The sequence below is a fragment of the Lolium rigidum genome, chromosome 6 (assembly GCF_022539505.1).
Source record: "Lolium rigidum isolate FL_2022 chromosome 6, APGP_CSIRO_Lrig_0.1, whole genome shotgun sequence".
Lineage (NCBI taxonomy): Eukaryota > Viridiplantae > Streptophyta > Magnoliopsida > Poales > Poaceae > Lolium > Lolium rigidum.
In genome coordinates this window covers 105562048-105631087 of record NC_061513.1, presented here as the reverse complement: position 1 = coordinate 105631087, position 69040 = coordinate 105562048, and the positions used below count along the sequence as shown (strand labels likewise).

General features: G+C 44.5%; 2 protein-coding genes, 1 long non-coding RNA gene and 2 pseudogenes across 3 annotated transcripts; 3 read left to right on the top strand and 2 right to left on the bottom strand.

The window, feature by feature from the left end:
* Nucleotides 1–13701: 13701 nt before the first annotated feature.
* LOC124666115 lies at nt 13702–16017 on the top strand (annotated as a pseudogene).
* A 4952-nt stretch (nt 16018–20969) lies between these two features.
* Nucleotides 20970–23413, top strand: LOC124661149 (phenylalanine ammonia-lyase). The gene has a single exon (XM_047199007.1). The coding sequence runs from the start codon at nt 21113–21115 to the stop codon at nt 23246–23248; it is 2136 nt and encodes a 711-aa protein (XP_047054963.1). The 5' UTR covers nt 20970–21112; the 3' UTR covers nt 23249–23413.
* Nucleotides 23414–27388: 3975 nt separating this feature from the next.
* Nucleotides 27389–29956, top strand: LOC124660634 (phenylalanine ammonia-lyase-like). Its single transcript, XM_047198467.1, has one exon. The coding sequence runs from the start codon at nt 27540–27542 to the stop codon at nt 29673–29675; it is 2136 nt and encodes a 711-aa protein (XP_047054423.1). The 5' UTR covers nt 27389–27539; the 3' UTR covers nt 29676–29956.
* Nucleotides 29957–30355: 399 nt separating this feature from the next.
* Nucleotides 30356–33203, bottom strand: LOC124663077 (annotated as a pseudogene).
* A 14771-nt stretch (nt 33204–47974) lies between these two features.
* On the bottom strand, nt 47975–49602 carry LOC124659284. The gene is made up of 6 exons (XR_006989528.1): nt 49485–49602; nt 49211–49399; nt 49010–49108; nt 48679–48932; nt 48497–48572; nt 47975–48380 (listed from the first exon to the last, which is right to left on the bottom strand). It is a non-coding gene; the product is annotated as an uncharacterized LOC124659284 (long non-coding RNA).
* Between the last annotated feature and the right edge of the window lie 19438 nt (nt 49603–69040).

The following is a 69040-nucleotide window of genomic DNA, read 5'->3' as shown; positions in this document are numbered from 1 at the left end:
GTTTGAAATACGGCTTGAGATCGAAAGAAAAAGAAAGTAGCTAGTAATTAGGGGGTAAAAAAATTCCAAGAAAAGAAAGCTGATGGACATAGAGGATGACATGCGGGTCCCTTGAGCCAGCAGCTTACTCAACGTTTCAAAGGGGGCAGGGGATCAAAAGAAAAAGGCAAGCCAAACATCAAAGGGTGAAAAAAAATCCAACAAAGGAAAGTTTTATAGCACATAGAGGATGACATGCGGGTCCCATGAGCCGACAGAGTTCCTCAACGTTTCAAACGCGGCATGAGATCGAAAGAAAAAGGCAAGTGACCAAATATCAGGAGCCAAAAATAATCCAATATTTATTGTACATAGAGGATGACATGTGGGTCCCATTTTGCAGCAGCGGTCTCAATGTTTGAAATGCGGCTTGAGATCAAAAGAAAAAGAAAGTACCTAGTAATTAGGGGGTCAAAAAAAATCCAAGAAAAGAAAGTTGATGGACATAGAGGATGACATGCGGGTCCCTTGAGCCAGCAGACTTACTCAACGTTTCAAAGGGGCGAGGGATCAAAAGAAAAAGGCAAGCCAAAAATCAGAGGGTGAAAAAAAATCCAACAAAGGAAACTTTTATAGCACATAGAGGATGACATGCGGGTCCCATGAGCCGACAGGTTCCTCAACGTTTCAAACGTGGCATGAGATCGAAAGAAAAAGGCAAGTGACTAAATATCGGAGCCAAAAATAATCCAAGATTTATTGTACATAGAGGATGACACGTGGGTCCCATTTTGCGACAGCCGGTCTCAATGTTTGAAATGCGGCTTGAGATCAAAAGAAAAAGAAAGTAGCTAGTAATTAGGGGGTCAAAAAAATCCAAGAAAAGAAAGTTGATGGACATAGAGGATGACATGCGGGTCCCTTGAGCCAGCAGCTTACTCAACGTTTCAAAGGGGGCAGGGGATCAAAAGAAAAAGGCAAGCCAAAAATCAGAGGGTGAAAGAAAATCCAACAAAGGAAACTTTTATAGCACATAGAGGATGACATGCGGGTCTCATGAGCCAGCAGGTTCCTCAACGTTTCAAACGTGGCATGCGATCGAAAGAAAAAGGCAAGTGACCAAATATCAGGAGCCAAAAATAATTCAAGAAAAGAAACATGATTTACATAGAGGATGACATGCGGGTCCCATTTAGCAGCAGAGGTATCACTGTTTGAGAGGCAGCAAGGGATCGAAAGAAAAAGTCAAGTGACCAAATATGAGGTGCCAAAAAAAATCCAAGAAAAGAAAGTTTTATAGTACATAGAGGATGACATGCGGGTCCCATTTAGCGACAGCGGTATCACCGTTTGAGAGGCGAGCAGGGACCGAAAGAAAAAGTCAAGTGACCAAATATGAGGTGCCAAAAAAAATCCAAGAAAAGAAAGTTTTATAGTACATAGAGGATGACATGCGGGTCCCATTTAGCAACGAGCGGTATCACCGTTTGAGAGGCGGCGAGGGATCGAAAGAAAAAGGCAAGTGACCAAATATGAGGTGCCAAAAATAATCCAGGAAAAGAAAGTTTTATAGTACATAGAGGATGACATGCGGGTCCCATTTAGCATCAGCGGTATCACCGTTTGAGAGGCGGCAGGGGATCGAAAGAAAAAGGCAAGTGACCAAATATGAGGTGCCAAAAAAACTCCATGAAAAGAAAGTTGATAGCTCATAGAGGATGACATGCGGGTCCCATTTAGCTGCAGCGGTCTCAACGTTTCCAAGGCGGCAAGGGATCACAAGAAAAAGGAAGTAGCCAGAAATCAGGGGGTCAAAAAAATCCAAGAAAAGAAAGAAATTTGGTTCATAGAGGATGACAGGCGGGACCCATGATCCTGCATCGTAAACGGCTCGATTGGAGAGCGTTGAACGAGATGGCGTGATCGAGAAAAAAAACAATGCTAGAGAGGCTGCCATGTGGGCCCTACATCCCTGGGCGGTGCGGATTTGCGTTGACTCGGCTGGCGAACCCGAGAATTCGCGATGCACCACGTCCCGGGCTACCATACGCGACGTTTTGGCCGCTTTCGTCGGGCTAGGTGGCCTCAAAAACGAGAAAAAAAAGTTTTGACATGAACCACGGAGGGACCAAAAATCGTCGGCCTTGGTGCACCACCAACCACGGCGCGACTTCAACTTCGTCGGCCATGGCAACTTTTCTTGTAGTGTGGGACGTGAGAGAGTTGGCGATGCGTGAGCGGGTGAGAGTGACAGAGAGAGTGCGAGGAGGCGTCTATAAAGGCGAGGGGTGGTTAATGCGACCCGCGTCCTACGCGTGCACAGTTGCACGTCTGCACGTCTTGGACTTCTGCAACACGACACGCGTCCACCATTGCACGTCTCGACTTCTCCACCACGACCCGCGTCTACGCGTCAATAATTGCACGTGTCCTCGAGTCTAACCCTGGAAATTTAGATATACTCAGGTATACCCTCGAGTCTTATACTAGCATTTTTTGTGTGCTCAATTTTCCCCTTGAGTGCTAATACTGGCTAGTGCAATATACTCAGTTTTACCCTCAAGTGGCTGGTCAACAGAGAATCACCAAATGGGATTAACTAGTTAAATGAGTCATTTAATCTGCAAAAAAATCCGAAAAAGAGTGGCACTTACTCATGGAGTCTTTACCACAAATTGCCACTTCTCAAATCATAGATAAATCATAGATAAATCAAGTTTTACCACAAATTACCACTTCTCAAATCACCTAGTAGCTATGAAGGTGCATGGTTTTCCACAATAAGCCCTTCCCAAAACAGACTTCCCCCAAATCATACTTTGTCTAAATGAGGCCACAATTCTCACACTCGATGTATATTGGTATTGCAAATAGTTTGAGGTAGGCCAAGATGGGTTTCATTGTACAAAACACGCATTTTCCATTTTTTAAATCTCAAATTTGAATCCCTTAGTCTGTTTACTACTCGGGTGCCCTTGGTTTCTTGATAGTACTCAGTTTTAGCCTCGCTCTTCACAAATTCTCGCAGACGTGCAACATCGCCCTGATTGGTCTGGCCCATGTCACGCGGATCGTGCCCGCCGACCGTTGATCGTATGATCTAGGGAACGGGCAGGATAACCCCTCTCTCTCTCTATTGGCGGTTAGCTTCCACCCTCTAAGTATGCTGAAGGGCGGTTTTCTGTATTATTTTTCACGCGCTAAAAATTATAAACTATTTTAGGCGTTATTTTTCACGCAAAAAATGATAAACCATCACCGATTTGTTGTTGCCATTACTTTTGACGCAAAAAAAATGATAAACCATCACCGATTTGTTGTAGTCATTACTTTTCACGCAAAAAAAAATGATAAACCATGACCGATTTGTTGTTGCCATTACTTTTCACGCAAAAAAAATGATAAACCATCACCGATTTGTTGTAGCCATTACTTTTCACGCAAAAAAAATGATAAACCATGACCGATTTGTTGTAGCCATTACTTTTCACGCAAAAAAATGATAAACCATGACCGATTTGTTGTTGACATTACTTTTCACGCAAAAAAAATGATAAACCATCAACAATTTGTTGTAGCCATTACTTTTCACGCAAAAAAATGATAAACCATCACCGATTCCCTTTGTTGTAGGCATTACTTTTCACGCAAAAAATGATAAACCATCACCGATTTGCTGTAACCATTAATTTTCACGCAAAAAATGATAAACCATCACCGATTTCTTGTAGCCATTATTTTTCACGCAAAAAATGATAAACCATCACTGATTTCTTGTAGCCATTACCTATCTTTGTATAGAATGATAAACCTATCACGTATGATTTTTGAGGTCATTTAGAGAAGGCAGAAAAAACCTAATTTGTTACAAAAGCTGGTTTCAGTGAGACCTAACCAAGTTTGGCATACATGATGACATACCTATAACAACAAGGAATATCTAAAAGGGAAAGTTTCAGAAAATTTGAAATTTATGGTGAAAATGATGCCATACATGATGCTATTTTTCGAGGTTTTGACCTGAAAATCAATTGGGTATTATAAAGGGAAATAAAAAGTTCGAAAAATGTAGAAACGAAACAATCTATCTATCTATGTATAGAAGATCAGCTGTATGAAATTTAAGGTTATTTAGAGAAGGTGGAAAAAATCACCTTGTTTGAAAAGCTGGTTTCAGCGAGAGGAAACAGCATGCGCTTAAGCAAAGTGATTTTTTCGAACATCTCCAAATACCCCCAAATTTTCCATACATGATGCCATACGTGTAACAACAAGGAACCCTATCTAAAAAGTGTCAAAAAAGTTTGCCCAACCGTATAGCTCTATCAAAAAGAACCTCACCATGGCGCTAGTATAATTTTGGGATAGTTACAAACTTTTGTTACCTAACCTTCAACATGAAACTTGTTTCAAATTCATTTTGGCCTACAAGAAACAAATCCCAACTTGATTCGAGCACCACAGCCTCCAAACGATGCCGATGCCGATATCGGCATGGTCAGAACGGCTATGCTCGCCGCCACTCCTAGGTCAACGTCGGGATGCACCCTCAATCCCGTCCCCTCATTCGATCACTGACACACCAGAGATACCGCCGAGGCCAATGCCGAACGTACATGTTGATGCCAATGCCGAACATGCATGCACGCCGCTGTGGGCACGGCCACGCCGACCCGCTATGCTGGACGCCACAGACCGCCGCGAGGTATTTCCCTTCGCCACCACACTCTCCTAGCACCCACCTATACACGCCAGAAAGGAGAGACACTAGTTTTCTCTACATTGCTCGCGTTCGTGTCCGACACGGTCAGTCAAAGTTTTGAGGTGGTCATCGATGCCATCGACCATTTCTTCTCTTCTTTGCATGGTTAAACGCGTCTAGTTCATATCTATCTAATGCGTCTGGTCTCGCCTCATGCAGTTCTTTGTGGACGTCGATCTCATCTCGGCACCCCGCATGCCACCTCCTCCGTGCCATCGCTGTAGAGCTCCGTTGAAAAATCTAATCCTACCCGTGTATTGCCCCTTGTATCAGCGTCATGGCCCCACTTGCCATTCGATATACCGAAGCCCCACTCGTTCGTGTTTTGGTCAGGGATACAGCGATGCTTACGGTCAAACAAAGATGGATGGTCTGACGTGTCTTTGCGGGCTCTACGTGGCCCCACTAGTCAGAAGATAACGATCAACCGTCGGGCAACCGGCCGTTACATCACGTGTGATGGTTTCAGACAAAGGCTTGGGTAAACTGAGGAAAAACTAAGGAGCTGGGGAAAACTGAGCACAACTAAGGACCCGAGGGCACGAAAATAGAAATCCCTAAATTTAAACCCCATAAAATTACTAAAACTTTGCAAATATTTATAAAATACATTTTAACTCAGAAAAATATAAATGAGATATCAAAATTCTTATAAAAATAAAATCTATCCAATAATAATATGAAGTATTTAATACTTATTAATTAAGCCTTTTATTTTAATTCTAAATTCAATTAAAATTCAGAAATTAAGAAAAGTTTCTAAAATAAATAAAAATCAGTGAATAAATAAAGAAAACATTAATACTAATTTTCTTTATTTATTATCTTATTAAATCATTATTAGAGGGATTTAAACCCTGATTAATAATTTTCTTAATTATTAATTCTTTAAAAATAATAAAATGCCATAGTCCAACATTATTTTCTATTTCAAAGTTATTAATAACTTCAACTTTATAATGAGGTTATTACCTTAAGAACTATAGGGTAGATTAGAAAACCCTAGTTCCATTATACATAAAATAGTAGTTCATAATTTTATGTGGAATTCTAAAACCCTAATTCCATTAGGAACCCTAACTCCATTAATTCATATGAACCATAATTTGCCACTAACCTAAACCCTAGGTTATAGTATGTGATCATAACACTTTCTTCTCATTCATAGGTTTATAATGAACAACTCAATGTTTGTTCCTATTCACATAGAATATAGGAACCCTATCACTAATAATTTAGCATCCTATGAATACATAACATCAAACCTAGATGATCAAATGGGGTTAACCAAATCTAAACCCTAGTTCCTATTCCCAGGGTCATAATCCTTAATTGACCACCTTTGGTATCAAACCAAATTTATCAACCCTAATAGTAACCATGATGGAGGTTTGCCCTTACATACCATACTCCACTAAACCCTACTAGTGTGAGATACTTATGAACCATCCCATTTAGGAAACACCTATTCCTTACTTAGTGGATCCAATAGCTAATCCTAGACAACTACAATATTAATTGAAAGACTTCTTAATACTTAAGAAGTATGTTCTTCAAAAGTTATTCTTTTGAAGAAAATAAGGAGTAGCCATCAAACCTGCTTAACATGATCTATAAACCCTAGCCAGCCATCACCAGGAAGGTATACCAACCATGATAGCACCCATGTTTAATTAATTGCCTAAGATGTGATTTCAACCTTGTTAGGATCCATCTAATACCTACTCAAGAAGCTAATTTGGAAACCATAGTAAACCATAGAACTCCACAACCATAATTGTCATACTTGTTCTTTATTTAAGAACATGTTCTTCAAAAATTATTCTTTTGAAGTATATAACAAGTAATCATCAACCATGCACTATAGGACCTAAAATTGACAACTGTCTTCTACTTATTATACAACTACTATACTTTAGTGAGTATGATTGTTACTATGCATTCTACCATTTGCTTATGATTCTAAGGCAACAAAACCCTAATAAGAACCCTGTTTGTGAATCACTCTAAAAGTGCAACACACCCTAAACAAATCATTTCAACTCACTAATCCTACATCAACGGGGTTAGGTCACGCTTAGAGCGATTGCATCTCATACTTATGCATTATTGCATCCTTGCCAATCTTTTAAACATCGTCCTTACCGGACCATGATGTTATTTCAGAATTTGGAGTTATTGCGTATCGAAGACCTTGCCTGCATAATCTTGCAGTCAAGAAAGGCAAGTTCATCGCTTGCACATGTCATTTGAGTATTTTTACCAAATTACTTGCAAAGTACTATACTTATCACTCTTGCATGAAAATCAAAAATACTATTTTCATAACTATGAATATGACTAAGTGGTGGGCAATGGAACCATGGTATGAGTTTGGTGGAGGTTCCATTGCAAGGGTTTATATCCATATAGGATTAACAACAAATGTCGTCCAGTGATTCTTGTGCCGTAATACCCGTGTTAACCATAAGATCTGGAATGGGATGGGGTAGTCAAGTGTGTTCTCTCCTCTCGTACATCAACGGATGCGCTTACCGTAGTCACTTGATCCAGAGAAGGACAAGCGGAGTGGTTGGGGAGCCCCAAGTCCCCACGGTAATGCGGTCTATGATGGGTTGCGTCTACCGGCGAAGGAATTTATGGTAGAGCCCTGAATTGACGTCGTGGTCGGGGGTCCTCCTTAATTGGTATAAGAACACCGGCGAGGACCCAGGGTCGGGGATTGCAACAAAGGGTGGGTGTGCGAGGTCGCGGGAGAATGCAATTTTGGCTAGGACCTTATACCGGGCCTCACACCAAAGGAAGTGTGGACGGGGAAATTGCCCGGTTGGCACCAAGGTTAAGATCTCTTATGGGTAAAGCAACACACCTCTGCAGAGTGTAACGAATCGTGACCTGTCACTCCATGTTCCGGGATATCGAACTGCGAACGCTGCCGGAAAGGAACTCCATGAAGTTCTAGTCAACCGGTGAAGGCTGACGGAGCAACCTTTTGTAGAAATGTTTACAAAAACTTGCATTGCCTATGACTTTCTGGTCTATGGCTGTAGCTAGTGCATTAAACACCTCTTTCCTATAATAAAATTGTTGAGTACACTCGTACTCATCCCACTCTTAAATCTCCTGCTTAGATATGGAGGCATCGAAGGAGGATATACACTGCAACTCGAAGGCCGAGAAGTCAACAACTACTTCAATAGACAGGACCCTGTCAGAGGAGTCAGATACCACATCCAACAAGGAGAAAATCTAGATTAGCAATAGAGAGGAACTAGCTTCCTAAACCTAGCTCCTATTTAGCTAGAATCTATTCATAACTTCTATAGCTAGTAAAAACCTCTATAAGTAGAGTTAGTGTTAAGATTAGACTACGAGTCGTTCTCCTGGAGTTTATTTGCAGATTTACCTCATTGTAAAGTAGGAGGCTGTGTGGATCTTTTGTAATGAGTCAGTGTTGTAATTCTATAGACATGCCTTGGACCCGCATATGTTTCTGTTGTACCACTCTGAGCGATGTAATACTAGTGGAACAGTGTTTCATTGGTGTTATGTCAGACTTGCATACTACACCATGCAGTGGTATGCCGGGTCACCACAGTATCATCTGCATATTGCAGACTAATCACCCCACCACGGACTAAGTGTGGACATAGTCCTGTAATCATACCGCAAGACGCCCCTTTATTCACCATTTTGGAGAAAACATCCACTACAAAATTAAAGAGCAGGGGAGCAAAAGGATCCCCTTGTCTTAAACCTTTACCAGTAAGGAAGAAATCTCCCTCTATATCATTCACCTTAACCCCAACAGAACCCCCCTGGGTTATTTGTTTAATCATAGAGATAATTTTCTCCCCAAACCTCTAAGGTGCAGAATCTCATAAAGAAAATCTAGATTTACCCTATCATAGGCTTTTTCATAGTCTATTTTGAAAACTAAACCTTTATATTTTTCCTATGTACTTCATTATGATCTCATGAGCTGAGACAACACTTTCCAAAATAAATCTTCCTTTAATGAAAGCAGATTGTTGTGGGGAAATAAATATGTCAATCAACAAAGAGAATCTGTTGGTAATAACCTTGGTAAAAATCTTAAACACACAATTCAGCAAGTTTATAGGTCTAAACTTCCTCATCTCCTTTGCATCATCCTCCTTGGGGATCAGGGTAATCACAGCAAAATTTAGCCTATATATATCTAATCTGTTGTGATGCCAATCATCAAAAAGCTCAAGCAGGTCCCCCTTAATAATATCCCAAAAGGTTTGGAAGAAAAGGAAGGATAGTCCATCAGGACCAGGAGCTCCTTAAGCGTAGGACCCAAACACTGCATTTTTAATCTCTTCTTCAGAGAACTCCTTTTCTAGATCAAAGTTTTCCTGTGTAGTGACTTTCTCTTCCAGGGAGAAGAAGTCATCTAGTAATCTAATCTCAGGTCTTTTTTTTTTAAACAATTCCTTATAGAAGTCGCAATTTTAAGCATACCTTTTTGGTCAGTTACAGGACCATCTAAACCCTCTAAGACATTAATTCTTTTCTTCCTTCTTCTTTGATTAGCTACTGCATGGAAATAGGTTGTATTCCTATCTCCCTCAAGGATATTCCTATCCCTGGATCTCTGCCTAGCCTTAGTTTCCTCAATGACCCAATAAGTATTGAGCTCAATGGGAATGTCATCTAATCTTTTCCTACTAGATTCATCTAGAGGGTGAGTTTCAGCCAAGGAATCATATTCCTCCATGAGTTCTTTTTTATGTTTCCTAATGTCAGCCTCTAGATTAGCACTCCACCCTCTAGCTAACCTCCTAAAGTATTTACATTTGTCATACCAACTATCAATAGCAGATTTATTTCCCCTACCTAGGCTCCAGGCTTTGATCACTAGATCTTTAAAATCAGGCCTGGATAGCCACCATTTTTCAAATTTAAAACCACTTTTCTTTGGTACTTGATCACAACCAGATTCCCAGACAATGTGGGTGTGATCACTCCCTACCCTAGGTAAAGCTCTAGCATGAGCTAAAGGAAAACACTCTTCAAACTCAGTTGTACAAAAAATTCTATCAATTCTACTCATGATCAAGTTTTTTTGATTGTTGGCCCAAGTAAAGGCTCTACCAGTAAGCCCAATCTCTACCAGGGCCCAAATATCTACCCAAGCATTAAACTTATCAGCCCATCTATGATCAATGTTACCATTACTTTTATCTAAATGAGATCTAACAAGATTAAAAAATCACCACCAATAATGGCAGGTCCTTCACAATGGAGGAATAGCTCATGTAGTTCAGAAATAAAATCATCCTTCTTATCATCATAAGGAGAACCATAAACAGTTGTAATTCTAACAGTAACATCAGAAATCTTATTCCTAGCAACAACACTAATAGAAAAGTTTCTAATATCCCAAGCAACAACATCAAAGAGGTCAAGATTTATACCAACTAAAATCCCTCCTGCAAATCCAACTGCAGGGAGATGATTCCAAGCAAAGTTCCTATTTCCTAACACACACTTCAAAAAGGAATTATTGAAAAGCTGTTTTTTTTGTTTCTTGGAAACCAATATAGTCTAGTTGCAGAGGAATAAGGTTTTCATCAATATATCTCTGCCTACCCAGGGCTTGAATCCCTCTACCATTCCAAAAGCCACACTTCATCTAAAGATTTTCCTGGGGTGCTTGCCCCGTTTTTTCCTAGTCACATACACCCACACATTCTCACCCCTATCATCAAACTCATGATCTGTATTATACTGATCAGGAGTTTTTGGACAGTCAGTTGTATCTGACAGCACACCTACCATCTCACATTGCCCTACATCTAAAAGATTATCCAGAGGCTTAATGGGAGGAAGCATCTGAATATTAGCATTATCAAAACTATCAGAGTCTACTGTACCATCTACATCATTAGTATCTACATGAACACCTATTTTCCTAGCCATATCACTCAACTCCTCTACTTGCAGAACATGAAAAGGGTTAGATTTGATCATACCTGTCATCTTTGCAGCAGCTCCTAGAGTGTTCTTCTTTTCCTTCAATTCCATAGCTTTATCCATCACATTCTTGGACCTGTCAATTATGTCACTCTGTCTGATAGGTTGCACAGGGCCCCAAGCCATTTTCTGTTTCTTCCCAGCTCCTTGAGCTTCTCTGTTCTTTAGCACGTCATCAAAAGCTAGCATGATGTCCTCTGGCAAGTGGAGTTGTTCTGCAGCATCTTCTTCCATCCTCTCAGCAAAAGACAAACCATCTTCATTCCAGAAGCTTGTAACTTCAGACTTCACACCTTCATCAGCATTACTATAGTCATCCCATATGAACTGTCCATCAGTACCTATGGCACCCTTCTCCATCAGTAGCTTGTACACTTCACTTCCAGGGAGCACTCCTTCTTCAGATGTGTCAGCAGTCAGTAAAGTTACTTGTCTCCCATGAGAAGCATTTCTAATTTCTACCTGTTGATTTGAACCACCAATAGACTGAGAGTTAGTGGTATTTCTATTTGCTTCAGATCTCCCCAGTATCCATGCCATTTGTTCCATTTCCAAGCCCTCCTCCTGCATTGCCACTATCCTGCACAGTGAGCACTTCTCTCTGAACCCTAGTTGCAATTGGTGTCTCAGCAGTGAACTGCAGCTGGAAGAGCTTCCCATGGAAATTTAAACAATCTGCCAGCAGGAATTCTATTGGGATCTCTGCAGAGTATTTCCACCCTAACCACCTCAGCACTGTTCTTGAAGATACTTTGCCAGTCTACTTTTTTCAGCAGGCCACACACTGAAACAGCTTGGTCAATGATGTTCCATTCACACCATGGAGGTAGCAGTCCCCTTATCTGAATCCAAGTTTCTGCCAAGGTTCCACAGGCTCTGGATCATCAAACCATTTAGTAACTGAGACACCCCCTCTTTTGCTAAGCCAAATCTTGGATATCCAATCATTTGCTCCACAGGGATATGTGGGGAAAATTTCACTAAGTAGGACCAGTCCCCAAGCTCCCTAATCTGCCAGGGCCAGTTTGTCTTGTAGATATTGGAGAATTCCCTAGCCATATCCTCTCTACTAATCTCTTCATCCTCAATAGTCACCACACCACAGTTTCTTGTAGAGCTAATGAGATTAACACTCACTTCAGGGGCTTCAATATGATAGAAACCCAGACCATTTGCAGAGCTCCCTATGTATCTAGCAATCTTGTGAGGCCTTTTGAGCACTGGACAGTCATCCACTGCATGATTGCTTGTCTTGCAGATGAAGCAGCAAGCCCCCTTGGAGCAGGCAGCCTTCAGATGTCCTGGCTCCCCACATCCTTCACAGATGGTATCTGCATAATTCAGAGAGCTTGAACCAGACGATTCCATCTGAGCTGGCCCCTTCTTCTTCTGCTGGAACCTCCCCTGCTAATTCTTGTTTCTGCCCCCATAATCTCCAGTTGTTTGTTGTCCTTGACCACCATTCTGCTGCGGGTTCACCCATTGGTTTGGTTGCATACCGAAAGGTTGTTTAGGGTAAGGAGGAAAGGGACCTCCAAACCAAGGTGGAGGCATAGCACCAGGCATGAAATTGTAAGGAGCTTGAGGTGGATAAGGAAAACCTTGCATCTAGTTGAAATCTGGCTGAAATTGTTGTTGTCGATCACCTCTGTCGCTGTTGCCACGACCACGGCCTCTCCCTCGATCAGCCATGGTCAGGACCTCCTCCTGCTCCAAGTCTTCAACACCGAGCACACACAAGCCAGGACGGTCAGGAGGAAGTGGTGGCGGCGGCTTGAAGGGGGAGACGCGAACCCTAGGTTCACCCCTTTTTGTACAAGGACGTCTCTGACCTGATGGTTTGGTAGGATCCGGAGGAATATGCCATAGCTGTCTGTAGAAGCTTTCCACCTCGTCCGCCTCTGAGCAAAAGTTGTTCTAAAAGTAATCTATGACCTCAACTCTTGGACTCTTGTCAATGGCTAAACGCCCAGACTCAAAATTGCTAGCAAAACATCCAAAAGCTTGACGTTGAGGCCGAAGCCTCAGCTCTCCTTCTTCTCTGCAGAGTCTTCTCCATTAGCAAGGCTTGATGACTGAGAACCAGTAGAAGTCCCCTGCTCCTTCCGCTTTCGTTCCCCGTGTGGCGAAACTGTTGAAGTCGAAGGCTGAAGATACAACCAAAAGCCTCTTGCCGTGGAGCTTGTGCGAGATGCAACTGACGAGAAGGCCAGATGCTGCAGTTTCGCCCTCCGTTGCCTGCAGCCACATGTGAAACTCTTTTGCAGTTACCATGCAATCTCTCGAGCACCATGTAAAACTTGTAAGAAATTGTCCCAGATATGCTCAACACCGTCAAGTCAAGTGTGCACTGGCAACCAAACTTCATACCGGAGAAGTGGCTGGACCAGCCGGAGGTTTGCATCAGAATGGCTGTATCATTCAGACCAGAACATGCCTCTTCATTTACTCATTTGCAGATGGAATAGCAGACGACCAAGACGCGAACAAAGGCGGGCTCAAAACTTTCCACGTCTTGAAATGAAGCTTCCACTAAAAACGGTGCGTGATTAATACTGTCATTCCAGAAACTTGACCATGTGAGCACATACGGGAAAATGAAGCTCACAAGTCCACAGAGCAAATTAAAAATTTAGATTACTGTGGATGAGAAACTCACAGCAATGCAAATGCCTGCTTAAGACGACGAGCGCCTCGCATCTTCCTCCCCGCGCACCAACCCCCTCCCACGAAGACGCAAACGCGCTCCTCTACGTAGACACCACCCGGTCCGTACGCAGTCATGGCTCATGGCCACCGGAGCTCCACCCACTTTTACATCCAGCGGTCAACCTCGCCTTCCAGGTCCACACCAACCCGCACCCGCACCTACCCTGCTCAGCCGCGTTGCCTATTTAATCCCTGTCCTGCCTCCATTCTGCTCCAAGAAGAGCCGCACCTACCTCTGCAATTCGAGCTCCTCTTCAGTAGTCTTACTTGCTCTAGTAGTTCTTTGCAACGATCAACACTTTCAGAATCCAGATACACACACACCAAGCAGTGTCTAGCTAGCTTACTTGCTCTAGTAGTTCTTTGCAAATCTCCATGGAGTGCGAGAACGTTGCCGCCAATGGCGATGGCCTGTGCGTGGCGCAGCCGGCTCGTGCCGACCCTCTGAACTGGGGAAAAGCTGCCGAGGAACTGTCGGGAAGCCATTTGGATGCTGTGAAGCGGATGGTGGAGGAGTACCGCCGCCCTGTGGTCACCATGGAAGGCGCCAGCCTGACTATCGCCATGGTCGCTGCGGTGGCTGCCGGCGCCGACACCAGGGTGGAGCTCGACGAGTCCGCCCGCGGACGCGTCAAGGAGAGCAGCGACTGGGTCATGAACAGCATGGCCAATGGCACCGACAGCTACGGTGTCACCACCGGCTTCGGCGCCACCTCCCACCGGAGGACCAAAGAGGGCGGTGCTCTCCAAAGAGAGCTCATCAGATTTCTTAATGCCGGAGCCTTTGGCACTGGCAGCGATGGCCACGTCCTGCCCGCCACGACCACGAGGGCGGCCATGCTCGTCCGCGTCAACACCCTGCTCCAAGGCTACTCTGGCATCCGCTTCGAGATCCTAGAGACGATTGCCACGCTTCTCAACGCCAACGTGACACCCTGCTTGCCGCTCCGCGGCACGATCACGGCTTCCGGTGACCTCGTCCCGCTATCATACATCGCAGGCCTTGTGACCGGTCGCCCAAACTCCGTTGCGACCGCTTCGGATGGCACCAAGGTTAACGCAGCAGAGGCATTCAGAATTGCCGGCATCCAGCACGGTTTCTTTGAGCTGCAGCCCAAGGAAGGCCTCGCCATGGTCAACGGCACCGCGGTGGGCTCCGGACTTGCATCCATGGTGCTCTTCGAGGCTAACATTCTTGGCGTCCTTGCTGAGGTTCTCTCGGCTGTGTTCTGCGAGGTCATGAATGGCAAGCCCGAGTACACCGACCACCTCACCCACAAGCTAAAGCACCACCCTGGTCAGATCGAGGCTGCCGCTATCATGGAGCATATTCTTGAAGGCAGCTCCTACATGATGCTCGCGAAGAAGCTTGGCGAGCTCGACCCGTTGATGAAGCCGAAGCAAGATAGGTATGCCCTCCGGACATCGCCACAATGGCTTGGCCCTCAGATCGAGGTTATCCGTGCTGCCACCAAGTCCATTGAGCGCGAGATCAACTCCGTCAATGACAACCCACTCATCGACGTCTCCCGGGGCAAGGCCATCCATGGTGGCAACTTCCAGGGCACGCCCATCGGTTGTCCATGGACAACACCAGACTTGCCATTGCTGCGATTGGCAAACTCATGTTTGCCCAGTTCTCCGAGCTAGTGAACGACTTCTACAACAATGGTTTGCCTTCCAATCTCTCTGGTGGGCGCAACCCGAGCTTGGACTATGGCTTCAAGGGTGCTGAGATTGCCATGGCCTCGTACTGCTCGGAGCTCCAGTTCTTGGGCAACCCTGTGACTAACCATGTGCAGAGCGCGGAGCAGCACAACCAAGACGTCAACTCTCTGGGTCTCATCTCTGCCAGGAAGACCGCTGAGGCCATCGATATTTTGAAGCTCATGTCATCGACATTCTTGGTCGCATTGTGCCAAGCTATTGACCTCCGCCACCTCGAGGAGAATGTCAAGTATGCCGTCAAGAACTGTGTGAAGATGGCCGCTAGGAAGACCCTCAGCACCAATGACAATGGGCATCTCCACAGCGCACGTTTCTGCGAGAAGGACCTGCTCCTGACTATCGACCGTGAGGCGGTGTTTGCCTACGCAGACGACCCTTGCAGCGCTAACTACCCATTAATGCAGAAGATGCGTGCAGTTCTCGTGGAGCACGCCTTGGCCAACGGTGAGGCTGAGCGGGATGTGCAAACATCAGTGTTTGCCAAGCTCGCTGCATTCGAGCAGGAGCTCCGTGCGGTGCTTCCAAGGGAGGTAGAGTCAGCCCGGTGCGCCGTGGAGAATGGCACAGCCGTGCAGCAAAACCGCATCACTGAATGCCGGTCATACCCGCTCTATCGCTTTGTGCGCAAGGAGCTCGGAACCGAGTACTTGACCGGAGAGAAGACGAGGTCTCCTGGTGAAGAGGTGGACAAGGTGTTTGTGGCCATGAACCAAGGGAAGCACATCGACGCTCTGCTTGAGTGCCTCAAAGAGTGGAACGGTGAGCCCCTGCCACTTTGCTGAAGAATGAATCAAGGAACTAAAGAATAGAGTGCTCTAGAATTCAGAAGGCTCCACATGTGCTTAGTTAATAATTATAGTATTTTTTTCGTTGTATTATCTTCTGATGTTGATGTCTGCGAACAATTCAATTGCATGACTTGGTAGTGCTATTGTAAATGTTGTGCTGGCTGCTGTCAGTTGTATCTGCAGAGTTGTAATTCCATCGACTCTGAATCTTCCAATTCACTTCTAATGTTGCTTACCAATTCGTCTCCACTAAGGTGGAGAAGTTTAGAATTCATATAGGAATAATGCAAATTACCAAAACATATTCTTACACCAAACTACTGGGAAATATAATGAAACTCCCAAAAAACCAGTATAATTGTTCAATATTTTTAGCATTGCCTCATTGAACAAAATAACAAAATAAATATATGTGGTAACATCTATTGTATAGTTCATAGACAACTTTGCAACATAACATCATTCTGTGATGGTTTAAAAAAAAAGGAAAACCACAATATTACAAGTGAAAGCTCCTTAGGGAGAAACATCAGTTTAATTTGACAAGCCGTTGCAATGTTGGAAACGAGATTTAAAATGGAGACATCTAATGTGTGGAAATCATTAGGGTTGCATACCTTTTGGACAATCCTCATCCATATATCATGCGCTAAGTATTCTCACAGGATGCAACACAGTTCGGCCTACTTATCTTCTGCCAACCTACTTGTTGCAATTAAACAGTGAAGATTTGGGACATCAAAGTAACATGGCCAAAGAAAATGTCTTGTAAGTTTTGTAAGAACAAGTATGTGATGGCATATAAGCAAAGAAAAATTAAAAGGATGCAAATCGTCTTGTTAATTTTGCAAAACTAGGCATTATTTCCTTAGAGATGTAGAACTGAAACAAAAAAAAAGCACTAGTGCGACTTGTAAAGGCTGCCTCACAGGACTTGTCAAGTACTAAATTTGGTGGCAATTGGATGGTACTAGTGTGAGCTGTTCTTGAATGCACACAGGCAGCACAAGGGAATTTGTTCTTAAAAATTCAGTCACAAGGCAAAACGTAGCAGCATGATGGCTTGCCATGATCCTCGACAGCACTAATCCAATTGCGCGGAGAAACAATCAGTCCTAGTACCTCTTAATACTGATGGACAAATGCAGTACACCCAGCAACCGTGGAAATGGACCGATGACAGAGGTGAGTTTGATGACAGCAACAGTAACAGAACTGCAGTACGTCCTCCTCAGGTCGGCAATGACTAGGAAGAGGACCATGCGACTGAGGTAGAGGCCAAGCATTACAGATCTCACCGTAGGAAGGATGAGCCACTCTCCCACAAATTCAACAGCAACGGGTGACAGCGGTGACGGGCGACGGCTGCGACACAACACCGCAGTTCTGGTACAAATTTGCTCAAGAATGCATGTGAGATGCCCCAGAATCGGGCTGCTCTGATACCATGAAGAAATTCAGGGAAACTATGCTCGATTCACTCAATATTTTTTCACATACAGTTTCACTGTTTCAGGTACAGGATGAAGGGGGTAAGGAGTTCTGGGGCTTCTCTCTATTTGTTGATTCTTCTGAACACTTTTACACATATGACTATGAGAGTACATAAGTAACATAACTACAACCTACTTCAACACTATATTTTCTTTACAAAAATCTCAAATGAAATCACGATATTTTTTTCATGTTCAAGTTAATTTATGCCAACAACTGAATGTTTTTGAGTTACTAGCTTTCATATTTTTGTCCTTGATTGGCATGCGCAGCGGTTAGTTAAAAAAAAAAACTAGATATTCAGTTAGTTGAATAGCAAGTAAAACATATAACTGTATTAATTTTGAAAAACTAGCACAGATTCAAATCGCATCCGAATTAATCTAAATCAGCCACTCATTTGAAAGAAGCTACATGTAAAAGGCTGCGCATGTGGAGATTGAAGACAACAGGCATTAACACGTTATCACTCTGTAAATGCCTTTGCATGAACTTGACTCGACAGAAATCACATGCATTAAGAAAACTACATACATTTGCACCGTAATCGACACAAAAGTCGCCAACAATCCTTTTCCATAGGCTGAACCCCAAACGGAGAATATTCCAATATATGCACGCATCCGTTGTGAACTTCACCTTCAGTCAGCCTCTGTCGTATGCGTGGTCAGTGTGTACCCGGGTGACCGACCAGACACAAGAGCAGAGGATTTCCTTGCTCCTTCCGCTTTTGTTCCTCTTCGTGGTGGAACTGTCGAAGTCGAAGGCTGAAGATACAGCCAAAGACCGACGGCGTGCGCGCGCAATTTGGCCTGAATGAATACTGGTCACTGACGAGAAAGCTAGATGCTGCAGTTTCACCCTCGGTTGCTACTTCGGTGCACATCCGCATCTGAAAACATCCACATCTGAAACTCTTTTGCAGTTACCGTGCAATCTCTCAATCACGATGTAAAGCTTCTAAGAAGTTATCCCAAAATATCTGCTCATCACAGTCAGGTCCATCAAGTCAAGTGTCTTTAAGAACGAAAGTTCACATGCCAGAGTGGCTGGACAGGCCGGAAGTTTGCATCAGAATTTCTTCAACATTCAGACCGGAATATGCCTCGTCATTTACACATTTGCAGATGGAATAGCACAGACGACCAAGACGCGAATAAAAGCGGGCTCTCAACTTTCCATGTCTTGAAATGAAGTTTCCACTATGGTACTATAAGACTAAGACTATAAGTGGTGCCAGGACTCGTGACTGACTGACTGACTAACTGAGAGACTGACTCATTTTAAACAGGACTGGTCATGAAACACGAGAGATTCTTCCCGGTAGAGAAATTAGATCATATACAGGAAAAGAGCCAGCAGGGAAGCGTCGTTGTGCAATAGGAAATACTCAAGGTCACTATCGAGCTCAACTTCCACATGGCCATGTGTGCTAGCTTAATAAAAAATAGAATACGTGGGGTTCTTCCCACCCCCAAAAGAATGTCGAGAAGTAGCTAGCAGATAACGACCCTCGATAACAGGACCCCGCTTGCTGCTAGACAAACCAAGCTCCTTTTCGTTTTACCATTTGTTTTCTTGTAGTTTTGTACAGATGCATGGTTTGCACGTTCATAACTTGAAATTCAGCGTTTCTGGTATCAGTTAGGTAACGCCGCCTCCGGCAGGGTCTTTTGTTTTCCTTTCATACCTGTGTGCATTTTTAATATCTAGACTTGCTCGAAATATTATTGAGGCTAAATGTAATAGGTATCATCTTACTATTAATTCCCTTGATCGATAAAAAGGTGGGGGCGCCTTCAACAATAGGTGGTGTGCCACGCAGCAGACACTAGTGCGTCTGACTGCTATTAGTGGTGTGGTGACCATCATCTGATGAATGATTAGTATTGCTACTAGCAGACTAGCAGTCCAATGATTGTTAACGTATAAGCTGTTAAGAATTATGGTTTTGCTAAGTCTGAGATTTAGACTAGTGCTTGGTCAACTCCAATATTATTCAATTATTGTTTCAATACTCATGCTTATGGGCCCACCCAACTTTATCCATAGGGCATGGCCGATGGTATGCCTCAACATACCGCCCCGCAGGTCCACGTAGGTTCGGATGCCCTGAAGCTAGAAAAATAGTAGCCTCAGAATTGAAGTTGTAGCCTGCAGGAAGCGGGATCTTTAGCCAAATGTGAGGAAAAAAGAGAGAGAAACATGACATGGAGGCAGCATGTGGGTTGCATGTTGATAGTACAAGAGATTGCCTCAGCTATCCAAACCTACTTGGCAGGCTTGGGGAAGGAGCATATGCCACCATTGCCTATGCCCTTATGCTATCTCTTCCCTTTCCTTCTCTTGGGCACGACCCGACAAAAACAGATGGAGACATGAGAGAACCCACCACCCACCTCACGGAAGTCGGAGGCGATGAAGCCAAGCATGGCGAGGAAGAAAGCTAGGTCGGGGGAGGTGTGCAGGGTCAGAGCCAGAGAAGGTGAGGCTTACAGGATGAGTTGGGGTAGGACAATGCATCAAGTTGCCAAGTTTTCAGGACAGTGGGCACGTGGAAAGAGAATTGTGGCTGCCAAAAAAATAGGGAACGACGAGGGTATACATCTCTAGAACGGACCATTCGCTAGGTGGGACAACGAACCCAGAACGATGCGATGGATCAAGACAGATGAACGATATGATTGGAGGGAAACCATGTTTTCTTCCATAGATCCATTGCGGCGGACCACGACCAAGGTAAGCCTCCAACCCTCCAGTGAATTAAAGTTGATATCGCACATTAGATTGCTCTTCGAAGAGCGAAGCTAGCATACGGGTCCTGAATCCGGTTACAGTATTGACAGTTCGGGGACGCGTTTCGGTCATCGAACCTACCATACCGCACCTCGTTCCCGAATCTGATTCCGGGTCAACGAATCCGGATCAAGGGACGGCCTACCATTTCCCGTTTCTGCCTACTATGCGCCAACCGTTGGCCGGGGGGGGGGGGGCAGAAGGCGATGGGACGGACAGTGGTGCCGCTAGTGGACCGCCCTAACGGACCCTTAGAATCAATATGATGCATGATTAATACTGTCATACTGGAAATTCGACCATGTCAGCACGTACGGGGATATGAACCTCAAAAAATTATTTTTGTGTTCATCACTTCATACCAACTTGGCAAGAGCAAGTGATTACTGTGGATGAGAAACGCACAACAGTGCATCTGGCATTCGACATGGAAATAGAAACGACCAGTCCCCCTCACGAAAAGGCCATCCTCAGCGCTCCTCCGCCTCTTCCTCCCCGTGCACCAACCCCCCCCCCCCCCCTGCCACGAAGATGCCAACGCGCTCCTCCGTCATGGCCACTGGAGCTCCACCCACCAATGACCAATCCAGACATCCAGTGGTCAACCTCGCCTTCCAGGTCCATACCAACCCGCACCCGCACCTACCCAGCTCTGCCTATTTAATCCCTGCCCTGCCTCCATTCCCCTCCAAGAAGAGCCTCACCCTGCTTCCTCTGCAACTCGAGCTCGTCTTCAGTCTTACTTGCTCTAGTAGTTCTTTGCAACGATCAACACTTTCAGAATCCAGATACACACACACACCAAGCAGTGTCTAGCTAGCTTACTTGCTCTAGTAGTTCTTTGCAAATCTCCATGGAGTGCGAGAACGTTGCCGCCAACGGCGATGGCCTGTGCGTGGCACAGCCGGCTCGCGCCGACCCTCTGAACTGGGGAAAAGCTGCGGAGGAACTGTCAGGAAGCCATTTGGATGCTGTGAAGCGGATGGTGGAGGAGTACCGCCGCCCTGTGGTGACCATGGAAGGCGCCAGCCTGACTATCGCCATGGTTGCTGCGGTGGCTGCTGGCGCCGACACCAGGGTGGAGCTCGACGAGTCCGCCCGCGGACGCGTCAAGGAGAGCAGCGATTGGGTCATGAACAGCATGGCCAACGGCACCGACAGCTACGGTGTCACCACCGGCTTCGGCGCCACCTCCCACCGGAGGACCAAGGAGGGCGGCGCTCTCCAAAGAGAGCTCATCAGGTTTCTCAATGCAGGAGCCTTCGGCACCGGCAGCGATGGCCACGTCCTGCCCGCTGCAACGACGAGGGCGGCCATGCTTGTCCGCGTCAACACCCTGCTCCAGGGCTACTCTGGCATCCGCTTTGAGATCCTCGAGACAATTGCCACGCTTCTCAACGCCAACGTGACACCGTGCCTACCGCTTCGGGGCACCATCACGGCATCCGGTGACCTGGTCCCGCTATCTTACATCGCGGGCCTTGTGACCGGCCGCCCAAATTCTGTGGCGACTGCTCCGGATGGCACGAAGGTTAACGCTGCAGAGGCATTCAAAATCGCCGGCATCCAGCACGGTTTCTTTGAGTTGCAGCCTAAGGAAGGCCTTGCCATGGTCAACGGCACCGCGGTGGGCTCCGGACTGGCGTCCATGGTGCTCTTCGAGGCTAACATCCTTGGCGTCCTCGCTGAGGTTCTGTCGGCTGTGTTCTGTGAGGTCATGAACGGCAAGCCAGAGTACACCGACCACCTCACGCACAAGTTGAAGCACCACCCTGGCCAGATTGAGGCCGCGGCTATCATGGAGCACATCCTTGAAGGAAGCTCCTACATGATGCTCGCGAAGAAGCTCGGCGAGCTCGACCCACTGATGAAGCCGAAGCAAGATAGGTATGCCCTTCGAACATCGCCGCAATGGCTGGGCCCTCAGATTGAGGTTATCCGTGCTGCCACCAAGTCCATCGAGCGCGAGATCAACTCCGTCAACGACAACCCGCTCATCGACGTCTCCCGGGGCAAGGCCATCCATGGTGGCAATTTCCAGGGCACGCCCATCGGTGTGTCCATGGACAACACCAGGCTTGCCATTGCTGCGATCGGCAAGCTCATGTTTGCCCAGTTCTCCGAGCTGGTGAACGACTTCTACAACAATGGTTTGCCTTCCAATCTCTCCGGTGGACGCAACCCGAGCTTGGACTATGGCTTCAAGGGTGCCGAGATTGCCATGGCCTCGTACTGCTCCGAGCTCCAATTCTTGGGCAACCCTGTGACTAACCATGTGCAGAGCGCGGAGCAGCACAACCAAGACGTCAACTCTCTCGGTCTCATCTCCGCCAGGAAGACCGCTGAGGCCATCGATATTTTGAAGCTCATGTCATCGACATTCTTGGTCGCACTGTGCCAAGCTATCGACCTCCGCCACCTCGAGGAGAATGTCAAGAATGCTGTCAAGAACTGTGTGAAGATGGTGGCTAGGAAGACACTGAGCACCAATGACAATGGCCACCTCCACAACGCACGCTTCTGCGAGAAGGACCTGCTCTTGACGATCGACCGCGAGGCGGTGTTCGCCTACGCAGACGACCCTTGCAGTGCTAACTACCCACTGATGCAGAAGATGCGTGCAGTTCTTGTGGAGCACGCCTTGGCGAACGGTGAGGCCGAGCGGGATGTGCAGACGTCGGTGTTCGCCAAGCTTGCTGCATTCGAGCAGGAGCTCCGTGCGGTGCTTCCAAGGGAGGTCGAGTCAGCCCGGTGTGCCGTGGAGAACGGCACCGCTGCGCAGCAGAATCGCATCGCCGAATGCCGGTCATACCCGCTCTATCGCTTCGTGCGCAAGGAGCTTGGAACCGAGTACTTGACCGGAGAGAAGACGAGGTCTCCTGGTGAAGAGGTGGACAAGGTGTTTGTGGCCATGAACCAGGGGAAACACATCGACGCCCTGCTTGAGTGCCTCAAGGAGTGGAACGGTGAGCCCCTGCCTATCTGCTGAAGAATGAATCAAGGAACTGAAGAAACGGAGTGCTTCCGAATTCAGAAGGCTTCACATGTGCTTAGTTAATTAGTACAGTACTGTTTTTTCATTGTATCTTCTGATGTTTGTGTCTGCGACGTCCTTCTGGAGCTGCCGTACCAGTTGTAAACAATTGCAATTGCATGACTTGGTAGTGCTAGTGTGTGATAAGTATTTATCACAAATGTGCTAGTTATATTCAGTAGATCACTGTTCTGGTTCTTGAAGCAACTTATGAAATTTTATATACTGGTACGCGCAGCACCCGTCTCCACCATACGTGGGATAACTTTAGAAGTCATACGGGGATGATGAAAATTTACAAAACATATTCTTACACCAATCTACTGGGAAATATAATGAAACTCCAAAAAAACGTATATTGCTCAAAATATTATTTAGCATTGCCTTAGTTAACAAAATAACCAAATGAAGAATGTGGCAACGTCTATTGCATAGTTCATAGACAGCTTTGCAACATAACATCATTTTTGGGATGGTTTATGAAAAGGAAAATCACTAGGGAGAAACATCAGTTTAATTTGACAAGCCATTGCAATGCTGGAAACGATATTTACGATGGAGACATCTAATGTGGACATCATTCTCGACTAGTTCTTGGCATTATGTTAGTGCAGAGACTCGGTGTATTATGTTGTTGCAGATCCTCCGTGTATTTTCAGATTTTTTAAAACTTACAAAAATGATTTCTTAAATTTTTTAAATAAAGGAATCATCGTGCTGAGGCGCCAAAGACAGTTTTCAGTAAAACCCCAGAAAATATGACATTTAACCCGCAGAACTTTGCAAGGTGTTTGTGGCCGTCTTCGTCTACATTCAGAAGACGCGAGAGAAACCAAATGACAGTAACTATTGGAGGTTAAATGAGACCGACCTCCTGGAAAGAAAAGGAATAAGAGACTAACCTTACTCGGTATGACTTGGCTCATGCTGATGTGATTGACAAAGTAGTTGGCACGCTCTTAGTTGTTCATACATGCAAAACACTGTCTTAGTAAAAGGAAACTATAATTTCAATACTGCTTTCAACTTTTGACCAATGGAGACAGTCATCAAATTGATCACTGATTTGGCAACGGTTGTTCTTGGTACTCATTGATCAAGTCAAACATCAGCTACATTCTAGGAAAGCAAGTCAAATAATTTTTTTATTGAGAAGCAAGTCAAATATCAACACAGGTCAAGATGAAATTATGCATACCGGTGTGTGTAAAACTGGTTTGGCTCCCAGGTTGCCAGATCGCCGACCCCCAGAGCTATAGTTTCTTTAAAAAGATCTCTAAAAAAATTCAAGACAATTTTTTAGACTTATAGCGGATTTTTCACCCTAGAGAAAAATCACATGCATTTTCACCTCAAGAAGCCTACATGCATTTGCATGAACTTTACTAGAGCGAAATCACATGCATTTTTACATCAAGGAAACTACATGCATTCGCACCGCGCGCAATCAACATAAAGATCACCAACAATCTTTTTCCATAGGCTGAACCTCAAACAGAGAATATTCCCATATAGCACGCATCTGACATAAACTTTACCTTCAGACAGTCATACGTGGTCACAGTTTGCGACTCCCATGCTCCTTCCGCTTTTGATCCTCGTGTAGTGGAAATGTCGAAGTCGAAGGCTGAAGATACAACCAAAGGCCACTTGTCGTGGAACTCGTGGGAGATACATCCAAGAGGCCAGTTGACGTCGTGGCCACAAACGCGCGCAATTTGGCCCGACCGAATACTGATCACTCACGAGAAAGCCAGATGCTGCGGCCGCCCATGGTTGCTAGCTACTTCGGTGCTCAGCCACATTAGTCAGTCTCTCGAGCACAATGTGAGACTTGCAGGGAATTATAGTTTCTTTAAAAATATCTCTAAAAAATTCAAGACAATTTTTTAGACTTATAGCAGATTTTTCATGTTCACCCTAGAGAGAATCGCATGCATTTTCACCTCAAGAAACCTTACATGCATTTGCATGAACTTGACTAGAGAAAAATCACATGCATTTTCACCTCAAGAAAATTGCATGCATTTGCACCACAATCAACATAAAGGTCACCAACAATTTTTTCCATAAGGCTGAACCGCAAACGGAGAATATCCCCATATAGCACGCGTCCGATGTAAACTTCACCTTCAGTCATTCTCTCCCATCATGTGTGGTCACAATGTGAGATTCCCCTGCTCCTTCCGCTTTCATTCCTTGTGTAGTGGAAATGTCGAAGTCGAAGGCTGAAGATACAACCAAAGGCCACTTGCCGTGTAAATCGTGGGAGAAACATCCAAGAGGCTGATCGACGCGTGTGTTGGCGTCGTGGCCACAAACGCGCAATTTGGCCCGACCAAATACTGATCAGTGATCACTGACGAGAAAGCCATATGTTGCGATCGCCCTCGGTTGCTACTTCGTGCACAGCCACATCTGAAACTCTTTTGCAGTTACCATGTAATCTCTCAAGCACAATGTGAAACTTGCAAGGAATTATCCCAGAATATCTGCTCAACACAGTCCAGTCCGTCAAGTGTCTTCAAGAACGAAAATTCACACCGGAGTGGCTAGACCGGCCAGACCGGCCGGAAGTTCTCATCAGAATGTCTTTCACATTCAGACCGGAATATGCCTCGTCGTTTACACATTTGCAGATGGAATAGCACACAGCTGCACAGACGACCAAGACGCGAACAAAAGCGGGTCCTCAACTTGCCTTCAAATGAATCTTCAGATGTAAGTGGTGCCTTCCAGGACTCCTTAGTCCTTATTGATTGACTGACTCATTTTAAACATAACTGATCGTGAAACACGAGAGACTCTTGGCAGCAAAGGGATTCATATACAGGAAAAGAGCCAGCAAGAAAGGGTCGTACTGCAATAGGAAATAGGAAATACTCATGGTCACGATCGAGCTGAACTCCCACATGGCCATGTGTGCTAGCTAGCTTAATCGGATATAGAATACGTGTGGTGAACAACTAACCATCATCTGATATTATAAAGCTGGGCCAAGGCCTTATGTATAAAACCATCATATGATGTATGATTAGTATTAGAAGTACAATGGTTGTTAACATATAAGCTGTTAAGAATTATGGTTTTGCTAATTCTCAGCTAACCGGGATTTAGATTAGTGCTCGGTCAACTCCAATACTATTTGATTATTGTTTCAAGACTCGTGCCCATTGTTTCAAGATTCGTGCTTATGGGCTCACCCAGCTTTATCTCTTCTCTTCCCTTCTCTTGGGCACGGCCCAACAGAAAGATGAGAGAACCCACCGCCCACCTCGTCGGAATCGAAGCCGACGACGTCGAGCCTGGACCAAGCTAGAGGAAAGGCTGACTCTGGCGAGGAAGAAACTTAGGTTGGGGGAGAGGGTACGGGATCACTGGAGCGAACCGGAGAAGGTGGGGGTTTAGAGGGATGGCCAAGGGTGGCGCTGCATGCATGGACCGACGAATGAAGAGCTTGGGGCAGGACGAGGCACGGGTGGGATGGCAGCGATCAAGTCCATCGTCGATGCTCGCCGAAGGAGGAGGACAACAAGGCGATAGGAGGGACGATGGCGACGTCAGTCCAATGGGAATTTGGGTAATTCTCCGTCGACTGCGCCCTAAACGGACCAATATGATGCATGATTAAATATTTATACCGTCATGCTGGAAATTTGACTATGTGAGCACGTACGGGAAAATGAACCTCAAAAAATCATTTTTATGTTCATCACTTCATACAAACGTTGAGCAAGTTAGATTACTGTGGATGAGAAACGCACAGCAGTGCATCTGCCTGCTTAAGACGACTAGCGCCTGGCATTCGACATGGAAAGAGAAACGACCAAGTCCCCCTCACGAAAAGGCCATCCGCAACGCTCCTCCGCCTCTTCCTCGCCGTGCACCAACCCCCTGCCACGAAGGTGCCAACGCGCTCATGGTCCGTCATGGCTCATGGCCACTGGAGCTCCACCCACCAATTACCAATCCAGACATCCAGTGGTCAACCTCGCCTTCCAGGTCCATACCAACCCACACCCCGACACCCGCACCTACCCTGCTCTGCCTATTTAATCCCTGCCCTGTCTCCATTCCCCTCCAAGAAGAGCCTCACCTGCTTCCTCTGCAACTCGAGCTCCTCTTCAGTCTTACTTGCTCTAGTAGTTCTTTGCAACGATCAACACTTTCAGAATCCAGATACACACACACACACCAAGCAGTGTCTAGCTAGCTTACTTGCTCTAGTAGTTCTTTGCAAATATCCATGGAGTGCGAGAACGTTGCCGCCAACGGCGATGGCCTGTGCGTGGCACAGCCGGCTCGCGCCGACCCTCTGAACTGGGGAAAAGCAGCCGAGGAGCTGTCTGGGAGCCATCTTGATGCCGTGAAGCGAATGGTGGAGGAGTACCGCCGCCCTGTGGTGACCATGGAAGGCGCCAGCCTGACTATCGCCATGGTCGCTGCGGTGGCTGCCGGCGCCGACACCAGGGTGGAGCTCGACGAGTCCGCCCGCGGACGCGTCAAGGAGAGCAGCGACTGGGTCATGAACAGCATGGCCAACGGCACCGACAGCTACGGTGTCACCACCGGCTTCGGCGCCACCTCCCACCGGAGGACCAAGGAGGGCGGCGCTCTCCAAAGAGAGCTCATCAGATTTCTTAACGCGGGAGCCTTCGGCACCGGCAGCGATGGCCACGTCCTGCCCGCTGCAACGACGAGGGCGGCCATGCTTGTCCGCGTCAACACCCTGCTCCAGGGCTACTCTGGCATCCGCTTTGAGATCCTCGAGACGATTGCCACGCTTCTCAACGCCAACGTGACACCGTGCCTACCGCTTCGGGGCACCATCACGGCATCCGGTGACCTGGTCCCGCTATCTTACATCGCGGGCCTTGTGACCGGCCGCCCAAATTCTGTGGCGACTGCTCCGGATGGCACGAAGGTTAACGCTGCAGAGGCATTCAAAATCGCCGGCATCCAGCACGGTTTCTTTGAGTTGCAGCCTAAGGAAGGCCTTGCCATGGTCAACGGCACCGCGGTGGGCTCCGGACTGGCGTCCATGGTGCTCTTCGAGGCTAACATCCTTGGCGTCCTCGCTGAGGTTCTGTCGGCTGTGTTCTGTGAGGTCATGAACGGCAAGCCAGAGTACACCGACCACCTCACACACAAGTTGAAGCACCACCCTGGCCAGATTGAGGCCGCGGCTATCATGGAGCACATCCTTGAAGGAAGCTCCTACATGATGCTCGCGAAGAAGCTCGGCGAGCTCGACCCACTGATGAAGCCGAAGCAAGATAGGTATGCCCTTCGAACATCGCCGCAATGGCTGGGCCCTCAGATTGAGGTTATCCGTGCTGCCACCAAGTCCATCGAGCGCGAGATCAACTCCGTCAACGACAACCCGCTCATCGACGTCTCTCGAGGCAAGGCCATCCATGGTGGCAACTTCCAGGGCACACCCATCGGTGTGTCCATGGATAACACCAGGCTTGCCATTGCTGCGATCGGCAAGCTCATGTTTGCCCAGTTCTCTGAGCTAGTGAACGACTTCTACAACAACGGTTTGCCTTCCAATCTCTCAGGTGGGCGCAACCCGAGCTTGGACTATGGCTTCAAGGGTGCTGAGATTGCCATGGCCTCCTACTGCTCCGAGCTCCAATTCTTGGGCAACCCTGTGACTAACCATGTGCAGAGTGCGGAGCAGCACAACCAAGACGTCAACTCTCTTGGTCTCATCTCTGCTAGGAAGACCTCTGAGGCCATCGATATTCTGAAGCTCATGTCATCGACATTCTTGGTCGCACTGTGCCAAGCTATCGACCTCAGCCACCTCGAGGAGAATGTCAAGAATGCCGTCAAGAACTGTGTGAAGATGGTGGCTAGGAAGACCCTGAGCACCAATGACAGTGGCCATCTCCACAGCGCACGCTTCTGCGAGAAGGACCTGCTCCTGACGATCGACCGTGAGGCGGTGTTCGCCTACGCAGACGACCCTTGCAGCGCTAACTACCCACTGATGCAGAAGATGCGTGCAGTTCTCGTGGAGCACGCCTTGGCCAACGGTGAGGCTGAGCGGGATGTGCAGACGTCAGTGTTCGCCAAGCTTGCCGCATTCGAGCAGGAGCTCCGTGCAGTGCTTCCAAGGGAGGTCGAGTCAGCCCGGTGTGCTGTGGAGAATGGCACCGCCGCGCAGCAAAACCGCATCACCGAATGCCGGTCATACCCGCTGTACCGCTTCGTGCGCAAGGAGCTCGGAACCGAGTACTTGACCGGAGAGAAGACGAGGTCTCCTGGTGAAGAGGTGGACAAGGTGTTTGTGGCTATGAACCAGGGGAAACACATCGACGCGCTGCTTGAGTGCCTCAAGGAGTGGAACGGTGAGCCCCTGCCTATCTGCTGAAGAATGAATCAAGGAACTGAAGAATAGAGTATTTGAGAGTTCAGAAGGCTCCACATGTGCTTAGTTAATAAGTATAGTACTGTTTTTTCATTGTATCTTGTGCATTAGATATACATGTAACACGGGAATAAAAATTTCAAAAAATCAGATCACTCAATGGGCAGCATGTAACACTGGACAAGTGGGCAGTGCAAGGTGTTCTGTTCTTCCCGAACTACCTGAGCAGAGAATGTTGTTGTTTCATCAGCATGTTAACTGAAAAGTAGATTTTTTGTTCTTCATATTTTGATTGTGCCATTGACCATACTGTACTACATGCCCATTGTATTTAACATGCCTAGCCTAGAGAGCTCAAAGAAAGATTTCAGCACAACAGGATTGTCTTTCTGTATTGTAATGACAGAGACAAAGGACTTGCAAAAAAAGCATGATTTGTAAGCACACTTGTCACTATGTATAAGTATTATTGATTTTCATTCAAACACGTTTATTAGATTAGATTTATCCAAGGAAAGATCTTCTCAGATAATCCATAGTTCTCCTAAACACATCAACATATGCTTCTAATCAGGTCATACAGAAAGTAACAAAAAAAACAGTAAACAGTACTACCTGTCATGAATAATTGAGAAAGTAAAAATAATACAGTAATAGAAACGTATTTTTTTAAAAAAAAACTGTTAATCAAATGAAGGATGTGATAGTGATCTACCGAACTTTATCAAAATTGGCTCATATGGAGTGAGAACTACATCAGTTGCTGCATTCTTGAGATGTATATTTGCCACGTAAAGCTGCAATTGTAATCCAGCACTCAGTTTTTAAAACCAATATTCGTTTAATCACAATTCCAAGGGAATGAGTGTACTCACTCGAAAAATGTTCCGTGCTTCTCTGCCTTGTCACCCTTCAGAAACAGCTTACAGAAATGACGAAAATCAAGTATGAGATCCTGAAGTGCTTTTAATTCACTCGTCGCACATATTCGATGCTAATTAGTGCATATCAAATACAGTACATGGAACACAAAGAGCTGAAGTACTAAATGTATTAGGCTGAGCTGTGGAAGCTTGCTGGTACAAATTAGCTTTGAAAGCTGTTGTCACACACAAGGCTATCAGACATCTACAAAGGAGATTCAAAAGCTGTTGTCACACACAAGGCTATCAGACATCTACAGATTAGAATAATTGTTTTCGTTGCAGTTGGATCATGTTCCTAGTTTTTTGCAGGTTTGACAATTTTCACGTGCTACTTCTAATACAAAAAGACGTGCATAAGTGTGTATTCCGAAACAAAGATGTATCGAAGTTCAGTTAATCAAGGTATACAGTTTGACAATGTTTCATAAAACATAATACTACCTACTTGGTCATCACTTTTCTCACATAGAGAGAACTTTATCATGGCATTACCTTTTTACTGTAGAAATAAGCATATTCAAGTTAATATCTGCCAAAGAGCAAAGGGGCAGTAAAAATGTAAGAATGGTTGAACCTTCACACAGTTCGATCAATGGAAACCAACTAAGGATCAATGGCCAATCATAAGGTATATGAAACGAAACACTATTATTGTTTGTTCTCAAGGACAGCAGTCTCTGAAAGTTTTATCTTCCGCTTTGTAACGTGCATCCATGTAGTCCAAAATATGACTTGGACATAGGCTAACACATCAAGGGAGACACATGTCAAAACTAATCAAGTGGGCATCGATTAAAGGGAGGGAGCAGGGTATTCTGAATATGACACAGGACAGTACAGGTGCCAATTGCAGCTCCGGCCAGTGCAGGTGCAAACGCAGACCAGTTAGCTGATCTCTATCAGAGTGCTCGACCACCTAGCCACAAAACTTATAAATTACCAACATGCCTCTATATAACCCAGTTTTGATCCGGAAGGAGAACTACTCTGTACTGGCACTGAAGAGAAATTTCTAGGGCCAAGTGGCCAGTTATTCACACGCTGAAGCCAAGTGCTGCTGACATTACCAAGTTATCCCCGGCATCTTGCTCAATGGTGACTTCGCGCAGGAACCATCGCGGGCTGCTGCCATCCTCCACCTCGCCTTTGAGGTCGAGCAGCTCGAACATGAGTCTCTCGTCGCGGGGCGGATCAGTCACCCCAACCGCGCGCTCCGAACAAAATCGAAAGGGAGGAGGTGTGGCGGCGGGAGGCCATGGAGGGAGGAAGCTAAGAATGCGGCAGGATTCCTGCGGCGGTGACGGTAAAGGGGTTGCGGTCGGGCAAGCGGTCGCCGGCGCCGATCTGAAGCAGGGTGGTTGCGCCTCTGTATCTCCCGTCGGCCGCCGCGCCGCCCAGAGGAGAGAGGAGATATATTGGACTTCGGGCTGATTTGGCAATTTCTGAGGGGCTAAAGTGCAAACGTCGTACACATACCTTGAGGCAACTATTTTTTACTCCCTCCGGTTCAATTTTTTCAACAATACAACATGGAGAGAGGTATCTATCACATGGAAAGATTTAATAAGGTAAAGTTGTACGGCCAACAAGAGGTGACAGCTCCTCACCATAAACCTACTCTCCCAGCTGCCACGGTGTTACAATAGGCTTCGAAAAGACAAAAAAGAAACTACAGAAGAGCTTCGCGAGTCGCCATCTGTCGAACTCCTCCTTGATCTTCTCCTTGATTCACACCTGAGACACCACAAACCCGTTGAAGACCCACGCTGTTTCGGTGCCTCCAGATGCACCAAACCCAAGATGATCGCCGTCCAAAGATCCCGCTTGTGGGCCTATAGGCAAGACCTAGACGCCCACCACTCCACGGTATCTGAGTAAACCGTCGGGAGCCAATCCGCCTTGTCCCACCGTCAAAGGACCCAGGATCAGACCTCACGGGCGACGCTGCACCCAAGGAGCAAGTGTTGCAGTGCCTCTAGCTCCTGGTCGCAAAGAGGGCAGGCCGCAGAGGCGGGTAGACCTCGGCATTGCAACCTGTCCGCCGTCCAACAACGGTTTTTCGAAACCAGCCACACAAAGAACTTGCAACTGTAGGGCGCCCTGGAACGTCAGATCTCATCTATGATTGGGGCCCTCACTGCACCAGAGAAGAAGGCATCGTTTGCTAACTTGGAGGAATAGCAGCCATCTCTAGTCCACCTCCACAATAGCTTATCTTCCTGACCAGGGTTGAGGACAACACAACAAAAAGAACTCTGCCAAGGCTAGCTCACCTAGGTTAGGATCGCAGTCCATGAGCCAACCCTCGGCCAGCCCGTCCTTGACCGAGCAGGCATTGGCCCTCCGCTTCGAGACTAGCATAACCACATGTGGATCGATATTTTCCACCTTAGCCCCTCCTAGCCACTAGTCCTTCCAAAAATGCGCCCGCTCTCCATTTCCCAACTCGTAGCAGGTGGTCGAGTCGAGGATCGCGGAGCAAAGGCTGGGCAGCTGGATGTTGAAATCTGCCAGCTGCCCACGCCTTAGTGGGGTCCACCTTCTGAAGCCAAGCCCACCTGCACCTGAGCGCCAGGTTGAGGAGCTTGAGGTTCGAGATCCCCATGCCACCCAACAACTTTGGCGAGGCGACCTTATCCTAAGCCACCAAACAATGCCCTCCTTTGATTTCCCTCCGTCCTTTTTGAAAGATAGAGATGTCGCCTAGAGGGGGGGTGAATAGGCAATTACAAACTCTTGCGGATTTGTCTTGTAAGAATGCGGAATTAAACTAATGTTTAGTTTACAAGCACAAACCCTAAATATGCTAAGCTCAACTAAGTGTGACAATGGCAACTAGAGCTAAGCAAGATAGGCACAAGATATATGTAGCACAAGTGATAGCAAGATATATGTACTTCAAGCACGATGGCTATCACAAGGAAAGAGAGCTCGGGTATAGAAATAACCGAGGCACGCGGAGACGAGGATGTATTCCCGTGTTCCCTTGCTTTGCAACAAGGTACGTCACGTTTGGAGGAGTGGAGGTCCCACGAAGGATTCCCCGCGCCACGAAGGCTCACCCTATTCTCCGAACCACACCCACGAAGGATAATGGCCCTTTCCTTATGGTTAGCTTTTCCTCCGCTCCGGAGATGGCAAGCTCCACAACCACTTCACAAGCTCCACGAAGGAGAAGCCCGGGCCTCTTCACAATCTTCTTGAAGAGATCACCGGAGCACCAACCGCCAAGCCAACTAGGAGGTTTCCCTCCAAGAGTAACAAGCTCACGGTCTCTCACTCGAACTAATCGTGGTGGAGAGCTCAACACTATGCAATGATGCAAAGCAAGAACACTAGAGGTGTTCAAATCCTTCACTCTCAAATCCCACCAAAGCAACGAATGCTAGGATGAGATTGGAGAGGAAGAACAAGGGGAAAGTCAACCAAAGACTCCAAGATCTAGATCCCAAGAGATTCCCTCACTTAGAGAAGAAATGGTTTGGTGGAAGTGTAGATCTAGATCTCCTCTCTCAAATCCTCAAATATGAGCAAGAATGGTTGGAGGAATCAAGGGAGAGAGCAACTTCTTCAAATGCAACAATGGAGGTGAGAGAAAGGGGAAGAAGCTATTGCTCAAGGTGGAAGAAGGGCTATTTATAGTCTAGGGAGAAAAATAACCGTTGGGAAAGAAACGGGGTGAAAAACGCATAAAATTCGGGCAGAAAAAGAGGCCAGCCGGTTGCCAGGCCGGCCGACCGGCCTGGGCGCTGAGGAGCCCGGTCGGCAGCCCGGTCCGACCGGCCCAGCAACCGGGTGCGGCCGGTGGCGCACTGGGCGGCGGAAAGGCCTGAGGCCGCGCGGGGGCAGCCAGGCCGCGTGGGCCGGCGGCGGCCCAGCAGCGCATGGGCGGCGTGGAGCCAGGCCGCGCGGGGCGCGACGGGGGCGCGGGCCGGATGGGGCGGCGGCCCGGTTACGGTCCGGTCGGACCGGAGGGCTGGCTGGGCTGGCCGGTGCGTGGGCCGGTGGCCGCCCGGTCGACCGGGTGGGCCGGCGTGCGGCCCGGCAGGCCGGGCGGCAACCGGCTGCCTTCCCTCTTTCTTTCTTTCTTTTCTTTTTCTTTTTCCTTTTCTTTAATAACTATTGCTCCCGAACTCCGATTGACATGAAACAAATTCCGTTGGAAAGATAATAACAAATGCCATCCAATAGAAAGTGCAAACTCAAGAAATTGTAGGAGGGGATTTTATCATGAATATAAAAGGGTAGAACCTTATATCATGAATAACCGGTAAAATCACCCATCCTCGAAAACGCAATAGAAGATGCATGCGAACTCCGTTTTCGATGAACTTGGGCTTGTTGTAAAGCTAGCAACAAGCTCAAGAACCTCACATAGAGAAACACCAAGAAGCAATAAGGATATGCAAAGTATGCAAAGGGTTGAGCTCCCTAAGACGATGTGATCAAGTTATCCAACCGAAAGCCCCTCTTAATAGTGCGGCTATCTATCCTATAATCCGGTCTCCCAACATCCACCTTGAGACCGGTAAAAGGAAAACCTAGCAAGGCCATACCTTTGCCTTGCGCATCCCGCTTGACCTTGATGATAACTCTTCAAGCTTCACTCAAGCCGGAATGCCTCACTTGACCAATGTTGCTTCGTGAAGACTCACAAATGCTCCCCCATACACTATGATGGGAAAGCTCCATTGATACACATCTTCACTAGTCCATTATCACCAAATGGATGGCAAGCTTCAAGCATGTGATTCACTTGAGATGCTCATCTTGAACTTGCCCAACTCAACCTTGTATCTTCACATACACACATAAGATAGAGCATGGCTAATATTGAGTTCCACATAAGAACTCCATCTTCATTTCTTCTTATTGATCATATCACATATATATATCTTCATACCGATGATCTTGATGCCAATACACAAGATATACCTTTATCTTCATGGCATCCATACTTGAATCCAACACATGGAGAGCAAGTAGTACCTATGGAATATTCCTTCATATAAACTCACATGAAAACATTAGTCCATAGGGGTTGTCATTAATTACCAAAACCACACATAGGGGCAATGTACCCTTACAATCTCCCCCATTTTGGTAATTGATGACAACCACAATAAGAGGGTTTATATAATGAATATTAGTGACAAGTACGCAACTTATCCGAGAATAAGTTGTATACAAGAGGTTGTATTTGATATGGTCAATAACACAAAGCTACTAGCCCATATCAAAACCGGCTCTACTCACACAACTACAACTAATGCAAGGGATGTGAGTAGAACCAATATATATAGAGCAAACTCCCCCACAATGTATGCACGTGTGATGAACATGAATTCATTGCATACATTGTCAAGATTAACCTTTGGGACAATTTCCACTATATATATACAACCATGCAAGACATATAAATATGGAATGCATGAGAGGCAAAACACTTAAGCACAAACCAAACTTAAGTATAAAACCATTCCCTTAAACCCTCTAAACTTCTCCCCCATTGGCATCGATTGTCAAAATGGGTGAAAAATTTAGAAGGCCAATATAATGTGAGTTCCTCCCCAAAGTGTGCACTTCTCATAATTTGAGTGGAATCAAGTGCACATATCCAATGATGAATACTTGAAGGAAGTCAAACTATATTGAGGATCAAAGATTTCATAAAGATAACATGGTGAAGTGAGCTTCACCAAATAAAGCAAGCAATCAACGATCCAATTGGACGAACAAAGATATCATGATAAGAGAGATATAGTGCTCTAAATAAAAATAAGGAAGCTCCCCAAGGTTCGTGCATAATTTATAATGTTTGCATTTGAATACAATATGCATAAACATGGAATCCTCACTCCCTCTATATCATTTAGAACACAACCAAGATAGAGATAATATGCTTATCAAGAATAACTTGGGTCCAACAATTACGAGATATGAGTGCATGAAGAAAAACAAGTAAACCAAGCACTCATAAATCTTCTTTACCAACACCACTAAAAACAAAAGGGTAAAAGATGGTTGGCAAAGAACAAGGATATCAAGGTGATGGATTAACGCTCTCATGTATATAAGTTTCTAAAGTGGACATAGTGATCCATAAAGAAACATGCACACCCAAGAGGTTAAAAAAAATAATAAGATACGATATCCAAGATGAAGTCATAAAATATACCAAAGGATGTTTGCTTAAAAAGCATATATAGCCTATGGCTCCAATTTTCACTAGTGGTATATGAATGAGCTTCAACTAAGAGAATCTCAAAAACATCACAATTAACAATAAGGGAAGTAAAGCTAGTTGGAATGTTTTGAGAGAGGCAACAAGTATCACAAGTATGGATTTATTTCGCAATTTCATCAAAATTGCACATACGAGTTCTTTGAGGAATTGATATGCAATAAATTGCTAGAGGGCATATTTGGGTGGGTGAATCATGAACATGATTTATATGTATATATTCCCATCATATGCATCTTCTCGAATTACTCAAATGTACAATAATAAGTTTTCTTTAAAAAGGATTTTTCAAGAATCGCAATATTTTCGAAATAAATAATTTCATGCCAAGATGCAACCTACAAGAGGTTGGATGCTATAGGAGAATGCATGAATAAGATACTTGTTACCGAGATAGCAATGGCATGATGTAGTGGATAAGAGTTCATTCATCATCCTAGCTTGACTCCAATTATCATATGGTGACAACACCTTCCTTATAGATGAGACAAGACCTCCATTGCATCTCCAATGTACCTAAAACAACATTCAAGTACATCTTGGTCCCCAAACTCATTGGGTCCAAAATGGTTAGACTAACCACAATACATAGGATACACTCCATATCAATATGTGCATATTTATAGATGAAATTTGAATTTCATGCACATCTTAGCCGTTTAGGATTTGATGGAGTATACCCTATATAATGGATCGAAGAAAGAAAGCATGCTATAAATATAAATAAGTTGCATATAAGCACGCACAAAGACTTTTAAAGATCCAAGAAAGATATACTTTGGACAAAACACCAAATGAATTGAATAAGGCATAAAGGTGTGACCAAACAAATTTGTTGTCCAAATTATATCCAAGACGCAAATCACAAAGGATTTGTTCAACAAAGTTCAACAAATGAACTAAGAAGAGACCATTGAGCATAAAGGATGAAATAAAGCAAACATGCTCAAAGACTTATCTCATTCAACAAATAAAGCATAGAAGAAAGAATGAGATAGCAAAACTCCCAAAAAGAGCAAGGTTCGAACAAATAAACCAAACCCCCTACATTTTTCACAATGGCACAATGTACTGTAAGGAAAAGGTTTGTCTTCCAAAACAAACACTTGATATGAATCAAGAGAATTTATCAAAATATTTTTCAAAGGGACAAAGAAGACACGTGGGAGCAACAAAGATTTCTTGGAAATAAAATAAGTAAATAAGAAGCAATCCAAGGTGAAGATGATCCATGAATTCAACCACATACAAGGTTATCAATTGTCAAAGACAATGAGTATATTGGAAATAATTTCCGGTGGTGAATTTACAATGATAGTAAGGATCTACTTCACAATAAAAGGCATAGGATAAGTATATAGAATTAAGCACTATGCGCGGATTAAGATTCTTGATAGCTTCAATTAGTCAAACAATCACGCACGGCAATGATTAGAATAACTTGAAGCAAACGGTGTCCCAAATAAGATATAGAGATATGTATTTGAGGAAAACCGTACCAAGAATTTCTTAATCAAACAAGAATCCATAGGATGAGCCAATAAGAGCTTTTTAATAGAAGTGGAGCTTGTTTGAGCAAACATGCCACCTAGGAACAAGATAATTACGTGTATCAACTCCAAGTGGCATAACCTCATATGTTCACATTTTCTTAGGTTTGTGATATGTACAAAACATATTACTCCCCCATAATGTGATAAAACATTTCTTCTAAACAAGAGGCAACTAAAAATTCGACTAGAGATGATTAATGGACATTTAGAATTTGAATTTCTCATGAGTATGACACACCACATAGTGACTAGATAATCTTGCAATATCAATACTAAGTGGTGGTACCTGACAAAGGATTAACTTGTCAATGCCTACAGATTGTAGACTAGGGTTTTGCTAGAAGTAGAGGGCAAGTAGATCTCGAAGGTTTAGGCGAAAAGTACTCGGCGATTATGAAAACTAGGGTTGTGTTGACAGTAGATTCGATCCTTTCTTTGTCCCTCGACTCCCCCTTATATAGGAGGTGGAGCCGAGGGTTTTGTTTCATACAAGTTACAGAGTTCGGGACGGTCTCTAACTCATCCCGTCAGATTACAAATAACACTTTCTATTACAATTCTAGCTTTCCTTAATATATCTTGGTCTCCCGAATCTTCTTATTCTTCGAGTAGTGGGCCTTCAGTAAACCCCGGGTACCATCTTTGGCAGGCCCATTGGGGATGCCTATGTCAGTACCCATGTACATACATTTTAAAGAAAGAGAGATGCACAATGCATATCACTCCCCCAAAATGGGATGTTCCATTAATCACTCAAAGAGAGCCAAATAAGATATTATCAAGATGCATTAGGCTCAAAACAATACACTAGTATATGGTGAGTCAAACAATCATACTTGAATACACAAGATAGGCAAGTAAGACTCAACACATACAAATACATATTTGATACAAAACCAAACATGCAAAGGGGCAAGTAACTTACAATGAATATGAAGAGTTGAAGTATAAGTTACCGCAAGGAGGAACATTGGTTATAAGATATAGATAATGATCCATACGACTTGGCTTGGTCAAAATATAATATATGAAGATCCCTAAATTCTTCATGAATTAGCCAAGTCTCCAATGACCTCCATATGTACCTATTGATCACGTTTGAGCTTGTTGGTCCCCAACCAAGTTGGGTCCTAAGAGGTTAGTCACAATAGGCTTGGCAACCCAAATGGTTCTTTTCTTAAAACCACTTTGAGTTCCAACAAACTTGGCAAACACATTGCCATCCTTATCCTTACCAAGAGAATAATCATTATCAACAATGATAGGGTTGGATAAGGTACCACTTAAACATGAAGAAGCAAAGTGTCCCTTCACACGGCATAAGTAGCAAGTGTTCCCCTTTCTCTTCTTTATTGATTTCTTCTCTTGGGGAACAATATGTTGATTCTTCTTGGGAAGTGGCCTATCTTCAACTTGAGGTCGAGCATGAGCTTGACCTTGACCTTGTGGCCGTTTCCCTTGTTGTTTCTCACTCAAGTGCTTCTTCTTCTTTAATGGGCATGATCTAACATGATGCCCTTCAACCTTGCACTTGAAGCAAACCAACTTGGCCGGATCCTTGACTTTGTCTTGGCCCTTATTCTTGTTGCTCTTGCTCTTGGACTTGTTCTTGTTGTTGGAGTTGAATCCAAGCCCACTCTTGTCATTGGGGGATTGTTGCACACTTAGCATCTTGTCAAGTGCGGATTTCCCTTCATGACGCTTTTCCAAGTCTTTCTTTAAAGAAAGGACTTGGGCCTCGAGCTCTTTGATTTCCTCTACATGGTTAGTAGAAATACAAGTACTAGAGGAAGTAGAAGCTTCATTGTTAGAGCAACAAGGCAAAGCAAGTAATCCAACACAAGGTGTATCACTAGTTTGACTAGATGGATTACAAGGACTAACACATGGCAATTTAGCATTTGTAGTAGAGATTGTGCTAATGTCCATATGAGGCTCACAAGATGTTACCTTAGTGATACTAGCCTCATGAGCTAACTTTAGCCCATCATAGGAAATTAGAAGGTCATCATGAGAGCCCTGATGCGCGTAAATGTACACGTCCGTTGGGAACCCCAAGAGGAAGGTATGATGCGTACAGTAGCAAGTTTTCCCTCAGAAAGAAACCAAGGTTTATCGAACCAGGAGGAGCCAAGAAGCACGTTGAAGGTTGATGGTGGCGAAATGTGATGCGGCGCAACAACGAGGATTCCGGCGCCAACGTGGAATCCGCACAACAAAACCAAAGTACTTTGCCCCAACGAAACGAGTGAGGTTGTCAATCTCACCGGCTTGTCTGTAACAAAGGATTAACCGTATTGTGTGGAAGATGATTGTTTGCAAGAAAACGAGTAAAACAAGTATTGCGAGTAGATTGTATGCTATGTAAAGAATAGGACCGGGGTCCACAGTTCACTAGAGGTGTCTCTCCCATAAGATAAAAGCATGTTGGGTGAACAAATTACGGTCGGGCAATTGACAAATAGAGAAAGGCATAACAATGCATGTACATGATATGATAAATATAGTGAGATTTAATTGGGCATTACGACAAAGTACATAGACCGCCATCCAACCGCATCTATGCCTAAAAAGTCCACCTTCGAGGTTATCATCCGAACCCCATTCGGTATTAAGTTGCTAAGCAACGGACAATTGCATTAAGTATGGTGCGTAATGTAATCGACAACTACATCCTTAGACATAGAATCAATGTTTTATCCCTAGTGGCAACGAGCACATCACAACCTTAGAACTTTACATCACTCGTCCCGGGTGTCAATGAAGGCATGAACCCACTATCGAGCATAAATACTCCCTCTTGGAGTTAAGAGCAAAAACTTGGCCAGAGCCTCTACTAATAACGGAGAGCATGCAAGATCATAAACAACACATAAACAATAGATTGATAATCACCATAACATAGTATTCTCTATCCATCGGATCCCGACAAACACAACATATAGTATTACATATAGATGATCTTGATCATGTTAGGCAGCTCACAAGATCCAACAATGAAGCACAACAAGGAGAAGACGACCATCTAGCTACTGCTATGGACCCATGGTCCAGGGGTGAACTACTCACTCATCACTCCGGAGGCGATCATGGCGATGAAGAGTCCTCCGGGAGATGAATCCCCTCTCCCGGCGAGGTGCCGGAGGCGATCTCCTGAATCCCCCGAGATGGGATTCGCGGCGGCGGCGTCTCTGGAAGGTTTTCCGTATCGTGGCTCTCGGTACTGGGGGTTTCGCGACGGAGGCTATTTGTAGGCGGAAGGGCAACGCGGGGGGCCACACGAGGGCCCCACACCCTAGGTCGGCGCGGCCAGGGCCTGGGCCGCGCCGCCCTATGGTGTCGGCGCCTCGTGGCCCCACTTCCTTCCCTCTTCGGTCTTCCGGAAGCTCCGTGCAAAAATAGGACCCCGGGCGAAGATTTCGTCCAATTCGAGAATATTTCCTTACTAGGATTTACGAAACCAAAAACAGCGAGAAAACATCAACCGGCTCTTCGGCATCTTGTTAATAGGTTAGTTCCGGAAAATGCATAAATATGACATATAATGTGCATAAAACATGTAGGTATCATCAATAAAGTGGCATGGAACATAAGAAATTATCGATACGTTGGAGACGTATCGGCATCCCCAAGCTTAGTTACGCTCGTCCCGAGCGAGGTAAAACGATAACAAAGATAATTTCCGAAGTGACATGCCATCATAATCTTGATCATACTATTTGTAAACATATGTAATGAATGCAGCGATCAAAACAAAGGTAATGACATGAGTAAACAAGTGAATCATAAAGCAAAGACTTTTCATGAATAGTACTTCAAGACAAGCATCAATAAGTCTTGCATAAGAGTTAACTCATAAAGCAATAAATCAAAGTAAAGGTGTTGAAGCAACACATAGGAAGATTAAGTTTCAGCGGTTGCTTTCAACTTATAACATGTATATCTCATGGATATTGTCAACATAGAGTAGTATAACAAGTGCAATATGCAAGTATGTAGGAATCAATGCACAGTTCACACAAGTGTTTACTTCTTAAGGTGGAGGGAGATAGGTAAACTGACTCAACAATAAAAGTAAAAGAAAGGTCCTTCAAAGAGGAAAGCATCGATTGCTGTATTTGTGCTAGAGCTTTTATTTTGAAAACATGAAACAATTTTGTCAACGGTAGTAATAAAGCATATGAGTTATGTAAATTATATCTTACAAGTTGCAAGCCTCATGCATAGTATACTAATAGTGTCCGCACCTCGTCCTACTTAGCTTGGACTACCGGATCTTTGCATGCCATGTTTCAACCAAGTGTCACAAAGGGGTACCTCCATGCCGCATGTACAAAGGTCTAAGGAGAAAGCTCGCATTTTGGATTTCTCGCTTTTGATTATTCTCAACTTAGACATCCATACCGGGACAACATGGACAACAGATAATGGACTCCTCTTAAATGCGTAAGCATGTAACAATGATTATTATTCTCATATGAGATTGAGGATATATGTCCAAAACTGAAACTTCAACCATGATTCATGGCTTTAGTTAGCGGCCCAATGTTCTTCTCTAACAATTTTGCATGCTCCAACCACTAAAATGATAGATCCTTCGGACAAGACGGACATGCATAGCAACTCACATGATATTCAACAATAGTTGATGGCGTTCCCCGAAGCATGGTTATCGCACAACAAGCAACTTAATAAAAGATAAAGTGCATAAGTACATATTCAATACTACGATAGTTTTTAAGGCTATTTTGTCCCATGAGCTATATATTGCAAAGGTGAATGATGGAATTTTAAAGGTAGCACTCAAGCAATTTACTTTGGAATGGCGGAGAAATACCATGTAGTAGGTAGGTATGGTGGACACAAATGGCATAGTGGTTGGCTCAAGGATTTTGGATGCATGAGAAGTATTCCCTCTCGATACAAGGTTTAGGCTAGCAAGGTTATTTGAAGCAAACTCAAGGATGAACCGGTGCAGCAAAACTCACATAAAAGACATATTGTAAACGTTATAAGACTCTACACCGTCTTCCTTGTTGTTCAAAACTCAATACTAGATATTATCTAGACCTTAGAGAGACCAAATATGCAAATCAAATTTTAGCAAGCTCTATGTATTTCTTCATTAATGGGTGCAAAGCATATGATGCAGGAGCTTAAACATGAGCACAACAATTGCCAAGTATCACATTATCCAAGACATTTTAGAATTACTACATGTAGCATTTTTCAATTCCAACCATATAACAATTTAACAAAGAAGAAACTTCGCCTTGAACATTATGAGTAAAGCCTAAGGACATATTTGTCCATATGCAACAGCGGAGCGTGTCTCTCTCTCACAAAGTGAATGCTAGGATCCATTTTATTCAAACAAAAACAAAAACAAAAACAAACCGACGCTCCAAGTAAAGAACACAAGATGTGATTGAATAAAAATATAGTTTCGAGGGAGGAACCTGATGATGTTGTCGATGAAGAAGGGGATGCCTTGGGCATCCCCAAGCTTAGACGCTTGAGTCTTCTTAAAATATGCAGGGGTGAACCACGGGGGCATCCCCAAGCTTAGAGCTTTCACTCCTCTGATCATAGTATATCATTCTCCTCTCTTGACCCTTGAAAACTTCCTTCACACCAAACTTCAAGCAAACTCATTAGAGGGTTAGTGCACAATTAATAATTCACACATTCAGAGGTGACACAAAAATTCCTTACACTTTTGGACATTGCATAAAGCTACTGGACATTAATGGATCAAAGAAATGAATCTAACATAGCAAAAGAGGCAATGCGAAATAAAAGGCAGAATCTGTCAAAACAGAACAGTCCGTAAAGACGAATTTAAAGCTGGCACCAGACTTGCTCAAATGGAAAAACTCAAAACTAATGAAAGTTGCGTACATATCTGAGGATCACGCTCGTAAATTGGCAGATTTTTTCGAATTTTCTACAGAGAACTGTGCCCAGATTCGTGACAGACAGCAATGCTGTTTCTGCGCAGCGATCCCAAATATAACATCAACTTTGACATAGAAACTTTACTTGGCACAAAAACATGATAAGGAGAGGTTGCTACAGTAGTAAACAACTTCCAAGACTCAACAAAACAAAAAATTGTTGTAGTAAAAACATGGGTTGTCTCCCATAAGCGCTTTTCTTTAACGCCTTTCAGCTAGGCGCAGAAAGTGCAAATCAAGTAACATCAAGAGTAGAAGCATCAACATCATTACCAGGGGTGTTGGGAGTTTTCTCAACCAAGCATAGTATATTTGATATATAAGTTTTAGCGTCTCCCTTTTCATTAGTCTTAGGCTTGCTACTCTCATCGAACAAATTTTCAGGAACAAGCCAAGCATAGTTATTTTCTAGTGCATCATTCATAGCTAGGAGTTTACATGGTATTGGTGCTTTGATCTCCCCACCATCATTAATATTATTAGTGTACCTTATTCTATCCATGTCCATTTTTTCAAGGAGACCAATAAAATTGGTATGAGAGCCTAGCATATTAAATTTAGCAAAAACCTTTCTAGCCTCTCTTGCTAGACCACCAAATTCTCTAAGAAGGGTTTCTAAAACAAAATCTTTCTTTTCCCCCTCTTTCATATCACCAAGTGTAAGAAACATGTGTTGGATTATAGGATTGAGATTAACAAATTTAGTTTCCAACATGCGAACTAAAGCAGCAGCAGCAATTTCATAGGTAGGTGCAAGTTCTACCAGGTGTCTATCTTCAAAATCTTCAGTAATACTAACATGATTGAAAGTGTGGATTTTGTACACCCAAGCATGGGTGTGGGTGTACTCTTTGCCGTTGATTGAGGCCTGGAGATTCGTGCTTAGGCTGGCAGGGTGAAATATTTTCCTCCACTTCTCTCATTTTCATGTCACGTCGGTAGCTTCTTTTCTCCCGGCTTTTTGCCGCGCGACACGGTACCTGCTGTTCGTGTCGGGGACAGGAGACGTGCTGACTATCAGAAAGTACTAGGGTCCCGTCCTCCATCCCAACCTCTCTCCTCCGTGTTTCCTCATGCTGTAGCCACCGGCGTCGCAGGGAGTTGTCGACACCGCGTCGCAGGGAGTACATCCAACTCGACACCGCGCCGCCGACGCGCATAAAGCTCTCGCCTTCGCCGTCCCTGTGCGCCGTCGCCGCTGTCGCCAGGGAGCCGTCCACGCCGCCGACGCGCCGTGCGCCATGCGCCGCCAATGCGCAGATAGAGCCTTCGCCGAGCGCCGCCCCCGTGCGCCGTCGCCGCCATCGCCAGCGGAGCCATCCGCGCCGCCGACGCGCAGATAGAGTACGTCCTCACCATGCGCGTCCCCGTGCGCCGTCGCCGCCATCGCCAGCGGGCCGTCCACACCGCGCCGCCGACTTGCAGGTACAGTTCGCCGTCGACCTGCGCCGTGCGTGGTGCGCCGTGCGCCGTTGCCGTCTCCCCATTTCCTTAGAGATTGTACTAACGGCCATGCGTGTTTGCGTGCAGGCAAGCCGCAGGGGCAATAACAGCGCGGACTGTTCCCCAAAGTTTGGAAGGGGATGAATCCTCAAGTTTCTTCTCCCCTGTACCCGAGTACATCGGCTCGCTGATTCCTCCTCCGGGCACTGCGCAAGGTGGCGAATCGAGCGTCCCCGCCCAAGCAGGCAACACCGTCGCCGAGGGAATAGGTGCTGCAGGCTCTGGCTTCGACGCCGTGTCCGGGGAAGAAGGGTTGAGTCACGAAGGGTTCGGCACTTCGGCGGCGACGAGCTGGGCTGCAGCATGGACGAGCGCCTGTCTCCAGATGTCGACGGTGCCGCTGCCCCATGTGCTACAAGCGTCTGCGTCCAAGAGGGGGCCGGCGACGATGATGACGCCAGGATCGGGAAGTCGAGTTCAAAAACAAAAAAAAGTAAGATCATACAGCCTGTACTATTATGTCAATTCCAATTCACTGCAAGATTCAAGTAGCGTAGCAAATTTTATGAGGCGAAATAATCAAAGCATGGGCTTCCGATTTCCGCTCTGTACCACTTCATCCGGCTTTTCTGCTTATATCGCGTTGCATCTTTTGTAGACAAAAACTATTCGTACATGCTTCAATTTTCTGCCCAGATTTCTGCCCAGTTTTTGCGCGGCGAGACATGCTTTTTTGCTTTTAGTAGATGATGTTGTGATGCTGCATACACCAACAAAACAACCCGAATGGCATCTTGTAGACATAAAACTGTAAAGACATGCTTCGATTTCCTGTCCAGTTTTGTGCGGAGACATGCTTTTTTTTTTTGCTTAGTAGATGATCTTGTGAATTCACTCATTAAGCTTTTGCGATCGTGTTCGTATGTACTCCCTCCGTTCCTTTTTAATTGACTCGGATTTAGTACAAACTTGTACTAAATTCGAGTCAATTAAAAAAGAACGGAGGGAGTAGGTTTAGAGGTCGGAAAGGATCTGATGTTTGAGTTGGGCCACCTAGAGATATTGAAGCAGTGGAATTGCTTTCAGGTTTGATATTGATCCTGAAGGTAGAATAAAGAATCTCATATGGACATCTGGTCGAAGCAGGCGGCAGTACACATGCTTTGGCGATGTTGTTGTTTTTGACACAACTTACACCACAAATCTTTACAAGATGCCATTCGGGTTGTTTGTTGGTGTCAATAACCACTTCCAGACCGTGATATATGGTGGTATCCTCATGTCAGAGGAGACAATAGAAGGATTCAATTGGGGATATACAGAATTTGTATCTCTTATGGGAGGCAAAGCTCCATTAACAACGTTGACTGGTACTGTATTGCAACCCTGGTGTCCATTTTTTCGCACAACAAAAATTCAAATGTTGGTGTTCTTCATTTGACATACTTGTCACTGTCTTTTTTTGGCAGATCAATGCCGGGCCATGGAGGTGGCTATCGGCATGACTCTTGCCAACACTGCATCCCAGACTGGTGGTGTATCTAAGAAGACTATAATTACTTTGTTATGTATTTGCTTGCTCCAATTTGGCTTGTAATCGAAATGGTAGTTTCCTAAGATTATTGTGAGCTGGACCATACTCGGTATGGCTCTTTTGAATGTATTACCAGACTGGTGGTGTATCTAAGAAGACTATAATTACTTTGTTATGTATTTGCTTGCAAAAATGTTGTGAGATCGGGGGTTTCCTCTTGGTTTGAAAACTGGGAAGAAAATATCTGCCCCTCTCGTCCTTTACCTCGAGTATTGGCTACAGGATGTAGCACAAGATAAAGTATAGCAGGTGGCCAAACAATACTGCGGGAGAATGGTATGTTCATCTCCGTATGCATCTGGCAAATGAAAAAAATCTGGTATCAGTCGTGTACAGGATGTACGGTATCGGGTGTTTCAAACAATGCCAACATGATTTGAAACATGGGAAAAAAGCTCCATACTAATCATGCCCTGTGAAAAAATGTTCCATGCTAAACAGAACTCATATTTGGTGTACTGTGATCCGTATGGTTAGGAGTCTTGTACTATAAAAAATGTTTCACCTGGCAGAAAGTCTCTTGGGCACACTGAACATCAGAGGTATAATGTGTCTGTGGTCTACATAAGAGTCTACATAAAGTTCTAATCCAAACGCTGAGTATTCAGCCCATTCTTGTAATAACAAAAATGTGATTCCCCTTGAAGACATTCAAAATAATAAAAACATCACATGGCTTGGCGGATTCAACTTGATCCGAATTTGGCTTAAAACATAATTGGAGCAGTAGGTTCAAAAGATCATTCGGCCGGGAGACAGGTTCTCACATTACAAAGCACACATCGTACAGTTTCAGGTCAGCACGATAGTCCTAACAACACAAAACAACTCCAGCCCACCCCAGCACAGTAAGGATCATCTTAGTATGCCGGGTAATGTCTTTGGTGTCTAGTCCTCAATAGTGTGGACGAAGATTGATGGTACCTTCCCTTTGTTCTCCTTGATGGACATCATTTCATATAGCATGTTCTCTGAACTGGTTGATAGCCTCCTGCAGTATTACCGAGTGTCAGACTCGTCGCATGAGCAATATGAGATTTTATACCTTACAGTGTACATATAAGGTGGAATGATGCTGTGTACAGAGCTGAACAGTTTGTTGCTTACCGGAGTGGGTTCATCAGTAAACTTTTTTCCGTCAAAGTTGATGAGGTTGAACAATGTGTAGAGCCCAGACTACTCTCTACATTTAAAAAAATGTAACATACTGGTGAATAGGATGCAATATATAGCAAGTAAAAGTAGAGCTCGGTAGCAAATTTATGTCCAGGGGAACAAAGAAGGATTACAGGCTGGCTGTCAAACTGTCACTTTTAACCACAGAGATGCTTCATTTCTCCCATTCCGGGTTCCATCCGTCGAAAAAAAGCTCTATGCAGTTGGCGAGGGCGGCATGCAGCCTCTCGATTGTGGGGCGATTTGCCTCAAGTGTTTCATCCTCAGATGTCGTGGCGGACATGGGGCCCAATATGCTGGTTTTCTGCATTTTCATGTCCCACGCGTATGCACACCATGATCTTGGACTACGGAGATGGATCATTATCTGCAAGTTAGTGGTGATCATTAGCATGGCCAAGAATTGTATGTTTTATTGGCAGAATATCAAATGAACTCCGTTACCTGGCGACATCTATGAATTTCTGACTCAGACCCCCCAAGTGTGAGCTGGTTCCGGACTGGTGCATTTTCTGAAGGATTGGCATTTCCAAGGACATGCATCTGGTGTGGAAAAAAAGAGAACTGAATTATTTTCTGTCAAAATATCATACTGTCAGCCAACTACTAGATGCGAGTAACAGAATAATGAGAATGTGCATGTACCGCAAAGTCAGATTCCAAAATTAGCCTGAAGATGAGACCATCTAGGTACATCCCCGGTCAAGTTGCTGGATGTGGCGGATGGCAATATCGAACACATCATAACCCCGACATTATTTACAGGTGAATGCAATTTGCATGACCAACCCTTCGATCTTGATGTACCTTGGATGGTTGTGAACCAACCATGTTCTGTCCATATTTTACAGAATGTAAGCCCCAGGAAAAATGAGGAAAATCTTATTCAAGTATGAGCGACATAGGATTGACGGTGTACCTTTCTAATTCAGTAGATGCTGTTGTGGAGGGGAGAGCCAGTCATACAAGCTGTGTGTTAGCTCTTAGTCTCGTGCAGGATGTTTGACACCAATTGCCCATGGGGATCGCATCCTCCAGCGGAGCCGCACCCGCCGCCGCCCCCGCCCCCGCGGCCCCATCCTGCGGCGGAGCCGCACCCGCTGCCGCATCGGTCCCCGCCGCCGCATCCTACGGCTCTGGCGCTTCCGCCGCCGCCCTTGAATCCGGCGCCGCCGCCTCCGCCGCCGGTGCTGCTGCGCAGCGTAGACTGCGACATGCTGCTGCTCCGGTTGAGAGTGGAGAGATGATGGTGGACGAGAATGGAATCGGGAGGAGCGGCTGCTGTCGGCCGTGTCGGGTGAGAGGGGAGACGCAGCAGCGGGATGGTGGACTCAAAGCCGTGTCTGATGGCTTTCTGCTACTGTTTAAGGGACCCACCAACTTTACAGAAAAGAGGGAAAAAGAGCAAATAACTTCTCTCACCTAGCATCTTTGTCCGAATCTCAAAGCATCCAACGGCTTCGGTAACACCCACACCCATGCTTGGGTGTACAAATGTATTTCCGTTGAAAAATTCTTCTATATTATTTCTCCCAACTATGGACCCATGTCCTACCGGTATGTCTTTTGTGGTAAAATTAAAAGGAAACATGATGCAATAAGCAAAAAGTAAACTAGGCGAATAAAGTAAAGACAAGTAACTAATTTTTTTTGTGTTTTTGATATAGAGAGCAAGACAGTAAATAAAGTAAAACTAGCAACTAATTTTTTTGTGTTTTGTTTAGGTGCAGCAAACAAAGTAGTAAATAAAATAAAGCAAGACAAAAACAAAGTAAAGAGATTGAGAAGTGGAGACTCCCTTGCAGCGTGTCTTGATCTCCCCGGCAACGAGCGCCGGAAAACGAGCTTGATGCGCGTAAATGTACACGTCCGTTGGGAACCCCAAGAGGAAGGTATGATGCGTACGGTAGCAAGTTTTCCCTCGAAAGAAACCAAGGTTTATCGAACCAGGAGGAGCCAAGAAGCACGTTGAAGGTTGATGGTGGCGAAATGTGATGCGGCGCAACAACGGGGATTCCGGCGCCAACGTGGAATCTGCACAACAAAACCAAAGTACTTTGCCCCAACGAAACAGTGAGGTTGTCAATCTCACGGGCTTGCTCGTAACAAAGGATTAAACGTATCGAGTGGAAGATGTTTGCAAAGAAAACGAGTAAAACACAATTGCGATAGATTGTATGCTATGTAAAGAATAGGACCGGGGTCCACAGTTCACTAGAGGTGTCTCTCCCATAAGATTAAAGCATGTTGGGTGAACAAATTACGGTCGGGCAATTGACAAATAGAGAAAGGCATAACAATGCATGTACATGATATGATAAATATAGTGAGATTTAATTGGGCATTACGACAAAGTACATAGACCGCCATCCAACCGCATCTATGCCTAAAAAGTCCACCTTCAGGGTTATCATCCGAACCCCATTCGGTATTAAGTTGCTAAGCAACGAGACAATTGCATTAAGTATGGTGCGTAATGTAATCGACAACTACATCCTTAGACATAGAATCAATGTTTTATCCCTAGTGGCAACAGACACATCACAACCTTAGAACTTTCCGTCACTCGTCCAGGTGTCAATGAAGGCATGAACCCACTATCGAGCATAAATACTCCCTCTTGGAGTTAAGAGCAAAAACTTGGCCGAGCCTCTACTAATAACGGAGAGCATGCAAGATCATAAACAACACATAAACAATAGATTGATAATCACCATAACATAGTATTCTCTATCCATCGGATCCCGACAAACACAACATATAGTATTACATATAGATGATCTTGATCATGTTAGGCAGCTCACAAGATCCAACAATAAAGCACAACAAGGAGAAGACGACCATCTAGCTATCGCTATGGACCCATGGTCCAGGGGTGAACTACTCACTCATCACTCCGGAGGCGATCATGGCGATGAAGAGTCCTCCGGGAGATGAATCCCCTCTCCGGCAGGGTGCCGGAGGCGATCTCCTGAATCCCCCGAGATGGGATTCGCGGCGGCGGCGTCTCTGGAAGGTTTTCCGTATTGTGGCTCTCGGTACTGGGGGTTTTGCGACGGAGGCTATTTGTAGGCGGAAGGGCAACGCGGGGGGCCACACGAGGGCCCCACACCCTAGGTCGGCGCGGCCAGGGCCTGGGCCGCGCCGCCCTATGGTGTCGGTGCCTCGTGGCCCCACTTCCTTCCCTCTTCGGTCTTCTGGAAGCTCCGTGCAAAAATAGGACCCTGGGCGAAGATTTCGTCCAATTCCGAGAATATTTCCTTACTAGGATTTCGAAACCAAAAACAGCGTAGAACAAAGAATCGGCTCTTCGGCATCTTGTTAATAGGTTAGTTCCAGAAAATGCATAAATATGACATATAATGTGCATAAAACATGTAGGTATCATCAATAAAGTGGCATGGAACATAAGAAATTATCGATACGTTGGAGACGTATCAAGCCCGAGAGCTTTTTATGACTTTCTTCCAATTTCCTATAATTGCTAGTTAGCAACTCAAGTTGAGCTCTCAACTCAACATTTTCCTTTAGGATAGATGCTTCACAAGAAGTAGAGTTAGTAGCACAAGCATCAACAATAGTTTTCTCATTTTCATGCTTATAGGATTCAAATTTTTGTGTGAGCATAAAATTAGTATGCTTCTCATCTTTTAGCTCATGCTTGAGGAGAGTGAATCTCATTTCCCCATTTTCAACATGGGACTCCAACTCCACTATGGTTTCCCTATATTTACTCAAGGTATCCATAGAGTGTTCGAGATTAGCACGAGCTTCTTTATTACCATGAAGAGAAGCATATACCATTGCCATATTATGCACCAAGATATTATATTCTTCATCATTATCATCATCATCACTCTCATCATTAGAGGAAGTGTTAGGAGTCAAAGTAGGAGATACCTTTGATCCATTTGCCATAAGGCACATGTGCATACCGGAGGATGAAGATGAAGAAATTCGTGAATCCTCATTTGAAAACATGTCTTGATCCATAGAGTGTTCGGTTTTCTCTACATTGTTAGTCAACAAACAACTAGAGGAAATAGAAGCATTTTGATTATGGGAGCAAGACAAGGCAAGCATATCATCATGGGATTTATGTAAGCAATTTGCACATGATATGCAAGGACTATCAACACAAGCATGTAAATTATTTTTAACGCTAGATGTGTTTAAGTCCAAAGAGGAAGTATTGCAATGAGATAGAGATGAAGAATCATCACTATTGAGCACAATATCAACATTGCGATATTCCTCACCACTCACCATATCATTACCTCGTGTCTTGCTACACGTTGGTGAAGTGGAAGAAGATGGTAACTCATCACGGCCGGAGGTGGAAGCAACTTGGAGCTCTTCATGATGTGAAGGGGAAGAGAGCTCCTCGGAGACACCACCAACCAAATGAGAAGTGGATCCACCAAACATTTCCTTAAGCTTGATCCACATCTCATGAGACGATTTTCGCTTTATATATATCAAGAACCCATGAAAATCTGGTCTCAAAGAGAATACAAGCTCATTAGATACTTGAGCTTCAAGATGTAAGTTTTTCTCATCCTCTAAAGATAGATTTTGAGGGTCCATCGGAGGAGAAAAACCTACATCTAGAAATTGTTCAATGTTTGGACACAAGGTCCGAAGTTTGCAAAGCAAGCAATTTCGCCACAAAAGATAATTTGTGCCAACAAAGATAATTGTGTCATTGTGCACTAAGTTACTAGCCGACATCTTTACTCTCAAGGCGGTGAAGCCTTAAACAAGGAGAGACCTTGCTCTGATACCAATTGAAAGATCGAGATGTCGCCTAGAGGGGGGGGTGAATAGGCAATTACAAACTCTTGCGGATTTGTCTTGTAAGAATGCGGAATTAAACTAATGTTTAGTTTACAAGCACAAACCCTAAATATGCTAAGCTCAACTAAGTGTGACAATGGCAACTAGAGCTAAGCAAGATAGGCACAAGATATATGTAGCACAAGTGATAGCAAGATATATGTACTTCAAGCACGATGGCTATCACAAGGAAAGAGAGCTCGGGTATAGAAATAACCGAGGCACGCGGAGACGAGGATGTATTCCCGTGTTCCCTTGCTTTGCAACAAGGTACGTCACGTTTGGAGGAGTGGAGGTCCCACGAAGGATTCCCGCGCCACGAAGGCTCAGCCCTATTCTCCGAACCACACCCACGAAGGATAATGGCCCTTTCCTTATGGTTAGCTTTTCCTCCGCTCCGGAGATGGCAAGCTCCACAACCACTTCACAAGCTCCACGAAGGAGAAGCCCGGGCCTCTTCACAATCTTCTTGAAGAGATCACCGGAGCACCAACCGCCAAGCCAACTAGGAGGTTTCCCTCCAAGAGTAACAAGCTCACGGTCTCTCACTCGAACTAATCGTGTTGGAGAGCTCAACACTATGCAATGATGCAAAGCAAGAACACTAGAGGTGTTCAAATCCTTCACTCTCAAATCCCACCAAAGCAACGAATGCTAGGATGAGATTGGAGAGGAAGAACAAGGGGGAAAGTCAACCAAAGACTCCAAGATCTAGATCCCAAGAGATTCCCTCACTTAGAGAAGAAATGGTTTGGTGGAAGTGTAGATCTAGATCTCCTCTCTCAAATCCTCAAATATGAGCAAGAATGGTTGGAGGAATCAAGGGAGAGAGCAACTTCTTCAAATGCAACAATGGAGGTGAGAGAAAGGGGAAGAAGCTATTGCTCAAGGTGGAAGAAGGGCTATTTATAGTCTAGGGAGAAAAATAACCGTTGGGAAAGAAACGGGGTGAAAAACGCATAAAATTCGGGCGTAAAAGAGGCCGGCCGGCTGCCGGGCCGGCCGACCGGCCCGGGCGTTGAGGAGCCCGGTCGGCAGTCCGGTCCGACCGGCCCAGCAACCGGGTGCGGCCGTGGCGCACCGGGCGGCGGAAGGCTCGAGGCCGCGCGGGAGCAGCCGGGCCGCGTGGGCGGCGGCGGCACAACGAGCCGCATGGGCGGCGTGGAGCCGGGCCGCGCGGGGCGCGGACGGGGCGCGGGCCGGATGGGGGCGGGCGGCCCGGTTACGGTCCGGTCGGACCGGAGGGCTGGCTGGGCTGGCCGGTGCGTGGGCCGGTGGCTGCCCGGTCGACCGGGTGGGCCGGCGTGCGGCCCGGCAGGCCGGGCGGCAACCGGCTGCCTTCCCTCTTTCTTTCTTTTCTTTTTCTTTTTCCTTTTCTTTAATAACTATTGCTCCCGAACTCCGATTGACATGAAACAAATTCTGTTGGAAAGATAATAACAAATGCCATCCAATAGAAAGTGCAAACTCAAGAAATTGTAGGAGGGGATTTTATCATGAATATAAAAGGGTAGAACCTTATATCATGAATAACCGGTAAAATCACCCATCCTCGAAAACGCAATAGAAGATGCATGCGAACTCCGTTTTCGATGAACTTGGGCTTGTTGTAAAGCTAGCAACAAGCTCAAGAACCTCACATAGAGAAACACCAAGAAGCAATAAGGATATGCAAAGTATGCAAAGGGTTGAGCTCCCTAAGACGATGTGATCAAGTTATCCAACCGAAAGCCCCTCTTAATAGTGCGGCTATCTATCCTATAATCCGGTCTCCCAACATCCACCTTGAGACCGGTAAAGGAAAACCTAGCAAGGCCATACCTTTGCCTTGCGCATCCCGCTTGACCTTGATGATAACTCTTCAAGCTTCACTCAAGCCGGAATGCCTCACTTGACCAATGTTGCTTCGTGAAGACTCACAAATGCTCCCCCATACACTATGATGGGAAAGCTCCATTGATACACATCTTCACTAGTCCATTATCACCAAATGGATGGCAAGCTTCAAGCATGTGATTCACTTGAGATGCTCATCTTGAACTTGCCCAACTCAACCTTGTATCTTCACATACTCACATAAGATAGAGCATGGCTAATATTGAGTTCCACATAAGAACTCCATCTTCATTTCTTCTTATTGATCATATCACATATATATATCTTCATACCGATGATCTTGATGCCAATACACAAGATATACCTTTATCTTCATGGCATCCATACTTGAATCCAACACATGGAGAGCAAGTAGTACCTATGGAATATTCCTTCATATAAACTCACTGAAAACATTAGTCCATAGGGGTTGTCATTAATTACCAAAACCACACATAGGGGCAATGTACCCTTACACTTTTCGAAGGAAGTGGTTGAGTGGTTCCCAACGGGTTGCGTCTATGTTCACCTTGTTATGATCTTGCTCGTGCTTCTGCCATGTACTGACCCTAGGTATCAAAATAGTTCTACTAGAGATACTTCATTAGGCTGAAACTTTGAATAGTTCGAAAATTCAACTATGGATAGTGCCATTTAGTGTGTGCATATGTTTTTTTTTCCAACTTTACCATAGGACCCTATACTAAAAGATCAAAAATAAAAGTTATGTTGGTGCTGTTAAATCCTCGACTTAGCATGTACTTCCTAATTTATTAGTATGATGCTTAATAGACTGGTAATAAACTAATAATCATGTACGTGCAACGTGCATCTCCTTTAAAAGTCATATAGGAACAATTCCAAAACATATTCTTACACCAAACTACATAGAAATGTAATGGAACTTTTGAGAAAACAGTAGTTAATATTTTTAACATTGCTGGACCAAATATACGTGGCAATGCTATTGCATAGCTCATTGACAGCTTGCAACATAACACCATTAATTCTGGCATTGGTTTATGAAAGCTCCCAAGAAGAGTCATCAGTTTAATTTGACAAACTATTGCAATGCTAGGAACAGGGTTTACAACAGATACATGTAGTGCGAAAATCATTAGGATTGCATATCTTGTCGAAAATCTTCATCCAAATATCATAGGCTCAGTATTCTCGTCAGATGCAACACATGGTTCGCCTAACCGATGACCATTCATTTGGCCTCATTATCGTCTGCCAACATCTTTGTTGCAATTAAACAACAAATGGTAAGAGTTGGGATGTCAAAATAACATGTACCAAAAAATATATTTCTAAGTTTTGTAAGAATAAGTATGTAATAATAATTCAATACCCCCATCACGGCACTAGAAAGGATGATATGATGCGCAACAAGGACCGGTGTTTACTGGGGTTGCCTCTTGCGGTGCAATGAGAATACCTCCAGGATGCTAAGCCACTTGTCATAGTGCATGGAAATCAAAACACTTTCTAGCCACCTTATAAAATATCCAAATGGGTTAAGAAAATAAGCACACTAATTTTTAAATCAAGTTCACATAAGAGGTAAGGCTGCAGTTTTTTCCGCCAGGCTGGTATAGGTGGATTGAATCTATGCTAGCCCTGATTGGATTTGTGCCAACATTTGAGAAAAAAAATTATTTTGACAATAGAGTGGAAGTTGCATTTCCATGTAATGAAAAACATAACATTCAAAGTCAAATCTATACGACAAAATCGCTAAAGGAATGATGTGTTCTAGATATAAATAAACTCATTCATCAAATTTGATCAATGATTGTAAAAAAGTGAAACTTTGACAATTATGTTTCAATTGTATTCATCTTTGCAATAAACGGGTCGACTTGATGGAGACGCCACACAACAATGAGCTAGTAATTTTCTCATAGCACATGTCAGAACTAAATCACACAAACACCGCGCGTAAGCCCTTGCCACGCCTTATCCAATATCCATGTTTCTCCATTCCTTGACTCCTCAACGACAAACTCTAGTTTCAGTGTCAAAATAATAATTCTCCATCCATTCATTATCCAAAGTCATTTTTAGTCTTGCCTTGGGCCGAACCCTTTTAGGATTGACCAAGTTTGTGTACAAAATATCAACATATCATGTTTTCATAATACATTTGACATCTTGTTCTATAAGCTCGGTCAAACATAATCATGTTTGGTCTAGCTAAGACACAAGTAAGTAGCCTTGTATACACGAATGGAGTAAAATAAAACGGTGTCATTCTTTCTAATGTTTTATTGTACGTGCACTATAGCCAGTGAAGTAAAATAACTAGTAAGCGGAAACAATTTGTCCATTTCTGAAAGAGCAAGAGTTGATCGGTGATTTGTCTGTATAGTACTTCACAACCAAACTTTCGTTTTTTTTTTTTGATTTGAGAACAATATACCTGGGCATGTGTCGGGCCAGCCCGAGGTAGGCCCGACGCAAAAAAATCCGGCCCAAGCCCGGCCCGAGCCCGGCCCGAGCCCGACCAAATTCCCACCAAGCCCGTCGGGCCGGGCCGTAGTGTTAAAGTGCGTTTTCGGGCTACCCAGGCCCGGCCCAGCAGTCGGGCCAACATTTCTGGCCCAGGCCCGAGTTTTTCAGGCCGGGCCCGGGCCGGGCCGTCGGGCCGGGCTGCCCATGGCCAGATATAGAGAACAACGACCAAACTTTCGTGAGAGAACTACTAGAAGTCTAGAACACAGTGAAGCAAATTTGACCCTCGACCAAAGCTGTGCAAAAAGAGATTACTCGTCAAATGGATCGGCAGAGGGCCATCAGCCCATCATATGCCATACAAACGGGCCGGGGTAGCGTACCAATCAGATTTTCTTTTAACTTTTCGAACTCCCATTTTCCCGTCTCGTGTCCGTTCTATCAGCAGAAAGCCCCCTCCCGTCCGCCGCCAGCTGACTCTCCGTCGGCGAAGGCGCAGCTCATCGTGTCCTCCTCTTCGCGCGTGAGGTCGCGCCCCCCTACGGCGATGCAGGCCGACGGCGGTGAGGGGGACCCGGAGGAGTTCAAGGAATTCACTGATCAGCAACTGCAGTCGAAGGTCACGCGCCTGCGCGCTCTCCGTTCCCGTACAGCCGACGGCGGAGAGAAGGTGGGGAGGATGATCTACCGGGTGGAGAAGGAGCTTGATCGCCGCCGCGCTGCCGGGCCAACGAAGGTGAGCGAAATCTGGGTTTTGCGCAATCCTTTCCGGGGCCATGTTCTGCAAACTGCGCAGGGCACCGGCTGCTTTCCCTATTCGTGCATGCAAAGATTATCCGTAGTTTGATTGGGCTTTGGGTAGTTATGGAGTTGTTGGTCTGTATCATGGTTTTCTTCTCCTATATGGTTTTCTGGATTTAATTTGGGGTTTGGGGTGAGGTTCTGGGCTAAACAAAGAATTTTTTAGTTGCTTTCAGCTATTGAAACTGCACTCAATAGTTCACTAAAAATGGAAATTGCACTGAACAGGATGAGGGGGGCCCGGATGGATTCAAGAATTTTACCGATCAGGATCTGCGGTTGAAGAGCAAGAGGTTGCATGCTCTCGATGGGAGTACACCCAAAAGTGGCAAGAAGTTGCGGAAGCTTGTATGTCCAGTGGAGAAGGAGATTGATCGCCACCACTCTTCTGGGGTGAGCAAAATGCATGATTTTGGCGCATCGTTCTTTAGAGGCTTTTCTGGGTTTACCCTATGAGAGTTTAGAACGAGGTTCTGGGTTACAAAAATGGACTTTCAGTTGCTTTCACTATCGAAATTGCACTGAATTAAAAAAAAAACTCCACCCTTGGAGGAAGAAGCCCGGAGACATTTTTTAGGTCAAGTAAAGGCCCCGAACAACACCAGGCCCGCCAGCAAAGGTGGCGCACTGAGCAGCATGTCACGCACGGGGGCATCACACAATGAGGAGCCTCTTTTTTATGACAAAGGCGGGACGGTTTGGCCGTTTCCTTAAGATCATAAAATAAAAGAATATAAGAAAAAAGAGTAAATATAGAAGAAAGAATTTGATTAAAAATAGATAAGACGAACGAAGAAGCGAGAAAAGAAAAGTCAATGGTCACATCTGCAGGCAAAAAGTAAACAGCCTTGAGGCAATATCCTCTCGGGCGAGATAAACCATCTCAAAAAAAAAAAATTCAGTTCTCATTGACTATCCGGCAGTTTTGTACCTTCCACCACCAATACTCGTGGGGAGATAAGTCATTAGCGAGACCAGGTGGAATAGAATCCAACTCTAAATAATACCCCTCACACACGCGTTGGTCCGATGATTTGTTTGCCATTGGCCTATGGTATAGAGTGTTTACCTTTTTTTTTGAGAAACAGGGTTCAAGACCTTGTCGGTAGCCCCACTCCCGGAGGTCTTACCGCCGCGCTGGACACATTGGATAGTTCACCAAAAAGGAAATTGCATTTAATAGTGAATAAATAAATTAACTCCTTTTGGAAGTGTACGACTTCCATGTTACAAGATATATTCTAGAAATCGTAATTATTAACCTGAGATGATTGGTAAGCATTGTCACCTGTTTCTTCATATATTTTTATGTTGAACATGATAAAATTGTGGTTGACTAAAGGGAGTATTTTAGCAGCTGACTCATGTTCTACCTTTTCTTGACAGTAAGTTTATTTTGTTTTCAGTAGGTGAATTTATAACTACTAGCTAGTAGTTTAGCCTTAGGTGATGTGGGTTTAGAAGTTTCGATGCTGATTGATTTCATGTAAAAGATATCTATTTATGACAATGAGTGCTCATGAATGACATTACTTGACGCGCTCCAGTCAGTGGCGGAGCTGCACCATCATCATATATTCATATAAGGGGCCAAAAGATTTAAATGAGAGTTGTTGGGTGCAGTTTGAATTATTTTGTAGTTTGAAAAAAGTGCTAATCTTTACTATCTGAAGTGCCACTGTCAATATCCTTGTACTCTTGATTAATTCTAAATTCATGGTTTACTATCTGAAGTGCCATTGTCAATAGCCTTCTTCTCTTGATTAACTGCAGATTTATGCTCTCCCCTTTTATATTCAGTCAAGGAAAGTATATATTTCCTTTTGTTCATGACAGTTCGAAGCTATGACTATAGATCTGCAATCAAATAGCTAAGTTGGCAAATAAACAGCTTATGCCAAACATCTATTTTGCATGATGTTTCATTAAAATCTGGAATGAGTTTGCCGCATCAGTCATTTTGTGTTATGTTATGGACATGTAAAGGAGATACTTTGTCTCCACATTCAGGACAACTAACAAGGAATAAATTATTTTCCAGAATTTTCAATTTTATTATATTCCAGAGTGGTATCATTGGTTATCCTTATATATTCGTACTTGTTAGCTTATTTCATACATGTCCTGAATTAAGGTTTTCTTTACTCATTCTAGGTTGAGACAGGTCATATACAGAAGGCGCAGACACCCAGTGTGGATGATCCCTACGCCTCCGGTAATATTTATGCATCTATTTGTTCTTATGAAATGCACGTCATTAGTAATATCGCAGACATATTCTGTTTTCTTTTCTTGTACCTAGCTGATGGCCAGCTGAAACCCATATGGATAACTTCATGTAGAAGAAGGCCAAAAGACATGGCTTGAAGGTGATTAGGGCATCAGAGGGGGTGCTAACTATAGGCTAGTTCATTATATTGATAATAAATACATGCTATTCCATATTCCCGAAAAGAATACATTATATCCCTTGCATACGAATTTCTTGATGTGATCCCTAGGAAATTATATCTATATCTAATGAAACTTATCTCCAATACAATTTATATATCTTTTTGTCGAACACATATAAATGGCTGTCATTTCTATTAGAAGACCCCAAGATGGCACAAAGTGTTACAGCCAAAGTAGCGAGCAAAAAGAAAGCCTATAGCTAACTCAAGAAACGTAACCATACAAAAGCATAACTAGATACGCATATTCTAGTGCACCAGCTGCCAACAGTGATAACAAACCAACCAGTGGGTGAAAGGCCGAAGATGCATAATAGGGAAACTGAGTCACCTGATATTCCCAAGCCTCAAGCAGGAAAGTAGCTCAACTCTACTTTATAGGAAAAGGGAAGTTCTTTTGACGTAAAAGGGAAGTTTTTATACTGGATAGTGGCGGTCATCTGATCGCGATATTTTTATATACTACCTGAAACTCATATAAATTTTTGGCTGGACAATTTGAGGATGTTTCCCTTTTCTAGACAGTCTTGTGATGCTTTAGTTGAGTTTTTTGAAGGAAATTTTCTAATTTACTTTGCACTGCAGTGCCACAAGGGGAGAACACAAGTAATCATGCTCCTCCCGTTAACAGCGAGGCTACTGATGGTGGCTTAAACCCTTTTGCCTCTACTAATCCGGAGGGAGAAGGTGCAACAGGTACTAACCTAGGGGTTGAAGAAGTTGAACCCACAACATCCACATTCTCAGGACAGAAACGAGATGACACTGGAACGAAAGACGAGCAGAGTCAGACCGCGGGGGTACGTGAGACCAACCTAGAATTCAAGATAAAGAAAACACAAGAACTGGTGGAAGAAGTTAAAGTTAAGGAGACACCCAAGCAGGAGGATAGATTCACAATTGAGAACTGTGTGGCTGTGTTGGAGGCAATTAAAGAGCTCACTGATATGGAGAAGGCGAAGGCGTTAAAACTCTTCAAATGCAGGCTGAACCGCGAAATATTTATGACCACGAAGAGTGCAACTGTACGGCTCATATGGTTGAGAAGTGAAATTTATGCTTAGGTATGCTCACTGAATCCCTTCTTTTAACCGTCCTAATATAATTGCCATGCCTCTAAATTCATATCCAGTTGTAGATTTTTCATAACAAAGGGCCCTCAATGCAAGTACCTTCTTGGGGTTGTCATGGCAAATCAATGGAAAACGTGAGCTGAACTACTTTGGTAGTTGAGCATTTTAATTCAGCTCGGGGATAATAGCATGAACTTCTACTGATCTATTTTCGCTACAAACACACATTTGTATCTTGAATTTTTTATGCACAATGTCCATATGTTGGTGTAGAGTCTATTTGCTAGTATTTTTTTGTTAGCACTTGGGAATAGTCTCAAAGTGTTGTATACCTGTAGATAATTTAGCTATTCGTTTTTATAATATTTTCCACTAGTAGAAATTTTGGAACTTTGAAACCAAAACCAGCCCAGCTCATCTCATTTCAACTTCGCATAATTCATATCTATCCGATTTATTATATTGTAAATATATTTAATAGAACAAAGTTCAGGTTGTTTGCTAGTACAATACTAGTACATTAGTGTATATATAGCTAACTACGCCCAAGATTTTATAATGTTCTCAGATTGTGTACATCATCTGTCCCTAACTTCCTACTGATCTACTTAGGTAAGAAACATTCTGGCAGTCTTGTGTTTGTTTTGCACAATGTCAATGCTCAGATATTGGAAAATACTATTTTCTGATAATCGGTGCTTGAGAAACAGTTTTAGTCTGAGAAATAGTTTACTGAAACTGTTATATTCTGAAACAAATTGCTAATTTCTTCACTGTTTGTTGTAATTCAGCCAACGTCTAGCTGCAGTACCAGATGCCAATATGGAGACGGAAAGACCAGAGCATGGGTTCTTAGTGAAGCTTTACAGCTCACCTCTTCGGAAGTGTCGCCGGCTTGGACACGATGACTCCAGAATTCAAAACATTTTGTACTGAGATATATGAGCATCACAACCCATCAGCTGTTGTTGTATTTCTTGTACTGCTAAACTCCCGTTCTCCTGACAAGAGGAACCCATTTGTGTTGGCCTTGCAGTTCTAAAATTGAGAACCTGTTTGAGCAATTACGCAGCGGCATAAGTTGTAATATGTTTTGACACTAGCTAAATGAGATGTATGGTGTGGAGTAAACACCGGGTGATAGACGTGAAGGAGATGTATGGTATGGAGAATGCACTACATATATATGCTAAGAAAAGAGAGGAAGCGGAAAGAAATATTCTGACGTTCCTAGTGATGCATCCAGAAGCCACGCACGCATATCGTAAATGGCACAATCTATAACTAAAATGTCAATATTTTCTAGGAGCACACGTATATTTAGCAAGTGTCAAAACATATTGCAGCTGGAATCGATAATTAAGTAGTCACATATAGATCACCATTTGACTGCTATCAAGTGGCGGCCAGAACCCATTTTGCCTGCCAGAAAAAGAGCAAACAGGTTCTAAAATTGAGAAGCTGTTGTTGTATTACCTTTTTTTGTTATATATATTTATATTTATAGTAGAAACTAGAAAGTAGTACATGGTAGAGATACATAAACTTTCTCTAGCGATTACCAAATAAAATCTAAAAAAAAAATCAAATCTTTGAGGTCTTCAAACTCTTTCTTTTTGCATGACACAATCTTGCACTTTCCTAAAGGAGGATAAAGAAAAATAATATCAAACCACATACCTGCACATACAAACAAAAGTTCTCCCATCTAAAGATAACATTCTAGCACAGAAACGGGCGCTTCTCGGGATTCTAGCACGGAACGAGGGCTTCTCAGGTCATGTGTAGTCCGCGCCGTCGGATTGGGCGACGTGGCACGATCCTGGCCGTCGAAAACCTTCTCTTATCCATCGGTGACCTACCCCCTTCCTAGCTATCCTCACTGATTGGTGGGGGCATGCTTTCCGCGGGGCCTGGACATCAGCGGCTAGTGGTACGTGGCTATCTGTGGGTGTAAAACCGGACTGCATCGCTCGGTGGTTGGGTATGTGGTTTTGCTTGCTTGCTAGGGAAAATCGGCATTTCGCATCTCATTTCGTTCTCTTCCAACAACTCGTACGCTCGTGGCGGACGGTGAGGTGACGTCGGGTATGCTCGCAATAGCGTTGGCATCCCCATGGGTAGAGAGGCCTCCCATGCGTGTTTCCCCACTCGTCCCACACCACTGAAACCCTACGTTCTCTTGTTCCCCTCCTCTTCTTCCCTCATCTATCCCGTCGTATGGCGGTGCATGGAGGAAAGGAGCAAGAAGAGGGAGGAGGAGAGGAGCTGGCATTGGGAGCAATGGATCCAGCGGAGGAGGGAAGAGACGGATACGGCGGCACACGGCGCATGGCGACCAGCTAGGCAGCTGTCGTCCCCAAACCTTCTAGGGTTTCTAGCGCGGAGGCCAAGTGGAAGCCAGCCCGTGGCGACCACGGCTGCCTCCTCACCGCTCGATGCCAGCGGTTGATAGCTGCATAATCCAGCATCTATACTCCATGATTAAAGCTTATATTTTTCAAGAAATTGATAAAATATCTCTATATTTTTGCCATTAATGACTAATTACCACCGAGATGTGGAAATATTATTTCCTTTCAGGAATATGCACTTTCAGGGAAAAATCTCGATAATTAATGAAGAATCACAAGTTGCCAATACTTTCAAGTCAAAGCCCTCGCGGAGGAGGCCAACAGAGAGTTTAACGAGCTGGCATAAGGGCAGAGCCCGCCCATATCACCGCCCGTATCGGGTGCCACTACCTCTGCCAAGTCGTGAAGGGACCCCTATATAAATCAACCCCCAAACGCTGCAAAAGATAGAGACGTCCCCAACACATCGCATCTGAGGAGGAGATCCATCGCCAAGCCGCCGCCATCACCATCTCCACATCTATTTCTCCGCCTCCATAGCCATAGCCATCTACTTGTAATCTTGATCTCCTTGATTGTCGATACTGTAAGACTAGTTGATTTTTATATTGAATCCATTTTGACAATGTTTATGATCTTTGATCTCGTTATGAGTGAGTAGGCCTCACGGGCTGCGGGCTCGGGTGAAGCCTCGCAGCTATCATGTGCATCTTTTAATATGGGAATATTGTGTTGAGTTTGAGTAACATATTTTACTTGTTTATCATCTCTTGCATCTATCTAAAGTCTTGTTAGGTACCCAAGATTCGAGGATCGATCAAGATAATGAGGGGTTATGAGTGGTGCTTCAACCTCTAGATCGAACGCTAGTGATATAAGGGATTAGCAGAATAGAGGATACGAGATCCTCTTGGGATCACGGTAGCATCATCAAATGAATGCTTTAGTCTGTTTAAATACTTAATGACTACTTAACGTCCTAGGTTGCATAGGTGTGGTAGTGGATCAAACATCTACAGTATGACGAAGTCTTTAGAATATTAGGACGTACTGCCCACAATATGTATCTTTATTTGAACATGATTCATGTTGCACTTATTATTATCTTTATCAAATGTAGGGAAAAACATAAACGGTCTAAATGTGTAATTTGGCCATCAAACTTTCATAGTGTTTCATGATGGTCAATTAACCTCGATTTTGTAGCATTTTAGTAAAAAACTAGCCAACATTTTATGGCCGAGTTGGCTTGCTGACTCGCCTTAGCAAGTAAGTAGGTAGGTATGAGAGGGTGTTAGCGAAAAGTGTCTTTGGCTCCTGCGCATCCCGCTGTTAAAAAACATCCTAAATCATACATATTTATTTAAAAAATGTACAAATAAATCTGGACATAGTAAATGACGTAGCCTACAAGCGTGTAAAATTTTAATATGAAAATTTTTACATGTAGGCTACACAAAAAAGCCTACACAAAAAAGACAAAATCTGTTGAAATTTGGAGATTTGAAATATGCATACCCAGATTCACATGTTTGTCATTTTTTGTGTAGCCCGTAATATTTTGTATTTGAAAATGAAATTTTGTGCGTTTATTGGATAATTCATTGCCTACACCATGATTTTCTTTTCTAATTTTTTTGAAACGCAGAAATGTGATTTTTTTTTTTCAATAGCAGGAACACTGGGTGCGCAGAAGCCAAAAATCTCTGTCCGGGTGTTAGCTTCTTTTCACCCCAAAACAGTTTGTGGAAGATAAAATTTACAGAGATGCCATTTTTTTTCTACTTGACAACCCTAGTTTTGAGTACTATATATGTGTATGTGTGTTAAACCATGCCATTCTTTTAACGGTTTGACCGGTGGTCATTGTATGCCCATGATCAATGCTACTCCATCACGAATGAAAAACCATACGACTTATTTGCAGAAATTTTGAAAGAACAAGACTCAACCAGTAAATAATTTTGAGGAAAATTCAATACAATAATAATGTGAGTAGCCTGAGCATCGAAGTCGCAAGTTTTAGCACGTCGTAAGTTTTTCTGCCAAGGTGCCATGCTGACTTGGCTTAGTCGGTAAGCGCGGGAGGATGTTGGCGCCTTTTCGCGCCAAAACGGTTTCCAGATAAGAAATTTACAGAGAAGCCCTCGTTTATTTTCTACTCCTACTTGGCAATCATAGTTTTGCGAGAAAAGTTAGACCTCGATAATTTTTCGAGGTCATCTCGACCTAGTTGTGCAAAATGTTATCATTGCTTTTTTTTTTTGAGAATCAAAATGTTATTATTGCTTCAAGTTGTTAAATAATGTTATTAAAAAATAATATTTTTTAACAACACAACAGAAAATGTTATTATTGCTACGTTCCATGGACATGGGCAGATCTTGTGCATAAATTGCTGGCGCCAGGCAGGCAGCTAGACACATTATTACTGCATTGGATTGGATTGCAATTGAAACTTTGAGATCCTACACTCTGTCATGCACTGGTTTTCCAACAGGGGTTTAGGTTTCTGTCACTTTAGCAACCCCACAATTAGTAGCTAAATACACGATGCATTCTACTAGGTCTATAAAGGTGAAGTATCATGTAGTCGACGTTTACATGACACCACTAAAAGAATAACACCACAACTTAAATATCAAACCATTAAATATTACTCAACATAATTCCACTACTAACATCTTGACTTCTCTCATGTCCTCAAGAACTAAATGAACTACTCACAAGACATCATATGGATCATAATCAGAGGTGATATAATGATGAATAACAATCTGGACATAAACCTTAATCCAATGGTTTCACTCAATAGCATCAACTACAAGGAGTAATTAACACCGGAAAAGTTTCCCCTAGATAAGATCAAACCCAAGATGTTACAGCGGGACGGAGTGGAGATGGTGGAGATGATGGTGCTGGTGCTGGTGATGGAGATGATGATGATGATGCCGATGAAGACCAGCTCGATAACGGTGACAACGGCGACGATTTCCCTCCTCTGGAAAGGAATTTTCCCGGCAGATTTCTGCCTGCCGGAGAGTTTTTCTCTCTCTGTTGTTTTCCGCCCCGTCGCGGTGGCGGAATATTTCTACGATCCTCCCCTCAGTCTTAGGGTTCTCAGGAGAAGAAGTACGCAAAGGGACGCTGTCAGAGGTGGGCAGGGTCACCACACCATGCCTAGGCGCGGCCAGGGGCGGCCCGCGCCTAGGGGTGGTGTGGGCCCCTCCTGGCCCACCTCAGGCTCCCCTTTTGGCTTCCTCCGGCATCTGGCAAAATAGGAACTTCTGGGTATTTTCCGGGAATTGCTGATCTTCAGAAATATGATATCTTAATGGTCCTTTTTCGAGCAGAATTCCGACTCCGGCAGTTAATTCTCCAATAATCATCAAACATGCAAAAATAGATGAAATAACATAAGTATCATCTCCAAATGTGAAATATATCAATGAATAACAGTAAATTATGATATAAAATAGTGATGCAATTTGGACGTATCACACGCTCGCTGTCACTTGAGGAAGAAGAGACGGAGTGCCCCCACAACATGTAAAAGCGATAAAGCATCTCCAAAATTATTAATAAATTGTTAATTTTAAATAAAAATTGTTTGGGGGTCGCGTTTGGGGGACGCGGCTGGAGAGGTATGCCCTCCATGCGTGGCATCATGGTGCGGCGTCCCCAAACGACCGATCCGACGCTTTTTGCATACGCGGCTGGATGACGCGACCGAAGATGCTCTAATAATAAATTAGTAGGAGCAACTTTTTCGGACTATGTTTTGTTAAACTATGTCATTGTCCGAACGATATGGGGCCATTGTAAGTCCATGATCCATACCACTCCCTCAGAAATGAAAAATCAAATGACCTTTTTGTGGAACATCTGTGAACATTATCGAATTTGAAACATTTTTTAGTTTTGAGGGAAAAACATAAACTGTCTAAATGTGTAATTTGACCATCGAACTTTCATAGTGCTTCATGATGGTCAGATAACTTCGATTTTGTAGCATTTTAGTAAAAAACCAGCCAACATTTTTGTCGTCGTGGGGAACAAACAGATGCCATAGGATGGCTTATCTTGGGGCCGAATGGACGCTAGAGGATTCGGGGAAGGGTTTGTGACTAGATGGGACGAACTTCCGGATGGTTTCCTCAAGAACTTGGCAAAAGCCAGAGGTTGAAGAAGAAAGACACAAGGAAGAACTCGCTCTAGATCACCATTTTCATTGATCTCCACATGTTACAGGTTCAAGCTTAAAAGGTTCTCTCTCTATCTTCTCTATTGCTCCGCGCGTATGAAAGAGGCTGCCCCCTCTCCTTATATAGGGGAGAGGGTGGTTTACAGGACAAGAAACCCTAATGGGATCTTTGACTAGACAAACTACTTTACAAAGATACTTTATAAAGCTACTTTAATCATAGATGACACCGGGGTCTTCTTTAAACAGGGAGGCTGATGTCCTCCGGCTTCTTTGGCCGTCATCCTCTTCTTTGTCTTCAGGCCTTCGTTTAAAGCTACTTTGCTTAGCTCATCCTTGTCTTTTAGCTCTGACGGAATCTTTGACCAGCCAGCCGACATGCTCTTCCTTCCGGCGCTCCGGTATCTTTCCTTCCTGGTTCC

Excerpts from the sequence above, each read along its gene's own strand:
- LOC124661149 (XM_047199007.1), top strand. The coding sequence starts at position 21,113 with ATGGAGTGCGAGAACGTTGCCGCCAACGGCGATGGCCTGTGCGTGGCA.
- LOC124660634 (XM_047198467.1), top strand. The coding sequence starts at position 27,540 with ATGGAGTGCGAGAACGTTGCCGCCAACGGCGATGGCCTGTGCGTGGCA.